The 68,557-nt window shown below is 62.1% G+C and overlaps 1 protein-coding gene across 1 annotated transcript; it reads right to left on the reverse strand.

Moving 5' to 3' along the window:
• Positions 1 to 589: 589 nt before the first annotated feature.
• Notch1 (notch receptor 1) lies at positions 590 to 46,320 on the reverse strand. The gene is made up of 34 exons (XM_042680955.1): positions 46,248 to 46,320; positions 44,575 to 44,653; positions 27,749 to 28,011; positions 26,899 to 27,237; positions 23,201 to 23,323; positions 22,633 to 22,866; positions 22,214 to 22,369; positions 21,891 to 22,076; positions 21,435 to 21,548; positions 20,608 to 20,721; positions 20,078 to 20,311; positions 19,890 to 20,000; positions 19,144 to 19,336; positions 18,556 to 18,701; positions 18,251 to 18,364; positions 16,625 to 16,744; positions 15,796 to 15,948; positions 15,029 to 15,257; positions 14,229 to 14,430; positions 13,616 to 13,769; positions 13,333 to 13,517; positions 12,768 to 12,900; positions 12,405 to 12,662; positions 12,172 to 12,284; positions 10,386 to 10,957; positions 9,801 to 10,235; positions 8,527 to 8,675; positions 7,625 to 7,841; positions 7,372 to 7,459; positions 7,114 to 7,279; positions 6,334 to 6,629; positions 5,123 to 5,270; positions 4,939 to 5,036; positions 590 to 3,661 (listed from the first exon to the last, which is right to left on the reverse strand). Exons 1-34 carry the CDS (start codon positions 46,309 to 46,311, stop codon positions 2,207 to 2,209), a joined length of 7,641 nt encoding a protein of 2,546 aa, XP_042536889.1. The 5' UTR covers positions 46,312 to 46,320; the 3' UTR covers positions 590 to 2,206.
• Positions 46,321 to 68,557: the final 22,237 nt, after the last annotated feature.

Consider the following 68,557-nt stretch of genomic DNA (forward strand, 5'->3'; position numbering starts at 1 on the left):
CCCACAGCTCACACTTGTGCTCAGAGAGCCAAGTCTGGGCCTCCTCTTGTCACTTTGGTTTGAGGCTAGTGTGATGGCTAGTTTCGGGGGGGGGTGTAGGAGGAGAGCTCTCGAAGGACCTATATCTGCACTGGGCCGTTTCTGTTCATAGGGTTCCTCCAACCCTCTGGACTCACCATGCCCAGCCCCACGCTGCCATGCTCTGCAGCTCCCCTTGCCCTCCTGCTGGGGCTCAGTGTTCACGACTGTCCAGGGCCCCTCCCTCTGCCTTCCGGACCACTGCAGCCTGTCTAGGCTGTGGCTAGGGTGGGCAAGGTGACCCCTCCCCTCGGAAGGGCAGGAGCCGCGGGGGGGGGGGGGGCGGGAGGCTCCTGCTGGGTTCCCTCCAAATGGAAAGCTCCCTCCAGGTTGCAGCCTCCCGCGCGCACCCCCCCCCCCAGCCCGTGGTGAGGGTGGGCTGCAGGCCCCTGTGGGACGTTGGAAATGGCATGGTCCCCACTTCGTTGCACTCCTGTGTTGGACGAGACCGTCCTGCTGAGGGAGCCAAGTGACACGGGGGGGGGGGGGGGGGGGGTGTTAAGCAAAATCCGGATCATCAGCATCATTTTTTATTGCAAATTAGTTAACAAAAAAGATGAAAAAAATACATCATTTCCATTACCTACAGTTTTGCATGTAGATAACTTGGGGGTTTTTTTTGTTTTCTTTTTTCTGTAAACTACTCTATTTTATAAACACAGTAAGAATCAATATCTTAGGATGTGTCTGGTCATGCCCTGCAGGGATGGCACCACACTGCTCCCCAAGACTCTGGGAGGTGGGCACGGCCCCCAAGCGCCCCCCCCCCCCCGGGGGGTTGGAGGCCTTGGAGAGCCAGGGCAAGGCCGTCCCGGGCTGTGCTCGCAGGAGCTACTGGCAGCAGCAGGTCACGAGGCCTGGCTTACACTGAGCTGAGCCACATTCTGACAAACCTCATCAGCTTGACACAGAAAAGACTTGTTCGTTCGATTTTTTAAACAAAATCCACCTTTTAAAATGTATTTACAGACATTTACTCTGCCACAGGCTTATACTCGATGCTGCAACAGCCTTGCGCGCGGCTGGGCCAGCACCCCTGAGCCAGGAGGGCGCCTGCAGCAGGCTTCACACCTCCCTCCAGCCCCCGCACAGCTGGACACAATGCGTCCCCACGCACAGCGACAGGACCCGAGGACGTGGCCCTCACTCCCCCATCCCCGATCTCAACACGGGTTTCTCTGCCAGATCAGCTACACACAGGCACTCTTCAGCTGCCAGGGCCCGGGCCGGGGCGCCGCAGTCCATCCTCTGCTGAAGTTGTGGTGCTGGACCCTGAGGGGCCGGCCCAGGCAGTGTCCTTTCCCAGAAGAGGGCAGGAGTCCCCCTCACAGCCCATAGCAGAACCTGCATGCGCACCAGTCCTTCTGGAGGCTTCCCGGTCAGGGGTCAGGAACGCGGCAGTGGGGACTAGAAGAGGTGCAGGGAGAACTCTCTCAATACCTATGACCACTAAGTAACACTGAACCCCAAAGATTCATGATTGGTGCCACAGAACGTACTCTTGCTACATGCCAAGAATCCTTAAAGCACGGTTTAGAAACGCCAAGTACAGACCACTGCATTTAACTTGTATTTCCTGTTTTAGACAAATGAACACAAGCCCACGTGGGCAGCTTTGCTTCTAGTGAGCGCTCTGGTAAAAACAGATGACGTTGGGGATGGGTGGCCGCGCTTGCGCCGCTCAGGTTCCAGCTTTCCTCCTCCATCACCATTTGTTTTGGATTACGAAAAGAAGGCATCAATAAATAAATGGCATTTATAAATCATGAATCTTTGTTCGTATTTTACAAACACATAAGGATCTTCTTCAGCATAACTAGGAAAATGACTCTGAGAACTAGTTTATTTCCTTGGAACAGATAAAAGGTTTTACCTGGCGCCATAGAAAACAGTACGTATAAATAAAAAGGCAGTGTTTCTGTGTAAAATAAGAAGTACATAAATAAATACTAAAAAAAAGTTGAAATCCTTGTTCTCTTATTCTGTATAAAAACATAGTTTTTTCTTTTTCTTTTCTTTTCTTTTTTTTTTTAAAAAAGGCTCCTTTGGTGGCCGGGGCATCCTGGAGTGCTGGAAACGCCCGCCCAGCAGGGCTTGGGAACGGAAGCTGGGGTCCCACTGGTGTGGTTTACTTGAACGCTTCTGGAATGTGGGCGATCTGAGATTGCATACTGGTGGGCGGACTGGAGATGCCCTCGGACCAATCAGAGATGTTGGAATGTGGGGAGGAGCTGGACCACTGGTCTGGAGACTCAGGGGAGGGCGTGAGGAAGGGGTGCTCTGGCACCTGCAGCTGGTGGCTGGGGGTGTTGTCCGCGGGGGAGGAGGAGTAGCTGTGCTGGGAGGGCGGGGTCAGGAACTGGGCAGTAGTCATAGGCGGCACCAGAGAGGATGGCAGTGAAGTGGACAGGGCCTGGGGCTCCTGGGGCAGGACGGTGTGCACCGGCAGGCTGCTGGGGCCCAGTGGCTGCACGTCCACCTGGCTTGGCTCCCCACTCAGGAAGCTCCGGCCCAGGGCCCCGTTGGCGGCAGAGCCGAGGTGTGGCTGTGTTGGTGGCTGCAGGTTCTGGGGCTGTGGGATGTTTGGTGGGGGCAGGTTTGGCTGTGGCACCGGCTGGGTCTGCACCAGGTGGGGCTGGGCGGCCAGCCGCGTGTTGGGCAGGCCCTGGTAGCCCATGATCTGGGACAGCGTATTAGCAGACAGGCCGCCATGCAGGGATCCCAGCATGCCGTGCTGCAGGGCGGGCGGCTGGGTACCCAGGGCGCCTGGCACCACGCCCGCTCGCAGTGGGTTGTACTGGTTTGGCACCATGCCATTCTGCAGCCGGCTCAGCCACTCACACTGCCCATTCAAGCTCGTGCTGGTGCCCACGGTGAAATTCACAGCCGCCCCACCACTGGCGCCCAGGACCGTGCTAGGGGTGGAGGCCACAGGGAGGTGGGAGAGGCGTGGGGGGCCGGGCTCAAAGGCCAGCGGGCCGCCCCCGCTCAGGGCTGTCACCTCTGGCTTGGTGGCCACATTCAGGTGGCTGATGGCCATGTGGACATCGGGCATGCCAGGCAGGTGGTTGAGAGGCATGGATGGAGACTGCTGGAACGGGGAGGGCAGGAGAGGTGGCGAGGCCACGTCCGACAGGTAGCCATGGGGGGACTCCAGGGAGCCCACGGGGGACAGCATGCTGGAGCTGTCCAGCAGGCAGCCCTTGCCATCCTGGGACTTCTTCCTCCGTGCCTTGAGGTCCTTGGGCTCTTTGGCGCCGCAGGCCAGGCCTTTGGTGCTGGGCTTGCGGGCCTTCTTGCCCTGTGTGGCGGGCTTGAGGTTGCCCAGGTAGCCATTAGGTGAGCAGAGCGTGGGTGACAGGGTGGGCGTGCCGCCCAGGGCGGAGCCGTGCAACTGGGGGCTGCGCACCAGGTTGTACTCATCCAGCAGCCTCACGATGTCGTGGTGCATGCGCTCCTGGGCGATGTCGCGCGGCAGTCGGTCCATGTGGTCTGTGATGTCCCGGTTGGCAAAGTGGTCCAGCAGCACCTTGGCAGTCTCGTGACTGCCCTCCCGGGCGGCCAGGAACAGGGGTGTCTCTTCCTGGGGGACAAAGGCAAGGGGCAGGTCAGGGGCGGTCCCACTCTCCTCCCACAGCAAGACAAGAAGAAGCCCACACAGACTCCATCCCAGCATCCTGCACTACTGAGTCTGTCTTTTTAAAAGCACTGTTGGAGCCTGACGCCAGTGGCTCACCCCTGTAATCCTAACTGCTTGGGAGAGGGAGATGGAGGATCACAGTTTGAAGCCAGCCCTGGCAGAAAAGTCTGTGAGACTCTTAACTCCCACTAAGCACCAAAAAGCCAGAAGTAGACCTGTGGCTCAAGTGGTACAGTGCCAGCCTTAAGAGAAAAGGTGGATGAACAGTGTCTTGGTCCTGAATTGAAGCTCCAGCGACAAAAACAAATGAACAAATAAACCTCCAAAATGCTTTGGACACATTACCTGACAATCCACCCAGGAGAGCGTGTGTGTGAGTTCACAGACACCACTGAAAATCTAATGAACCTTAACTCTCCTCCCCAAACCACACAGACATAACACTCTGTAGCCTTGGGGAAGGCGCCTCCAGTCCAGAGGGCACCAGTGGCCCCTTCCTTGTTGTGCCCAGTGCCACACATCCACCAGGAGCCTCCCAGGCCACGGCCCCAGCAGGCCATCCCCAGGCTGGAAGCGATCAGGCCACCTGCCCCACCGTGGACTGGCGAGAGCCCAAACCCAACGGTGCCTCCTGAGGGCTGACACCTGCCCACTCCCCCCGCCTGGCTTGAAATGAGCCCTGGCGGCCTGCACTGTGGGGTGAGGGAGGTGGGCGTCCCCACTCCACTTGGCCTGGGGGCCTGAATGCTCACGGGAGATCTACCACAGGAGGGGAGTCAGCAAGGACCCAGCCAGGCTCAGCCTTAGTGCTCAGGAGGAAGGAAACAGACCAGGAGGAGAGGTCTGAGCAGGGGGCATGGCCAAGACGGGGTCGGGCCAGGCCAGGAGGCAGAGTCACCAGGAAAGACCCTCACCTTTTCACTTGGAGACCCCAAGAGGCACAGAGCCACCCCCACCCCAGGCTTCTGGTTGAACCTTCAACACCTGGGCTACCATCTTCCCCAGGACAAGGGCTGACGGAAGGCAAAATCAGGTAACAGTGGCAGAGGACGCAGCGGCTACCCCGTTACCTGGGCCAGTGTACAACAGGTCCCCGCTGCAGTGACCCCAGTTCCAGCCCTGCCTGCCCCTGGGAGGGGCCAGCAAGGCCCAGGATGCCCTGCTAATGGTCCACCTGGGAGCCCGAGGCGAGGCGCCCCCTGGCCGCCGCGCTCGCTCACCTTGTTGTTCTGCATGTCCTTGTTGGCCCCGTTCTTCAGGAGCACCACTGCAGCGTCCACGTTGTTCACAGCGGCTGCCCAGTGCAGGGCTGACTTGCCTGGAGGGAGGCAGACAGGAAGTGAGTCAGAGACAGACTGGACGCAGCCACAAGGCTCCCAGCAGCGGGCTGCGGCCCCGGCCTACCCAGGTCGTCCACAGCATTGACGTCCGCGTGCGAGTTGATGAGGTCCTCCAGCATCCCCTCCACGGCCAGACGGGCAGCCAGGATCAGCGGCGTCGTGCCGTCATGCATGCGTGCGTCCAGGTCTGTGGCTCGGTTCCGGATCAGGATCTGGGAGGCGGTGAAGGGCAAGATTCAGGCGAGGTATTGCAAACATGAGCCCGATGCCTCCAGCTACCGCTGGCCTGGGCCTGACTACACATCCTGCCTGCCTCTCCCCGCCGACCCCTGGAATCCGAATGTCCTCAGCAGCATGGACACCACCAGCAAACCGTGATCCATGTGCAGGGCAGGTGAAGGCTTCCTGGGATGGCACAGGCCTATCGGACCACGTGCGGCCTTGTCTAACAGTCCTGGGATCCTGCCAGCATTTGCGGTGTGGCCACGTTGTAGATCCCAACGCACAGCTTTTGCTTTTCCATACTCAGAAGGGAAAGTGGTCACCTTGGTTGACAGAGTGACCTGTAGTCCTGCCTGGGTTCCTGCAGTGCTCCCATGAACAAAGCAGGGCATCCAAGTGTGGGCAGGACCTGCCCCTGGGGCTCGCGTGGATTTTCCTCTCGTGGCTAATTTCACTTTCTATTTCTTCAGAGGGAAGACGTAGCACTCTAGTTAAGGACAAGCTCTGTGAAGACACCTGGTTTGGGCCCCCTCTGAGCCTGCTGGCCAGGCAGGAGGAGCCACCGCTAGCAATGTTCCCTAGAGACCAGAATCCAAAGCCCCAAATCCACCCTGGCTGGCCCCAGGCTCCCAGGCAAGGCCAGAGCCCAGGCTCGGAGGTGCCAGCGGAGCCTCTCCAGCCCTCTTCTCACTGCCGTGGGCTATGCCTGCAGCTGCGGCTAACGGGAAGGCTACAGAGGCACCAGCACTGGTTCTGTGACCTCAGGGAGGGCCCGTGGCCCTGCGTTGGGTGGGGGTATGGAGGCTCTGTCTTACCCTGTGGGACCCATAGATCTCCTGCTGAACCACCTCTAGCTTCCTCAGATTCCAACGGGAGGGGTTAGATGCCCTCCTGGAGTGTGTCCTTCGGCATGCAAAGATCCAAAGTGTGGACACCTGTGTTCCGTGCCAAGGTGCACTCGAGACCATGCACCCAAGGCCACGGTATTAGCAGAGTCGCTGCCTCTAATCACACTGGTGGTCTCCAGGATGACACGTGAGCAGAGCTACCTACCTGGAAGACGCCCTGTGCATCTGCGGAAACGGCTGCGTGCAGTGGGGTACGCCCCATGTTGTCCTGGATGTTGGCATCCGCACTGGCCTCCAGCAGGCGCTTGGCAGCATCGGAGCGCGAGTAGCGGGCAGCCAGGTGCAAGGCGGTCTCACCCGTGCGGTCTGTCTGGTTGTGCAGGCTGGCGCCCTGATAGATGAAGTCAGAGATGACAGCCGGTGCGTCCTCCTCCTCCTCGCTGTTGCCTGTCTCCAAGCCCCCTCCGCTGCAGGAGGCGATCATGAGTGGGGTGAAGCCGTCTGGGGAGAGGGCAGAGGGGGGGTGTGGTTCAGTCTGGGAGGGTCAGCTCTCATCCACAGCTCTGGGTGCCAGGCAGTGAGCCCGATTTCAAGGGGGCAGCCGTGTGGACATGCGGCTGTACAGACACAGCCATGCACCAAGGGCTGCTGACACTACCCTGAGCCTCTTGAGGGTGGTGCCCAAGTCTAGCTGCCAACATGCCAGTGAGTGATGGTGACTCCTACAGCTTTTCTCCCTGACCTTCCCGAGACCGTGCATCAAAAACCCACCCAAGAACAAGACAGGAGGTTTGCACTTGGAAAACCAGCCTGCCTTACATGTTTCACAAAGCAGATGTCAGGGGAAGGGGTGAACTTACAGGGCAGAGGCATCTGGAGGGTCAGCCCGAGTGACCAGCCTCTCCCCCCGCCTCCCCCCCCCATCCCACCCCCGCCGGCCTCTCTGGGTCTGAGGAGGCCTCGCTCTCCCCCTCGAGAGGCTTACCTGGCCCTCGGACATTGACGTCCATGCAGTCAGCATCCACCTCGCCCTGGGGGGGCGTGGGGGCTGTGGCGGACGTGCGCAGGTCAGCGGCGTCCAGGTGTTGCTGGGTCCACTGCCGGTGGTCTGTCTGGTCATCCAGGTCAGGGAGAACCACGGGCCCTTCGAACTAAGTTTGCAGGGGATGAACAGAGAGCCCCTTCACCGAGAAACCCCGGCCCGGCATGCCTACCCGGGAAGCCCAGAGCCTGCGGGACTCACCCGGAACTTCTTGGTCTCCAGGTCCTCGTCCCCCCACTCATTCTGGTTGTCATCCATGAGGGCGCCGTCCGAGGCGTGCTTCAGGGGCCTGGTGGGGGGTCGGAGGCGAGAATGAGCAGAAGTGAGAATTCACTTCCCAGGAGATGCCCTGCAGCTGCGGCTCAGGGTGGGGATGGGGCCGGCAAGCCTCCCGGGTAGCTGTCCCGCTTCCCCCCACCCCCCTCCCCCCGGGCCGGGAACAGCTGCCCCTTACTTGAGACCCACGGAGTCCTCGCCCAGGGGCTCACGCCGCTTCTTCTTGCTGGCCTCGGACACCTTGAATCCCTCGGGGAACCAGAGCTGGCCATGCTGCCGCCGCCGCTTGCGGGACAGCAGCACCCCGCAGCCCACGAAGCACAACAGCACAAAGGCGGCGACGGCCACGTACATGAGATGCAGCTGCGAGGGCGGCGGGGGCTCCACGGTCTCACCTGCAGACAGGGCGCCCGGAGTCAGACGCAGCGGTGTGGCGGGCCGGTAGCCGGGGACGGTGGGCTGGCTGTGCGGCCAGCGCCTCCTCACCCGCTCTCCTCATCCCGCCCCCCAAAATAAGGTCATTTTCTACGCGATTAATCAGAATTGCAAACTATCGCTAAATTCTCTCCTGCACCAGCCGACTCCGTCTGGAGACGGCTTTCACTTCTCCCCTTTCGGGGAGAAGGATTAGCTAACTTCGAATCGCTGCTCTAGCATCGAGCTGTTAAGACAAAGGATTTAAGGGGATTTTCAAGATACAAACTTCAACACTTCACATGACACCGATCAATTCTTCTCTCTCTCTTTCAAAAAAAGCTGCAATGATTTTGAAATAATAGCCAACAAAGAAAAATCAGGGGGAAGGGCCAGGGAGAGAAAGGAGTCTCCCACTTTCTGGTGGGCGTGCTCATCCCCAGGGTATCTCCACCGACAGCTGCCACTGTCGGCAGGGAGGGCGTGCCATCTAGAAAATTCCAGAAGCACTTCGTGAACCCTGGAGGGCAAGGCCTACAACGGTGGTGGCGGCTGCACCATGAGCAAGCGTGGGGGTGGGGTTGGGTTGGGGGTAATTCCAACAGGCCACACGCCTCCCTTCACACAGGAACCAGTCCCCGAGACAGAGCGGCGGGGATCACTCACTCTGCACGGCCTCGATCTTGTAGGGAATGTTGAGGCTGCCCAGAGAGGCCAGCGCCCCCAGGAATGCAGCCACGTCGGTGGCACTCTGGAAGCACTGAGTGGATGACTGCACGCACTGCCGGTTGTCGATCTCCAGGTAGACGATGGACCTGGGGATAGACCACTGGAGCTGGGACCAGACCCTCCCCCGAGCACCCGCAGAGCCCAGGCACGAGGCCCGGGACCAACTCTGGCTCCCTATGCCATTATCCTAAGTGCCCCCCGCTAAGCCCTCCCCACACCCAACATGGCCAGGCTCCTTGAGCACACTCTCCCAGCCCCTGCCCTGCTGCCCTTCTGGCTTCCTGAGGAAGACAGAGTGTGCTTGGGCCCCAGAAGTGCAGGGATGCAGAGTAGGGCTCCCTCTGCATGTGTCCAAGGCAAAGGGGCACAGGCGGCAGGCTCAGAACCCCGGCGCCGAGAGCAGCCAGGCTGCCCACCCTCGGGACCTGCTTCCATGCACAGTGTTCTGTTTTTGTGCCAGTCCTGGAGCTTAAACTTGACGCTTCTGGCTCTCACTTGGGTTTTTCCTGCCACTTGAGCCACATTTCCACTCCCAGTCTTTTGGTTAATTGCAGCTAGGAGTCTCATGGATTTTCAGGCTGTCTTGGAACTGTGATCCTCAGATCTCAGCCCCCTGAGTAGCTATGGTATGATTACAAGCATGAGGCACCAGTGCCCGGCTTGTGCACAGAATTCTAATGTGGCTCATGCTTCTGCCCGTTGTGGCCAACCAAACCACAGCAGGGAGCCTCTGGGGTCGAGACACTGAGCTGCCACCACCCGGCCCAGTGGCCCAGCTACTCCAGCTCAAGGAAGACCAGGTAGGGGCCTAGGAGGCCCGGCAGCGGGACCCCTCCCCGGGCCCCAGCTGCTCCCCCTCTCTACCCTGGACATGGTAGCCACAACAACTGAGCACACTCTTGTGGATAGTGGACTCAGCCTTGTAGAAGCCTCCAGAAGCTTCAATCGCTCCGTTCCCAAGGCCTTGTATACAGAATCTCAAACCAATCCACTAGGCAAAGGACACAGCCTGTTGGGCACTGGGGAGTGCCCGTCCGTGGGAAGGGCACTGTCTGGGAAGGCTGCCCCTGTTCCGACTGTGCCAGACCTGAAATCCCAGGCCGGGAAAATCAGGCACACCACTCGGCCCAAGGGCAGCTGAGGGTAGCGCAGGCTGTCTGGTGATTGTGGGGGGAGCTGCGGAGTGGCCCGCGGAGGCAGAGCTCACTCACCCGCGGATGTCCATGGGGTCCAGCTCCCTGCGCTGGCGCCCCCCACCGCCGCCGGTGCTGGGGAGCAGCGAGGCCGGGGTCTGGCTGAGCAGGCTGCCGGGCGGGCCCCAGCCCACCGCGGCCCGCTTGATGGGGTGCTTCCGCAGCTCCTCCTCGTGGCCGTAGTAAGGGAAGATCATCTGCTGGCCCTGCGCGTCGCGCTTGAAGACCACATTGGTGTGCAGCACGTGGCTGAGCTCCCGCAGGAAGTGGACGGAGTTGTTGCGCAGCTGCTCGGGCGGCAGCAGCACCACCACCACCAGCGTGCCCGCCGCCAGCCGCTCGGGCACGTGCTCCGCGCAGTCCAGCCCATCCCACTCGCACTCAGCGCTGTTGCAGCCCTGGTCGCAGTGGCCGTCGCTGAAGTGGTCCTTGCAGTACTGGTCGTACAGCGGGCTGCGGGGGGCAGGGCACGCTCCAGCTGCCGCCCAGCTGGGCCCGCCGCCACCTCTCCTCTGCCCCCCCCCCCGGCCCGGTCCCTTGTGCCACGCTCGCTCTTCACCCCAGACCCGAGCCCCGCGCGGCCGCGGCCCCCGCGAAGCTTACTTGCACTGGCCCTCGGCGTGCTGGCAGTCAAAGCCGTCGAAGAGGCAGCCGGCCGTGTTGCACTGGGGGTCGCAGCGGCCGTTGCTGAAGTACTTCCAGCACTGCAGGGCCTGCGTGCAGTTCTTCCACGGGCCGTTGAAGTTCAGGGAGCAGTCGCCGCCGTCCCAGCCGCACGCATGGTTGTTGCAATGCGGGTTGCACACCTTGTTGCCCGCGTCCTCCTGGCACTGGGACAGCGCACACGCCTCCTCGATCTGCGGGGGCGGGATGTCGCGCCCCACGCCGCCCGGGAAGCTGTAGTCCAGGATGTGGCACAGGAGCCCGTTGAACTTGGCGGGGCACAGGCAGCGGTAGAAGGGGCTCTCGGACGTGGGCTCGCAGCTGCCCTGGTTGTAGCAGGGGTTGCCGCCCACGCAGGGGCTGCTGGCCGGGAACTGGCACTCGGGGCCCGTGAAGGGGTCCAGGCACAGGCAGGTGGGGCTGCGCGGCCCAGAGATGCACGTGCCGCCGTTCAGACAGCGCAGGCTCCCGCACAAGCGGGCATCGTTCTCACAGGTGGCACCCTCGAAGCCCTGCCGGAGGAGAAGGACAGCGGGGGTCAGACACAGGCGCCCCAGTGCAGGCCAGGAGAGGATTCTGTGGCCTGTCCCCAGCAGCAAGGCCTCTGAAAACATGTTCTCTACACGGTGAAGGTTGCCAGGGATTTTGGAGAGGGAGGGGAGGATGGACAGGTGACCCTCCGGGGTTGGGGGGGGGGGTGCCTGCGCATCTCCACACCTAATGCAAACCCGACGTCACCTGCTGGCTGGAGTGAGTGCAAGCCAGCAACACCGTCAGTACTGGCTCTCAGTGTGACCTCCAGGCCCTTCAAGAGGCTAACAATAGAAACCCCCCAAAGCAGGGGAGAGGGAAAGAGGGAAGGTGCTGGAGAGGAGCAGCAGAGATGAGGCACAAGGACCTCTTCCTACACCGGCCGCCCAACTCGTCAGCTAAAACTACTCTAAAATGAGTTAGCATTCTAAAAAATGAGCCAGGCTGTGACTCAGGACTGTGATCCTAGCTACTCAGGAGGCTGAGATCTGAAGTCACTGTTCGAAGCCAACTGAATCAGGAAAGCAAGAAAGCCATGAGACTCTCATCTCTAATTAACCATCTAAAAACAACAAGTGGAGCTGTGGCTCAAAGTGGTAGAGCACTAGCCTTGAACAACAACAACAACAAAAAAGCTCAAGGACAGTGCCCAGGCCCTGAGGTCAAGTGCTACAACTGACCATCCCCCCCCAAAAAAAAGAAATGGTGTTGAAAATGAACTATACAACTGGCAGGTAGGGATGGGAGGGAAAAACTGGGGGAGAGTAAAGGAAGAAGTGGAATTGCCCAGAAAGAAATGTACTCTTTACCTGACAGAAAGAAATGGACGCTTTACCCGACATCCCTAACTGCAACCACTCTGTGCGTCATTACAACAAATGCTACAATTTTTTAAACTGAAAAAACACCACAAAGGTGTGTTTTTAATGAGGGGCAGAGGTGGTACAGCACTCAGGTAGCAGGCGTGAAGCCCTGGGTCTCACTGGCACAAGAGAGACAAATTTAAAAATGAGCAGGGGGCGTAAGAAGGAGGAGACTCGGGGCCCAAACGCTGGCTTCCACCTGGGCCGAGCTGTATGGGCGAGGGTACACAGGGAGCAGGCCCCCCCGGGCGGTCCTGCTGCCCTCAGACCCAGCCAGGGCCCGGGGGCACCCTGGAGACTCCTGGCTACTCCACCTGCCGCAGGACACCTACCGCTGGACACCTGCAGATGAATCCACGGGCAATGTTGGCGGCCACGGCGCAGGTGCCCCCGTTCTTGCATGGCTTGCCCTTGCAGCCGTTGATGACCGACTCGCATCTGCGCCCTGGGAGAAAGCTGGCGATGAGGCACTGCCCTTCCCCTTCCCCCAGCCTCACCGTGCCCCGGCCCGGCCTCCCCCAGCCTCACCGTGCCCCGGCCCGGCCTCCCCCAGCCTCGCACCCACCAGTGTGGCCGGCTCGACACTCGCAGTGGAAGTCATTGACGCGTTGCACGCAGTTCTGGGTGCCACGCGCGTCACAGGGGTTGGACAGGCACTCGTTGACGTCACCCTCGCATCGCTCACCCACGAAACCTGGCGGGCACGTGCAGGTGTAGCCGCCCACCTGGTCCACGCAGGTGCCGTTGTTGAAGCACTTTGGGCTCCGGGAAGTGGGATCGAGCAGAGGATTACAGTCATCCACGTTGATCTCACAGTGCACACCTGGGGGGGGGGGGGGGACCATGGCCGTTCGAGGCTGGCACCGGCCATGCCCTCACCCTGCCCTGGCCCACCTGTTCTGGCCACCGGCCCTCTAGGACGGCTTACCCTGGGTGCCCCGCGGGCAGGAGCACTTGTAGGTGTTGGTGAGGTCAATGCAGGTGCCCCCGTTCTGGCAGGGGTGGGACAGGCACTCATTGATCTCCTCGGAGCAGTTTGCTCCATGGTAGCCGGCCACACACTGAGCAGGGGCAGAGCAGAGGCAGGGCACAGCTCGGCTGGGGCAGCGGCAATACCCTCCTCCCATCCTGGGGCACAAGGCCTCCCCGAGCCCAGCCAGGCCCCAGCCCCTCCCACCTTGTAGCTCTGTGGGAAGACCCCTGCCAGGCGGACCCAGAACAAAACTGAGTCACTGTTTCACGGGAGCTGGGGACAAGAGCGGAGCCCAAAGCACAGCACAGGGTCGGAGGGCAGCCCCGCCCAGCCCAGGGAAGGGAGGCTGCATCCTGCTTGCTCAGCGTTTTCTTCCCCTTAAAGGAAGTCTCTGCTGATTACTCTGCTGGGACGGGGGGTGGGGGGTGGGGGGGGTAACGCACAGATCTGTGGGTTCGGTGTGCCCACTGTGCCAGCTCTCTGCGCCTGCCTGAGGACTCCTCCCCGGGGCGGCCCGCACCTTGCAGGAGTAGCCACCCAGGTAGTCGGTGCAGGTGGCCCCGTTCTGGCAGGGGCTGGGTGAGCACTCGTCCACCTCCTCCTCACAGTAGCTGCCTGTGTAGCCAGGCTGGCAGCGGCAGTGGTGTGTGTTGTTTGCATCCACGCAGAGTCCTCCGTGCTGGCACAGGTGGGCAACGTCGACGCCTGTGGGCATCGTGGGGGAAAGGTGAGGCCCGGCTTCGGTCCTGTGGGGCCGTCACAGGCCCGGACTCCACCCTCCGGCCCCAGAGCATGGCGGTTACCTTGCTCCCGCGCAGCCACCTCGCAGGACACGCTGGGCACGTCACAGTAGAAGCCGGTCCAGCCGCTGTGGCACTGGCAGCGGTACAGGGTGTTGGTCTGCCAGCACTGGCCACCGTTCTTGCAGGGGGAGGAGTCACACCAGCGCACCAGGTTCTAAGGACAGGTTGGGGGGGGTCAGCGTTCATCCCCACCAGCTTCTGACGGGGCCTCCCTCCCCTCTCTCATCTTCCTCCCAACTACGGGACCACAGCCCCGACCCCGCCTCCACCAGTGGCTGGGCTGACTTGCCTTGCTCTCCCGCTGGGACTCTGCAAACCCAGGCCCCCACCCCTCGCCACATCCTTCTTCAGAAAGTTTCCAAGCCATGAAAGCTATGGGATTTCCCTGACAACAGTATGGCCCCGAGCTCCCTTCCCTTCCCCAGATTCGCCATTCCCCAGAGAACCTGGCCTGCCCTGGCTTTGTACACAACCACCCTGGAACCGGGAAGGCTTCCCGATGCCTCCATGAACCCCTGGAGGACGGCCTGGCCAGGACACTGCTGGCCATTCGGATCCCAGGGACTGGCACAAGTGTGCCCGCCAGACAGGCCCCTCGGGAGCAGCAGCTTACCTGGCAGTTGAGACCGGTGTAGCCCTGGGGGCAGGTGCACTTGTAGGTGCCGTAGCTGTCCTGGCAGGTGCCCCCGTGCAGGCAGGGACGAGAGTCACACTCATTGAGGTCGTACTGGCAGTAGCTGCCCGTGAAGCCAGGGGGACACAGGCAGGTGAAGGAGTTGATGCCATCCACACAGGTGCCGCCATTGAAGCAGGAGCTGGAGGCAGCCGGCAGCAGGGGAGGGGGTAAGCAGGTGCAGAGAGGGAGGTTCCATCTAAGGAGACACTTCCCGACCTGCATCTCCCTGGCAGACTCATGCCGTGTCACACCTCCTTCCTGTGCCTTTTTATAACACGCCGAGCGAGGCTCTACCATACCCACAGGTCTACCGTGGTTAAAGGGACAGCCAGAACAGTACAGGAAATAGCTGTGTCACAAACCAAAGATGCGATTGACATTTAACACTTGGCTTCCTGGCAGCCGTGGTGAAAGGGGTTTCGGAGCTCTTGTTCGCTAAGAGACTCATGGATTCTTCTACATGAACTCCATAAGGTTTCCTGTTCTAAGCCACAGAAGGCAGTTCCTTCCAATGCTCCAGAGGGAGGAGCACTACACACCGCAGGTCGGGCAGCTCAGTGCTGAGCTCCCGCAGGCCTGGTGGACCACCCCCCCCCCCGCCGGGGCCAGGCTGCCAGCCACCGTGGCCTCCCTGGCCTCTTTCCCTCCCATCTCACCCAAAGCCAGGTCCCCTCACAGTCCCGCAAGCGGGACGGTCCCCGCTGCCCCCAGCCCACGCACGGCCCCTGTCCTCGCACCTCTCCGTGCAGTCCGGCGTGTTGTTCTCGCAGTGGATCCCGTTGAACCCCGCGGGGCAGGTGCACGTGTAGCTGTCCACGCAGTCGGTGCAGTTGGCACCGTTGTGGCAGGGGTTGCTGGCACACTCGTTGATGTCCTCCTCGCAGAAGGCGCCCTGGAAGCCGGGCAGGCAGTCACAGAAGGCTGTGTTGATGCCGTCTGTGCAGGAGCCCCCGTTGTGACACGGGTCTGCAGGGGACAGAAGGCGAGCCTGAGCTGACACCCACACCCCTGCAGGAGACAGGGACACAAGGGCGGCCCAGCACTGCCAGGGCTTAAGGCTGACTTCTGGTGACCGAGTGTGGTTCAGAGCTCCTTCACCCTAGGCTCTGCCTGCCCCCTACCTGCTCCCAACTCAGGCCCCAAGACAGGGTTGGCAGTAATTCCCCCAGCTCCGTGGACCAGTCAAGGATGAGCGACAGTCCCCACATCCCTCAGCCTTCTGTAACCCAGGATGGGTCGCTCGAGGGCCCTGCCTTACAGTGGGCCTGAGGGTCCCGTCCCACAAGAGCCACTCCCTGTCCCAGCACCGAAGAGCCTGGCTGCAGAGCCTTGTGGAGCCATGGGCGCCGAGCAGCAGCACCTTTTCCAGCAAGTCCCCCGCAGCCCTCCTGGGTGCAGGCAGCGGACCCAGCTAGGACTCCCGCCATCACTGCCAGCTGGTGCCCCCGGTCTGACCCCAAGGGGCAGATGCCCAGAGGCAGTGGGGCAGCAGGGGGCCACTTACTGGGCCGGCAGTCATCAATGTCGCTCTCGCAGTTGAGGCCGGTGTAGCCAGCCTGGCACAGGCAGCGGTAGCCGCCATTGGTGTTCTGGCAGGACGCACCATTCCGGCAGGGGCTCTTCACACACTCATTGATGTCGACTTCACAGGTCTGCCCTGTGGGGAGAAGGAAACTGAGTGTCACCGTAGCCTCCATCTCTAGGCCTCTGCCCTGGTCGATCTGCCCACCTGCAGAACCTCTCTCTGCCCCTAGGGCAGGTCTCCCCAGCCCCAGCACCATCCTCTGCTCCTAGTCTTGGGCCAAGAAGACTACAGAAAGGAAGGAAGGAGCTGGGCACTGGCGGCTCACTCCTATAATCCTAGCTATTCAGCAAGCTGAGATCTGAAGATCATGGTTCAAACCCAGCCAAGGCAGAAAAGTCTGTGAGACTCCTACCTCCAGTTAATTATGAAAAAACTAGAAGTGGAGCTGTGGCTCACGTGATAGAATACCAGCCTTGAGTGTAAAAGCTAAGGAACGAGTGCTTACAACCAGAGTTCAAACCTCAGTACTAGCACACACACACACACACACACACACACACACACACACACACACACACACACACACACACACACACACACACACACACACACACTCGGAGAGCAGGAAGTCAGAAAGGGTCCTCCAAGGTCAGCTCCTGGCTCTAGATCCTCCAGACAGGTGGCTCCTGGGTACTCACACATCCAATTCCCAACACCAGAGCCCACAGCTTTCTGTCCAGGAGCCGGCCCAGCCCCCAGACCAGCTGGCCTCCCCACTCCAGCCCAGCTGGGACCAGGCCAGCCTCACCCTGCCATCCTGGGGGGCAGACGCAGGAAAAGCTCTCGTAGTCCTCTGATTCCTTGCACACCCCACTGTTTTTGCAGGGGCTGGGGGTGCATGGCGCCAGCACCACTTCACACGTGGCTCCTGGGGGAGAGACACTCATGAAACCACGTGCCCCCCTGAACCCCGCAGGCTCAGCCTCGACATTCGGTGAAACTGGGGCCCTGCCTCGGCCTCGCTGACCAGAGCCTGTCATTAGCAGCTCAGCCGGTCCCGCAGGAAGGCAAAGGCAGGCAGAGACCCCCATGTGCTCTTCCAGCCAAGACTGGACCCCAGATCTGAGGGAAAGGCCGGGTGCGGGACGCTGAAGGCAAAGCAGAGGCAGCCTCATGGCACGCCTGCTCCGGGCCTCGCCTGCCCGCTGGCATTTTCCTGCCTGGGAAACAAGTGCACCAGGGCAGAGCGCGGCTCACTCCCCACCCAAGCCTCCTCCGTCTCCCAGGGGTCAGGAGAGGCCCTGGGCTGACCCAGGCTCCAGAGCACAAGAGGCTCTTGAGGAGGCTGTGATGGAGGGGACAGGCCTGCCCTGCGTGACAGGAAGAAGGGCCCGCAGTGCTCCCAGGAGCACCCACTTGTGAAGGAGGGACACGGGTGCACAGCCTTGGGGCTTCAGGCTGGGTGACTGAGGCCGGGCTGGCTTTCCTGTTTATGGCCAGGCGGGTCTCTGAGGAGGAGGAAGCGCTATCGTCCTTGTCTCCCACTGTGTCCCCGGCCTGCCGCTGTGACTTTCCAGGGCCTCCCTTTCTATCGGTTTCCACGGTGACCTGGGCAGGCAGGAACTTCACCAGCGTTTCCGACAATTGTGCAAAGGGAAGCAGGAAGCAGGCAGACAGGAAGCGGGTCAGCACAGGCCGCCCCTCCCGCTGGGCCTGATAGCGACATGTCCGAAAGGGACTCGGGCTAGGCCCAGCTGCTGACAGCTTCCTCACAGGCCGAGATGGGAGACAAAATCCAGGCCTCTAACTCTGGTGAAAGCAAACACCATCCTAGCCACGGGTCACCGGGAGTCCAGGGAACTTAGGGGCCGACCTGCACCCTGTCCAGGCCCCTTGGGATACACAGGGTCCACCCCAGAGGGCTGTTAGGCCCTTAGACCTTCAAGTTTAATGCGCATGTCTCCCCAGTGGGGGGCCCATCTCCCAGGATCCCCCTGGCCAGGCCTACAGCAGGGCCGGACACTGGGGAAATGTCTCTCGCCTCTGCAAATCTGAACAGAGGGTTCCTTGTCCCCTCACACAAAGAGGCCGCCGTCAAAGGAATCCTTAGCAGTGGAGGAAGTCAGCCCAGCCCCCAAGGACCATACAATGCGAGAGATGCAGAGCCATAGAGGTCCCTGGCCCGGGCCCAGCCCCCTACCCTGCTCCACCTGCAGGGGTCCCCCAATCCCACTTGTCATGCAGCTACCAGATAAACCACTGGGACAGAGAGCAAACTTCTTCCAGGCTCCTGTACTCCAGGTGACTCCACCCACAGGGCCCCGGGGCCTCAGGGCTGCATAGCCTGAGGCCCTCAGTACAGCGGACCCCCCAGCCCCTCCCCAGAGAGCTGCCCCCCAGCACGGCTGCTGCAGCCCCGGGGCGGGGGGCGCACCTGTGTAGGGCAGCAGGCAGTTGCACTTGTAGCCAGCCACGTCGTCGATGCAGGTGCCCTGGTTCAGGCAGGGGTTGGAGGCGCACTCATTGATGTTGGTCTGGCAGTTAGGGCCTGAAGGAAGAGGGCAGCGCTGAGTGCCTGGGCCTGGGCGCAGCCCGCACCCACCTGGCTCCCAGAAGAGGATGTCGTGCACGATGAAGGCCAGGATCGGGACCCTGAACTTGAGCCACAGGGAACCACAGTGCGTGGCGGTGTCCCTGCTCACCCCTGAGCCCCCCCCCCCCCCCCCCCCCCCCGCTCACCACTGAAGCCGCCGCGGCAGGTGCACACGTAGCCGCTGGTCATGTCCTTACAGGTGCCGCCGTTGACACAAGGGTTGGACTCGCACTCGTTGTTGTTGACGTCGCAGTTCGTTCCGCTCCAGCCGGGGTCACAGTCGCACTTGTACCTGGAAGGATCACACTGCGTGTCGGCGCGACCTGGGCACTGCCGAGCGGGGCTCCACACCTTCCTGGCTCTTCCACATGGTTTGACGGCAGGAAAGTGTCCGCCCGGAGGCTCTTGAGTCCTTTAAGTCAGGAGTGGGCTGCCCACCTGGTCCAAGATGGCGGCACCATTACATCCGACCGAGGACTGGGTCCAGTACAAGATAGCACAACAGGCATCATTAATACCAAGTCCGGTCAGAGGCCCACTCTCCACACATGCTGTGTGCCCCTGACAACGCACGGTGACCTGGATGGATGGTCCACCCCACAAAGTAATGGCACCCACCTCACGAGCACCAGAGGTACTCGCTGTGGCCGCCACTCAAGGTGTGATTGGGAGCCGGCTGCCCTGGGCGGGCCTCGGGGCCCAGCGCGCCCCCTCCCACTGCCGCCGTCCCGTACCCATTGAGGCTGTCCCGGCAGGCCCCATGGATGCAGGGGTTGCTGTTGCACTCGTTGACCTCGGACAGGCACGTGGGGTCGTGGTAGCCCTCGGGGCAGCGGCAGGTGAAGCCGGCGATGCCGTCCTCACAGGTGCCGCCGTTGTGGCAGGGGCTGCCCGCACACTCGTCGATGTTGATGTTGCACATGCTTCCTGGGGTGGGAAGGAGGGGATCTGAGGCCAAGCCCATCACCCAGGGCCCACTCTTCAGGGGCCAGGGTCTGTCTCCCCACCTGGGCCTCAGTTTCCCACCTGCTACTCCCAGGAACCTCGGAGGTTCTGCACACTGCCTTAAGTAGCAATGAGTCACGTGGCTGCCTCCCCAGCCAGCGAGACCACCCCTCCCTTCCCAGGGGCCCTGCTCGAAAGCTGGTGTCAAGTAGCAGAGGTGGCTGGCTGCCTGGAAGCCTGGCCTCAAGAGTGTCCACCCAGCCCTCACAGCCTGCTGGGCAGACGTGTCTGACACGGCCGCAGCTGGCACGAACCAGACCAGGAGGCCCGTGGGGAGGGGTGCCAGCCTTCCTGTGGTCTCTGCCCTTAGCCCAGGTGAGCAGCTGAATGTGTGGTGGCACAGCTGGCCTTCGCCACCCCAGCACGGGTCATGGTTGGCCTACAAGCCCCCCTAGACCTCGTTGAGAGGCGCTGGGGCTGACCTTGACCTCTGACTTGGCTGACCTTGGAGCCCCGGGCCCCTGGGGGCACACACCTGTGTAGCCTGGCTCGCAAACACATTCATAGCCATCGATCTTGTCCAGACACGTGCCCGCCTCGCAGGGGTTGCTCGCACAGTCGTCCAGGTTGATCTCACAGTTGGGTCCTGGGGAGGAGGTGGTGGTGGGATGTCAGCTTGGGGGCCTTTCCTCGCCCCCCACCCCGCCAGCCGCGGCCGGGCACCTGTGGTCCCCTTGAGGCAGAAGCAGAGGTAGGCGTTGTCGCGGTCCTGGCAGGTGCCCCCGTGCCGGCAAGGCTGGCTGTGGCACTCATTGATGTTGGTCTCGCAGTGGTGGCCTGTGTAGCCGGGCTGGCAGAGGCAGGTGAAGGTGGAAACGCCATCCTTGCAGGAGCCGTAGTGACAGGGGTCAGGGTCGCACTCATCGATGTCCACTTCGCAGTGGGTCCCGGTGTAGCCTGCCTCACAGGACAGGCACAAGAGGGCTTAGGGCCACCCACTCCCTGGACGCTTGACTGCCCATCCCGGGAAGTGCTAATTAGACCCTGGGACAGGCCCTGGGACTGGTTAGAGAAGGATGAGGGCATGGCACACTCTGGGGCAGTCTCATCATCCCATCCCCGCCAGTGGCCAGAGGTGAGTGGTGTTCTTGGCCCGGGCCTGAGGCCTCCCGGCTCCTCCCTCCCACCACCCAGCCCAGCCCACCCAGCCCGCCCCCAGACACCGTCCTGCCGCCTCCGCCCCGCCCCCGCACCTTCTGTGCACACGCAGGTGTAGGTGTTGGGCCCATCCAGGCACCTGGCCCCATTCCTGCAGGGTGTGCTGGCACACTCGTCCACATCATACTGACACAGGTGGCCGCTGAAGCCTGTGGCCAGCAAGGGGACGGTCACAAGACAGCACCGCAGCCCCTCAGGCACTCCTTGGCGACATGCCCCTAATAACTGCCCAGCTGGATTTCCCAGAGGGGGCTCTGGCCCGGGCTCAGCAGACCCCCGGGCTTCTCCTGCCCATTCTGCCGCACCCCTCTGATCAAAGCCCTCGCTGGCTCTGCTGGCTCACTTGCTCACTCGGCAGTGCCGGCTGACTGCCTCTCCTCACTCAACAGAGGGCCCTTTTTTCCCAAACCTACGCTGGTTGCTATGGCTGCAGCCGCTCTGGGTTGTGAATGGGGGTCCCCCTGCTCTCCAGTGTCTGGGAGGCTGAGGCCTGGCCCTGCCCCCAGCGTAGGCGTGACCCCTCTCCAAGTGCTCCCCCCTCCCACCCCCCAGTCCTCCTTGGTCATCACAGACATGCAGGCCAGCTCTCCCACTGTATTCCAGCCTGGGGGGGGGGGGGGAGGGCAGGGCAGGCAGCCCCTCCCAGCCTGGACGCTCTTCTGTAGGCAGGCGGGACCGTGCCTGGTCAGCAAGGCAGGTCCCAGGCACTGGGCGCCCCATACCCAGCAAGGTGTGCTGGGCACATGTTGCCCAGCCCGACCTTGTCCTCTGGGGGAGGAGGTGGAGTGCTGGCTCTGGCGGGAGCCGGCCGGGCGCAGGCGGTGCCTGTGGACACCAGGACGGGCCCTGGCGGAGGCCTCACCTGTGGGGCACTCGCATAGGAACTCGTTGATCTTGTCCAGGCAGCGGCCATCGTGCAGGCAGGGGCTGCTGGCACACTCGTCTGTGTTCACCTCGCAGTACACACCCTCGTAACCTGTGCACAGGGCGGTCAGCCGCTCACGGTCTCCACTCCCACGCCCCCGCTGGGGGTCTGACACAGACTCTCCCAGTGCAGCCCCGCAGCCTGCCAAGTTGCTCATCCATCCTCTCTGCAGCCCCCGCCTCAGCCACTCCCGGCTCTACCCCATTCTCTGTGCCCTGTGGGCCTGGCCTCAGTTTCCCCAGGTGCTCCACGGGGGCCATGGCTAGCTAGGGACAAAGGACCAGAAAGAGGTAACCTCCAGGGATTGCCTCTCTGAGCTGTGCAGTCTCGACTCAGGTTTCTGACGAGCTGCTGGCAGCAGGGGCACCGGGCGGGTGGGCCTGGAGGACGCACCGGGCATGCAGATACACTGGAACTCCCCGATCTGGTCCAGGCAGGTGGCGTCATTCTGACACGGATTGGAGATGCACTCGTTCACGTCGATCTCGCAGCGGGGGCCCGTGTAGCCTTGCAGACACTGGCACTCGAAGGACCCCAGCGTGTTTAGGCACTTGCCCGCGTGCTCACAGGGGTTGGCACCTGGTGGGGGCAGCATGGGTAAGGGGCTCCTCCAGCCTCAGACCACACTGGGCAGCCTGGCCTCTGTCGGGCTGCTGGTCCTCTGGGGGCAAGTGTCCTGTTCCACCCGCCCCCTGCGCCCCGCCCCCGGCACCTACCCAGTGCACACTCATCCACATCCTGGCTGCAGGCCGGGCCTGTGTACCCCGGGGGACAGGTGCAAATGGCCTTGCCATTGACAGGGTTGGTGTCACAGTTGGAGCCCTTGTTGCAGGGGTTACTGATGCATGCGTCATTGAGGTGGCACAGCAGACCTGGGTACGGCAGCAGTGGTCAGTGGGCACTACCCCCCCACGGGAACCACAGCTCACCTACAGCCGGGGCCATCCCCACCGACACACCCCAGAGGAGCCTCTGACCACGGCCTTCCTGAGTGTCCCAGAACGCTCAGCATTCTGGGAGGCTCCAGAGCCGGCACCCTGCCCTCCTCCGTGGTCCTCTGGGGCTCTGTGGGCCACAGCCACGTCTGTGGGAGCCAGCAGACCAGCCGAGCCCACTCCGGACCGTGGACGCTCACCCGTGCGCCCGTGGGGGCACTCGCAGTAGAAGGAGGCCACGCGGTCGTGGCAGGTGGCTCCGTGGAAGCAGGCCGCGCTGGCACAGTCGTCGATGTTCTCGCTGCAGTCCTCGCCGGTCCAGCCGTTGACACACACGCAGCTGTAGCTGCCGAGGGTGTTGTGGCAGGTCCCCCCATTCTGGCAGGCGTTGGGCATGAGCTGGCACTCGTCCACATCCTCCGTGCAGTACTGACCTGAGCAGGCAGAAGACCATCACCCCGGGGCTGCCACACACGGGCTCCTCATCCCCAAATGCAGGAACGCCAGGCCCCCTCAGGGACGCTCTCTCGCATTTACTCTTCCACCCCAGCAGGTGAGCCATGCGCTCCTAGACGCCCGGACTTAAGTATGGCTCACAGCCGAGGGCCTGATGCAGCACGCGTGGCTGCTGGCGTCGAAGAGCACCAGCTGAGGATGCACTTACGCTCACCCAGTGTGGGAGTGGGGGGTCACTTGGGGCCTTCCCACCAGCCGTGTGTGTACAGTCCAGCCGGTGGCTGCCCCCCTCAGGCCGGGCCCCGCACGCACCTGTCCACTCCGGGGGACAGCGGCAGTTATAGGTGTTCACGCCGTCCACACAGGCACCTCCGTTCTTGCAGTTGTTTCCTGGACAGTCATCTACGTTTTCCTCACAGTTCTGACCAGCAAAGCCTGCAGGGCAGGGGAGCAACCAGCAGGGTCAGCCTCCACCTCTGGCTCTGGGCCTGCTGAGACAACCGGCCCTGTGCTGGCGTCCAGCGTCTCCAGTTCCAGGCTGGGCCATGACAACCCTCTGGCGGAGACGCCGCCTCCCTGCGGCTTGGCCTGTGCCCCTGGGCCCTCCCAGCTCCCACAGCCAGACCTTGTCCAGTGCCCGCAGGGGACACACGCTTCTGCAGAGAGACACTGTGCAAAGGGCCAAGGGAACGGAATAAAGGGCTCTAGGTTTGGCCACAAAACCCCTCCTAGCTGGGCACACTAGTGGCTCATGTTTGTAATCCTGGCTACTCAGGAGACTGAGATCTCAGAATCCAGGTTCAAAGCCAGCCCGCGTAGAAAAGTCTGTAAAACTGTATCTCCAAATAACTAATTAAAGATTGAAGTGAGGGTGTGGCTCAAGTGGCAGAGTGCCAACCTTCAGTGAAAAAGCTGAGCAAGAGTGGAAGACCTTGAGTTTAAAGCCCAGCACCAACACACACACACACACACACACACACACACACACACACACACACACACAAAATGCCTTTGAACATCTCCTGATGATGCCCACAATCATGGGCCCCTCCACGTTGCCCACAGTGGCTGGTCATGACCAAGCTTGGGGGCTGCCAAGCTAGGATCTGGGACAGGGGACCCAGGGAGGCTTGCTTGGACAAGACAGCATGACCTTTTCCCCTTGGGGTACAGGAGCAGGGTGGGAGGTGCCCACCTCTCCCCCACAGTCTAAGGAAGTCCAGCCCCTCCTGCCCTGGACAGCTCTGAGGTGTGATCCAGCAACTAGGCCAGAGCTCTGAGGTGTGATCCAGCAACTACGCCTGGACTCTGAGGTGTGGTCCATTGGCTAGGCCTGGACTCTGAGGTGTGGTCCAGTGGCTAGGCCTGGGCTCTGAGGTGTGATCCAGCAGCTAGGCGCAGGCTGAGGTGTGAGCCAGCGGCTAGGCCCGGGCTCTGAGGTATGATCCAGTGGCTAGGCCCGGGCTCTGAGGTGTGATCCAGCCGCTAGGCCCGGGCTCTGAGGTGTGGTCCAGCAACTAGGCCAGAGCTCTGAGGTGTGATCCAGCGGCTAGGCCCGGACTCTGAGGTGTGAGCCAGCGGCTAGGCCAGGACTCTGAGGTGTGGTCCAGCGGCTAGGCCTGGGCTCTGAGGTATGTATGATCCAGCCCCTCCTTCCCTGGACCGCTCTGAGGTGTGATCCAGCAGCTAGGCCCAGGCTCTGAGGTGTGATTCAGCAGCTAGGCCCAGACTCTGAGGTGTGATCCAGCAGCTAGGCCCAGGCTCTGAGGTATGATCCAGCAGCTAGGCCCAGACTCTGAGGTGTGATCCAGCGGCTAGGCCCAGACTCTGAGGTGTGGTCCAGAGGCTAGGCCCGGGCTCTGAGGTGTGGTCCAGCGGCTAGGCCCGGGCTCTGAGGTGTGATCCAGCCCCTCCTGCCCTGGACCACTCTGAGGTGTGATCCAGCAGCTAGGCCCGGGCTCTGAAGTGTGATCCAGCAGGTAGGCCCGGGCTCTGAGGTGTGATCCAGCAGGTAGGCCCGGGCTCTGAGGTGTGATCCAGCAGGTAGGCCCGGGCTCTGAGGTGTGATCCAGCAGGTAGGCCCGGGCTCTGAGGTGTGAGGAAGCACCTCCTCAGCAGCCAGTTAACCATTAATCCGCTCAACTCCCGTTAGTTCAATGATCAACTCAGAAAGGCGAGTCTGGCAACAGCCAAACCTGCAGCCAGTTACTAATTAACACCCTCTGGGGGTGCCTTTGAACCCTGCGGCCTCCAGCCCTCAGAGAACCCACCTCCTCAGCCCCTCCTCTGGGACTCCACAATCCCACAGCAGCCCCCTGGAGCAAAAGCCAGAGTCTGGAAAAAGCTCAATCACATCAGACACTGGCTGGGGGGGTGAGCACCCTGAATTAGAACCTAGTGCTTGAGCTCCAGGTCCCACTTGGGGTGGGAGCACCACACTGCTTGTTTCCCTGCTCTCGGAGAGCCTGGCTCTGAAGCGGGGTGCCTCGGCTGGGCCTAAGCCTGGGGGCTGCCCTGGGAAGTGCGGAAGACTGCGGGGGGAGCCAAGTGGAAGCCCCACAGACCGGTGGTCCAGAGCCTCTGCTTGTACAATGCCTCCTGAGAAGTGACCTGAGGGGGCCCAGGAAGGGCTGGGCTGGGCTGGGTTCAGCTGGGTAGGGCAAGGCCACAGTGACCCCCAGGGCCCAAGGGTGCCCTGCAACTCCTCAGGCAAGTCCCTGGAGGCGGGAAGTGTCTCCTATGATGACAGAGGGGGCCACAGGGGTCACTAGCTCCTGAGGGCTTGGCATAGGGGCTGCCTGCGTGAGTCCAGGCTGAGTGGGCGGTGGGCTCCTCCGTCCCTCCCTTGGAATACCAGCCCCTCTCATTACGAGGGGTGGCCTGCCCTTCCCGCCTACCCGCACGGCAGCCCTCTAGCTGCCCTGGGCCCAGGCAGTGGCTTGAGCGGCTGCAGGACACAACTTGTCAGCACCCACAGCCCTGCCCAAGGCCCTCACCCACCTGCCCAAGGATGTCCTCCAACAAGGGTGCCTGCTTCTACCTCCCCAGCCCCCCAACCCAGGGAGCGCTGTGACCCCGAGGCCACCCAGTGACTTTTCAGGAAATGTGTAGGCCAGCGTCTGCACGCAGAGCCTGAGCAGCGGGGAGCTTCCCCTTTGTGGGGACCAGGGTGGCCCAGGACAGAGGGCAGCCATGGAGCCATGTACTCCAGCATCCAAACCCGCTCCCACTTCCTGAACCCTCCTCGCTTCCTCTAAAACAGCACATGTGCAGCTGACAGACAAGACTCTCAAACTCCTGTCTTATTTTTAGAGTCGCAGCAGAATTTGCTCAAACAAGAACTGTGAAGGTGAAGGAGGGGGGCTCTGCCTACAGCTCTGCCCTCAAGAGAGACAACAGAACCACTGGTAGGGAGCCCCTGCCCCACCCGGCCCCCACTCCACCCCCGGAGCAAAGGGGAAGCCCTTGGGGCTGCACACACCAGACCCTGGGCGCACAGTGACTCACACAAGGAACCTGGGCTGGGGGGGCGGGGCTTGTGAGCCGTTGTAGACTCACACTCAACCCAAGAGGCTCGGGGCAGGGGCAGGGTGCCACGGGCTTCCAGAGGGCAGCTCTGGGGAGGGCCCCAGGGAGGGCACTCCTAAGGGAGTCGTGCCCCCAGCTGTCCAGATAGCAGCAAACAGTTCCCCTGGGCAAATGGGCCGGAGAGGGCCTGGAGTGGCAGTGCCACTGCAGATGTCACGGTGGCGGTGGGTAATAACGCTGACCTGGCACTGGACCCCGAGCCGACGGGCACCCCACTCAGATCTGCCCCATGCCACACGGGGGCTCCCGCCCCCTCCCCCCCCCTGTCCGGGCCTCAGGATGGTCTCCGGGCTTCCTCCCTGGGGAAGCGCCCTCCACACTAGGCACCCCGCCTGAGCCCCTCGGGATTGACAGCGGAGAATGGCCCGACTGCACATCCAGGCCAGCACGGTGCGCGGCGTGGCGTGTGGGGCAAGACCTACCCGGCAAGCAGGCGCACTCGTGGGTGGCGTCCCCGGTGGGGCGGCAGGTCCCCCCGTTCTGGCAGGGCGAAGGGCTGCAGGGCACGTAGGGCAGCTCGCAGTGGGTCCCCCGGTGGGTGGCACGGCAGGTGCAGTGGTAGGAGCCCACGTCGTTGTGGCACGTGCCCCCATGGCGGCACAGCCCAGGGTTCTGGCTACACTCGTTGACATCCTGCCTGCAGGTGGCGCCATGGAAGCCAGGTGGGCATCGGCAGATGTAGGAGGCCTCGAAGGGCAGGCACTGGCCGTTGTTGGCGCAGGGGTTGGAGGCACATGGGTCAGCCTGCTGGCACGACTTCCCTGAGGGGGCGTGGAGAGAGGCCAAGCTGCACCACCCATCCACGTCCACAGCCTCTGGCAGCTTAAGCCACCACGGAAGCAGCAGCCTGGGATCAACCTGCAGTACCATCTCCCCCAGTTCTCGGGACCTGCTGCAAGATGACCACCTTTCTACAGACAAGGGGCATCAAGGACAGCCAGAATGTGGGGAGTGGGGGCGGCCCTGAGCTGAGACCAGCGGGTCTCCTCCCAGTCCATGGCGAGCCCAGGGCCCCCGGCAGGGAGACAGGGCAGGCCGGGGCTCCACACGGAGCAGGGACAGTTCACGTGGAGCCTCAAACCAACAAGCGTGGGGCTGGGAAGGGCGGGGGCTCTGGAGACTCCATGCTGATCGGAATCTCAGCTCCTAGACGACCTCTAGCCGGCAGATGGCACAGCTTTCTCAGAGCACCTCAGTCATGCAGACAACTGGGGCCGGGGCGGGCCTGGGGGCGAGGACGTAGCCGGGGTCTGCTGCCTCCTCCATGCTCACCTGACCAGCCAGGGGGGCAGCGGCACTTGTACTCGGTGAGCCTGAGCAGGTCGCACGTGCCCCCATTGCGGCACGGGTAGGTCAGGCAGGCGTTGTCCAGGGGTGTCAGGCAGAGGGGTCCGGAGAAGCCCAGGGGGCAGCTACAGGCATAGTCCACCGTGCCGCCACGGTCCACCAGGTGACACGTCCCGGAGTTCTTGCAGGGAGTACTGAGGCACGGGTTGGGATCCTGGCATCGCTGACCCACAAAGGCGCCGTTACAGCTGTTGGCAGACACACGGTGGTCAGTTCCCTTTGGCCTCCCACCCTGGGCAGTGGATGCAGTGGGCTGAGGGAGGAAGCTGCTTGCTGGGCCCAGGTGCCTTTGAGATGATAGAAGGTTCTGGTAGGAGTCAGTGGTGGGGTTGCACAATGCCACCAGCCTGTTGGCTTTAAAGTGGTTAGTTTCACTAAGCGAACGTCACTTCAATAGAAACAAATAATAACATCTATTAATTGAGACAGGTAAGACTAAAACATTCAAAAAAGACCAGCTTGGATTGTAAACACAAGCAGATGTGTGGGTCCACGCAGAGGAAGAGGAGGAAGAGGAGGGGGGGGGAGAGGAGGAGGAAGGAGAGGAGGAGGAGAAGGGGGAGGGGGAGGGGGAGCAGGCCCAGCCCTGGGGGAGGGGCGGGAGCTTTGTGGAAGTCCTCTGGGAGGCCACAGCTTTTCTTTTCCAGCTTCTCCATAATGAATATGTATCACTCCAGTAATAAAAGAGTTCATGGTTTCTTCGACTCAAACATCAATAGCATAGCAAACGCGGGAAGCAGTGCAGACACGGATGGATGGATGGATTGGCTGCCCACTTTCTTTCTACTTGGGGTCCCTTCCGCCAGGGAATCTCATACTAGGAGGCGGGCTGGCAAACCCAGCCCCCTCGGCCACGGAGGGTTTCACGACGCGTGCCCGGGCAGCCCCGGCTGCAAAGAGAAGCACCCCTTCACACCTGACATGTCCAGGTGCTGTGAGGGGCAAGCTGTGAGGTGGCCAGGTCCTCCCTGGGCAGCATAGAGGGGTGCAGTACCCCCAGGCCTGGTCTGCTGTCCTGGCACTGACAGGCTCCGTGTGTCTGCCACACCCCAACCGTGTGCCCCCTCCCCCCAGCCTGCTCCACCACCTGCAGGTTTCTGGGCCATAAATCTGAATCCTCCCTCCAGTCCTCCCACCCCAGGAGGGCTGTGATCTTCCCAGTGGCCAAGGCTTCTCAGGCAGAACTGCAAGCTTCAGCCCATACCGGGCCCCCAGGCCGCCCAGAGGGGTGCTGTGTGGACAGGACCCTGCAGGCCACCTGTGTGCACCAAGCACATACTCCAGGTCTACCTGGAATGGGGGGGGGGGGGGCTGCCCCTGGCCAGCAGGCCCAGCACCTGAGGCTGGAGCGACACCCCCCCCCCAAACCGGCCCTCCCTTCCTGCCAGGCTGCTAGAATCACACCTCCGTGTGAGTTGGGGGAGGGGGCTCCTTCCACGGGCTGGCGGGGCTGTGCTAGCAGCAAGGCTTCTCTACTGTCCCAGGGCCTGGAGGCATCTGTCCACCCTGGGCTTTCATCTGTGACCACAGCTTGGGTAGGAAGGGCACAAAATGGCCACTCGGCTGACCATCTGTTGCTAGAAGCCAAAAGTCCCAAGCCAACTGGCTTAAAGAAAACACCCCCCACCACCACACTCCCACCCCCTGCTGCCCTACTCCTCCTCCCTACCCCCCTACTCCCCGAATTTAACTCCCCGAATTTAACTCGGCCTTCACTGTGGCTCCTACCCAGCGTGGGAAGCAGTGGGGCTGTGGGCAGCTGCTCCTCCCCTCCCCACCCCCTGGGCCCTGCCACTCGGGGAGCCTCGGCGTCCACACCTGCCTCTTGGGGCACCCCGGCTCTGGGCATGGCCTCCACTGCACACAGATCCAGTTACCAGCTGGCCTGGACAGCCACTGGAGCCTGGGACCCGGCAGGACAGGCTGGCCAGACGCAAGCGGCAGCCCTTCCCATCAATGCTCCTTTGTCAGGCGGGAGCTGGCCTTGTCCCACTTGGAGAAAAGGCTTTTTTCTTTCCCAGCCGCTGGCGAAGTCACGGAGGGGGGTGGGGCAGAGGGACCTTGATGATCAAAGCCGGGCTAGAGCTGGCCACGCACACACGAATCCCCGCGCACTCCGGGGGCCCCTTGGCCAGGCAGGTCAAGGCTCCAAGAGGCAGGAAGCCTGGGGGGTGGGGGCCCACGGGCTGGGGCTCCATCACTTACTCTAGAGCGAGCACCACGGACCCCCAATCTGAGCAATCCTCTACTAAGCACCCAAAGGTGAAGACAGTGCATGCGGCTGGCTGGCCAGGTCTTCCCCGCCCACATACGCCCCCTAACCCTCCGGCCCCCGGGGCAGTGTCCGCCCACACCCTGAACGTAGACCCCAATGAGAGGTCTGTGGGAGAACTGGCCTGAACTGGATTCATCCTTGTTAACATGGCTGCATCACGCTGGACCAGCGAGGGTAAAATATGCCCAATAAATCAGGCGTCGGCAGCATGGGCAAAGGGCGGCCGGGAGCAGGTGCACTCGTGGAAGGCACAGCTGCTCTTGGCAGGCCTGGCAGGCGGGGCGGGAGCCTGGCAGGCAGCAGCGGCTTCCATGGGGAATGTGGTGGCTGAGAGGCCCCATTGTGCTCCACCCTGCCACCCCAGGCTCCGGGACACCACAGGGAAGGCACGCTTCCTGGCTGGGCCTGGCGGGGGGGCCGCGCCAGCACCTTCGGCCACAGAACAGGCAGGGCCCAGTGATGGACCACCCCTAAGGTGCCAGGGCCAGGCAGAAGGCTCTGAGAGGGACAGCTGAGGGCCCTGCCTCTACCCCCGCCCCCACTCGAGCTCAGGGAAGCTCCAGCCTGGCCTGTCCACAGTGGGGGCCAAGGCCAAAGACAGCCGCCCCCTCCCCTCCACACACTCGGACATCCAGGAGGTAGCAGGGCCTGCAGGCTACAGCCCAGCTGCAGTCAGGGCCACCAAGAGCCCCGTGCCCAGCTTCTCCACGCCCGTGCCCTAGCTAGGAGCAATGGCTACTATGGGGCCCGGGGGTGTCGCATGCAAAGCCTCACCCAGCCAGGCTCCTGCTCAGTGACCCAGGCCACCCTGTGCCACCCAGCCAGGGCAGCAGGGAGAGACTGGACATCTTCCAAATGGAAAGCCCAATCCTCCCTCCATGTGGCAAACACCGCATGCCTGCCCCTGCGTGGGGCGGCGGGCTCACGGCGGGCTCACGGCGGGCTCACGGCGGGCTCACGGCGGGCACACAGCCTCACCAGGTGTGTGCCCTTTCCTCTTCCCTCCTTTGCGCCTCAAAGCCCCCATGAGTCTACTTTGCCTTCTCTCCTTCCACTCACTCGGTGCCCGTGCCGTGGGCCTGTCCGTGCTGGCTGACAGCAGGGGAGTGTCAGGCAGGCCGGGCCCAGGAGGCCTTGGAGGGGCAGCGTCCACTGCGGTCCAGCCCAGCACCAACGGCCCCTGTTGCCCCACAACAGCTGCCCCTAGCTTTGTTCGCGGCTGCACTGTTTCCACTGTGCCGCCTTCCCCTCCCCGGCTGCCACTCCATAGAAATGTGACTCCAGAAGCATCCGGGGGCAGATGTTGCTGTGACCTTTCACCCGGGACTAATTCTAAATTGTGCTGTTTTCCTTTCCAGACTAAGCGGCCATCTGCTACCCCCAGGGGACAGATGACAGCTCCCTCTGCTCCAAAACAAGGAGGGAGCAGAGGGACAAGTGGGTGGCTTAGTGGCTCTTGTCCTCAATGGGTTTATGCAGTGGGGGGACAGCCAGGCCACAGGTAGGCGTGGGGCTTCTGCTGGTGCTGAGCTGGCTGGGGGGAGGGGGTGGGAATCAGAGGAACTTGGGGGAGGAAGGAACTCCTCTAGGAGCAGGGTGGAGCTTGTGGGCCCTCTGGTGTGCCCAGCTACTGTACAGCTTGGGTGGAACACTCAGTTTGGCCTCAGTTTCCCATGAGTGTAATGAGGGGTCCAGAGAGTATATGGTTTGGAGGAGAGGGCTCAAAAGGCCTGTACAGCAGGTGGTCAGGGGTGGGGCAGGGCAAGGGCTGGGTGTGAGTCACCCATGTGACATTTACATACCCCTCCCCGAGATGGTATTCCCCACACCTGCCTAAGGACACCAGGCCCACCCTCCAAAACCTGCTCCAAAAAGCTGCCCCTCGGCACTCTCCGGTGCCTGGCCCCAGATGTGTGGTCCCAAGGGTGGATGGGGTCCTATACCTGGCAGCACGGAAGAGGACGGCACGCACACCTCAAGTCCACACCACCTCAACTGTGCCGGGAACGTGGCCACCTGCTCTGGCCCCTTACCCTGTGCCACCTCCACCCTTGGTGCAGCAGGAAGGCATACTGGCCTGCCTGCCCTTCTCTAGGGCCCTGGCCTCAGCCTGGCTCCTGGCCCCTTTCTCCCCGAAGCCCAGAGTCCTCCAGCAGCACAGTGGTTACTTGGGGCTAACACACTGTCTCCCAGACGCCTTCCTCTCCTCAAGACCAGGCCACACCCGGCCAGAGCCTGTCCAGCCTGCCACACCCTTCCTCAGCCCCAGCGGGGAAGTCTGGGACCTGACCAGTTGGGAAGCTCTGGGTCAACAGGTGCTGGCCAAGTCCCCAGCCAGGGCTAGGGACAGCCTCCGCTCCGGCCTGCCCACATCCTTGTCCCCAGAGACGGTTAAGCACTGCCCTGGCTCCCAGCCTGATCCTGCCCTGCACCTGAATCCCCAAGCCAGGGCCCTGCCCCAGGCAGCTGTCCACCTGTGAGTTGGGCGAGGGACGTGTCGTGACCCTGTTGAAGAGGCAGAGGCAGCTCAGTACTGAGCAGGATCGCAGTGGGTCAGCCCTGGGGCTGGGGTTCCCGGCTGCGTCTCCATGACAGCAACAATCTCAGCCCTATCCCTGGCAGAGGTGTGAGGGAGGGGTACTGGGACCTTATCCCCTCCCCTGAGCAGGGAGAAGCACAAGTGTCCCTTCAGGGGGGGCATGCACTCACAGCATACCACACACAGCATACCGAGCAGGAGCTCTACCTGAGGTCACTTCCTGTAGAAAGAACAGATCTCCTGGGGGGGGGGGGGGGGGCTGACAAAGCCCAGGAAACTGAAAACCCTCCCGGCCCACAACTCTAGTCCCTCCCCTCCCCAAGCCCCCAGCACAAAGAGCTGTGACACACAAGGTTCCAGAAGCCTGCTGGGGCCTTTGTCCAAACACCTGTCTGAGGGCCAGCCTCCTGGGATCTAGCCTTCTGCTTCCAGCTTCCTTTCCCAGGCTGATGGGAGAAAGGCACACAGGCATGGAGGTGCCCACACAGTCCAGGGCACTGCGACCCTGCAGCCGCCGCCTGTGGTCCCACCTGCCCCAGCAGGGACAGGCAGGCAGGGGTGGCTGAGGTGTGGTCTCCCCCACTCCACCCGCAGTGCGGCTGCTCACCACCTCAGGGGTCCCTTAGGAAGGTGGGAGGGCAGCGAGGGCAGCAGACTGTCCAAGGCCCAGACTGGGGGCCACGCAGGCCTGATGCACACAGGCCCAGCCTCTGCTCTGAGCAGAGGGCCAGCAGTGGGCAGAGGGGGAAACTGAGGGCAGCTAGGGCAGGTGCGGCATGCCCCGAGCCCGGGTCTCAGTTGGTCCAGGCTTTCTGGCTCAGAGAGCTGTTCCCAGCAAGCTCAGCTCTTTTGTCTTCAAATCTTTCCCCCCAGTTGCATCCTCGGGTGTTTAAAATACACTAGAAGAGGAAGCACAGGAAAGGCAGCGGCTTCCTCGCCCGCTCGGGGAAGCCCTTTGTGTGGGAGACGAACGGGACGAGCCCGCCCGCCCGGGAAGCCCCCCGCCCCAGTGTAGGAAACAACGCCCCCCAGGCCTGCTAGCCACTGCGGCCACCGTGGGAACCAGTGTGCCCCTGGGAGGGGACAGAAAGGCCCCTGCAGGGGTCAGGCAACTTCCTGGACTTGACAGAGCTGGAATGGGCAGTGGGAACCCCATGGGGCAGGGGTGGGCCCCACGAGGCCCCCCCTGCTGGAGGCACCAGGCACCAGCACTCAGCCACTTGAGTCCATGTGCTCCTGTCCAAGTCTTTTCCCACTTGGTCTCCCCCCTAAAAAAACAGAGTCCTGACCTGCAAGCAAGGCTAGAACGCCCCCCCCCCCCCAGCACCGGCAAGTTCTGGCCATCCTCAGTGGCCTGAAGGTCCGCAGGGTCAGGTCTTTCGGCTGGAGTCTGAAGCTGTCAGGAGCCCAGGGAAGGTCACTTCTTGCTGCCGCTGGGTTCTGCTTTCTCGAGGGGCAGAGCCCAGTCCTGGGCCGCCCAGACCAGACTCGAAGGAAACCCACAGGCACCGGGGCTGGGTCCTGCCGGAGGGCTTAATCCAAAACTCGATTCATTAATCCAGCAATTGCAGACTGAGCTCCACGCCAAAGCCAAAAATGATCTTCTGGCAACTTCCACTTCTGCTTCCCCAAGGAAACACCATCAGGAGAGAAGGGGCAGGAGCAGGCCGCGGGGGCTGCTTGGTCCCCTCTCAGGGGCCAGGCTGCCCCTCCGCCAAGTGGGCCATGTGAGGCACTCGCTCACAGGTGCCTAGGCCCACATCCAGCCAGCCCGGCGGCAGAAGCTGGGAGCGGGGGCGGGGCAGACACCAAGGACCCCCCCTACACACACACCTGTCCAGGAAGAATGGAGGCCACGCCCCTCCCGGCTCTTCAGGTACTCATCAGCTACAAGGCTGAACTTCCCGGGCCTGGTGTGGGAAAAACCCGCAGCTTCGGGCAGCCCCCGTCCTCCCCAGCCCATCGTGCACAGCCAGGTGCGCACCACGCACCCCCTCCCCAGCTTAGCCATCCTCACCCTCTCCTGCCCTGTCCTAACCTCTCCAGCTGCTGGCAGGAGGCCAGAAGCTCCCCGGGAAAGCCTTGGGGGGGGCTCCTGGCACCCCATGCCGCCCTCCCCACCCATGGGCCTGGATCTCGTCTGACCGCCTGAGCTGGGGACGGACGGCGGACAATGTGTTCTTACATGGAGGAGTGGCTGAAACCCAAAACCCAGGTGGGGGGAGGGCTCTGAGAGAGAGGCCAGGGGTGCCCTCTGGTGCCCCTGCTTCCACCACCTGTGCCCCCATGCCGGGAAGAGTTTCCCCAGGCCTGTCCAGCAGAAGAGTCACCTCGTGGTGGCCAGCATCCTGCCAGCACCCACAGACACGTTCCCGTCTCTGGAGGACAGCCGCTGGCCGTCTGGGCAAATAAAGGAATGACGGCCTTTGCTTCCTTCTCCCATGAGCTCCCAGGAAACCCAAAGGGCACAGAGGTGCGGACTGTGTCTGGGCCACCCCCCGAAGCACAGGGTCTCCCTGACCCCACCTCCTCCCTCGCCGATGTGTGGAGGGGTGTTCCCAGACAGGGGACCCCCTCTGCCCTGTCACACCTGGGGGACACTGGTGTAGGCCGGCCCAGGGACTTGTTTTCTGTGGGAAGCGTGGGGCCCTCAGGCTGGTCCTGCAGGTCCCAGACCTGTTGCTCTCACAGGAACCATGCAACACAAAAGCGCATGGAAGCGCCCCACACCAGCGCGTGCCTAGCCCAGCGACGGCTCCCGAGCCTGGGTCAGCCCGCCCACAGTGCGCTCCGTGTGAGGAGACAGGAAGCAGACAGGCGCCCACGGAGCCCCGTCCACCCACCACTTCTGGTCATCTTGTGCACCTCGACAATGACCTCAAAACAGACCCACCGCCCCAAGAAAAACGAAGTGCACCAGCCAGCAGTGGCCTTTGCTGTCCATCTGCTGCCCTGTGAGGTCCTCCCGACTGCGGAGGAGGAGAGTGAACACAGCCGGGAAGCAAGGGCTGAGGCCACAAGGCCCACTCTGTGGAGGACACCACCTCCTCCCCATGCGCTGACCAGAGTGCCACCCTCTGACGGGAACAGGGGACCAGAAGGCAGCACGTTTGGCTCCAAGTTCAAGTCTGGGGGTCGGGGGTGAAGGGGGCGGGAGTGAAGGGGGCGGGGGGTGAAGGGGGCGGGGGTGAAGGGGGTTCAGCCTGGCCTTGGATCCCTGCAGAATGGAAGTCTGTCCTATCTCTAGCCCACAAGCAGCTGCCCAGCCCAGGAGCTGGCCACAGTCCTTGACACAGCCTGGCCTCTGGTCCCATTTGGACCTCAGAGAGGGCAAGGCCCCCCTTGTGTGACCCTTGGCGGGGGGCTCCACCCTATGGAGCGGCCCTTTGGTAGGACGGAGAGACAAGAGGCCAAGCGGCAGAAGCACCTCACACGGCAGTGTCTGGGCCAGCCCTGTCCACCCCCCATCTTGGCTCAATATCTGCCTCGCTGTCTTACCGAAAGCTGTCAGGGAAAAACTCGCACACTGGAAGCCCTGGCTTGTCCCCCCCACCCCGGCCTCACTTCCAGTAACTGTTGTTTCCGCTCCCCAACAACTGACACCGAGAGGAAATGGTGGGAGGCAGGTCCGTAGGCCGCGGCAGCCCTCTGTTCACCCGGCCCATCTTTCCAGCTCTAGACACCCACTTTCCTTTCCTATGCTGCTCAGCATAGGCAGCCTGGAGGCCAGGCCTAACGAGGCCAGGGTGCCTCCCAGGGCCTGGCCTCTGGGCAAGGGGTCCCAGGCAGGGTGCATTCCATGCTGAAAGCTCTACCTAACGTCGGCACATCAAAGCTGGGCCCTGGGGAATGATGCCCGTGCGCACAGCCTTCCTCCCCTGGGCTTGGCTAGACACAGACGTGTCTCTAGAAAAGCTGAGGTCCCTCTGCCAGGTTCCCGGCACACACACAGGGAACACCAGAGCCCGGCTGCAGCCTATGCCTAAGGATCATCCGGCAGGAGGACAGGCCTGTGTCCTCCACGGCGGCCATGTGCCCTGTCCCTGGTCTAAGGACGCCCGGGCTGTGCATCCGCTCTCACACAAGACTGACAGGGCACAGCAGGCTCCGCCCTCAGGCCTGCGCTGCTGCGCTGGGGGAGCTGGCCTGTGCTGCTACCTGCAGGGCTGGGTTTGCTCAATCACCAGATAACAAGGGGCTCGTTTACCCAGCTTAAAAGGACAACCACTTCAGACACACAAGTGACACTCAGGGCAAGTGACAGGCAATCAGGGACAAGACTGCCAGCAAGTTCTCTTATCTCCCTGTTGGGGTAACGCTGGGACCTGCAGCCTGTCCTTCCCTAGGTGGGCCTGGACCATCCTTGGTGGGGAAGTGCAGCTGGGGTGTCCGAGGCTGGGGGAGGACTCTGTGGCCCCCCACCTTGACAGGGCCAGCTCTCTGTGGTGTGGGAAGAGGAGAGGCTCCAGGTAGTGGGCTGGCCTGACTCGATCCTGAGATGCTGCAGTCATGCCCTGGGGTGGGTGTGCCTGGCAGGGCTGAGGGCTACAGGTGTAGCTCAAAGCTTGGCGTCTCTCCCCCCCTCCCCAAAGGCAGGCTTGGGACCAGACAGATGGCCTCCTTCTACAGCAGGACTCCCTGCTGGCCAAATCAAAGGAGACCTCAGGCCAGACCTCAGGATGCGGCTCCAGTGCCTCCCGGGTCACTGAGACGCCCAGCTCAGCTGCACAAGGACTTTCCAGGCTCCCAGCTGCCGAAAAGGGTGGGGTGTCTGGCAGGATGCAGTCTCCACCTGAGCCGCAGAACAGCTGCGCGGTGAAGACGCAGGATGCGGGTCTCCACCTGAGCCGCAGAACAGCTGCGCGGTGAAGACGCAGGATGCGGGTCTCCACCTGAGCCGCAGAACAGCTGCGCGGTGAAGACGCAGGATGCGGGTCTCCACCTGAGCCGCAGAACAGCTGCGCGGTGAAGACGCAGGTCCCTTGGTGTCTGGGACCCACTCAGTGAACATCGGCTCGGCAAACTGGAAGAGGGCGGTGCTGAGCCCAGCTAATTCACTCCAGAGTATAAACGCAGTATGTTCTGATCCCTGAGCCAGGCAGAGAAAGCTGGGGCTGCGGGGCAGGGACACCCCCGACCACTTCTATCTTGGAAGCAGTGAAAGTGGTGGCCTGCAGCAAAAGGCTCCGCTCAGGACAGTCAGCTTTTCTTTTTCCCTTTTTTTTTTTGTAACTTTATTGTTGTTATCAAGGTATTGATAAGTCAGATAGACAGGGCAGTGGCCTGCGTTTCACCCCCAGCTTCTCTCTCCCCCGTCCCCCGTCCATGCCCGGAGGCCATGGAGTTCATTCTGCACGTGGTGCGTACGCTCATTCACCCTTCTTTCCACCTCTGCACCTCCCTCTGCTCCAAAAAGACAAAAACTCAAAAGCAAAAACACCACTGCCAACAAAACCCCCATGTTTCCATTTCCTAGAATTAATTTTGATAAACAGTATTTTAAAAGTTCAGGAGTTATGCCTTTGAGTTCCTAGCCTGAGCACAGGAGGCATCTTTTCTAGTCCCTCCTGGACAGGGAAGGACACCCTGTAGAGGCCTGTAGAGACTATAGGCCTCTTCGGGGTCACCATCTGTGCCTGAATAAAAAGGCTCTCTGTGTGACCCAGCCAGTGGCCCTGAACTGACCCCCAGGCCAACCTCAGCTCTCAGTGCACAGAGGAAAGACTGGACAAGGCAGGTGGGTACCTACATCCAAGCTTCACATAGCACTGCCCACACACAGCGTCCTTCCACCTGCAGACGAGCCAGGCTGCTCCGTGTGTGCTTCAGCCCAGGCCCGCGGCAGGCCCGCATGCTCGGCTGCCCCCCTCCAGCTCTGCCCTCGGTCAACAGTTTAGGCCAGCTTCCCATTGCTGGCGGAGCAGCAGGCGGTGCTCCATCAGTGTGAGCCTCCCAGCTAGGTGAGGCCCAGGCTGCCTTGTCCACCCCGCCGCCCCGGGTCCAGCCAGCCCCGCTCCCTGCACTGACCCAGCGCGGAGCACATGGGCTCTGCCAGCTCCTCTTTCTGACTGGAGGAGAACGTGCCAGGGAGCTGGCAAGAGCTTCAGAGTGCGTGGGTCCTGAGCAGGGTGGGGCGGGGCGGGGCTGGGAGTGTGCCAGGGCACCTCCTGACTCACAGAAGGGATAGCAGGTCCCACTCTGGGTGGGCACCTGGGCCCAGAGATGAGCTGAAGATTCATGGAAGACATCTCTGAGTGTCCACCAGCCCCTCGCCCACTTGCCCGGGCCAATGTCAGCTAACTGCACAAGGATTCCAGGGCCTGGGCCCACCTCTGACCAATTCCTGACAGCTTCAGGTGGCTAAAATCTATCCGCAGTGCAGTGAGGTTCTCACCCTCACCACAACGTGAACAGACCTTGAAAACACCGGGCCGGCTGAGAGCCAGCCGTGGGAGGCCATAGATCAGTTTCATTCATAGGAAAGTCAGAACAGGCCAATCGGCAGAGATGCAGGGCAGCACGGCGGCAGCCAAGGCCTGAGGGAGGTGGCTTAGCAGACAAATGCTTCGGGGTTGATGACGTGACATAGGGCTATAATCCCCGCTGTGGGGTGGGGGAGGACGGAGGTGTGAGGCTGAGTACAGAGTGTGGACAGCCTATGTCAGGATTCTTCCATGAAGTCCTAGGGCCAACCCAGAACCCTGGGGTTCCCCAGCTACTCTAGAAACTAGGGCACGAGGTGAGTCCTGAGGTGGAAACGAGAGGCAGATTCAAAGCGGACCCCAGGTGAGATTCTGGGAAGAACTCCAGTGCAGAGGAAAACTGTTCATTCCACAGCTGGGTTGTTCTTGCTGTTCAGGGTTTTGTTTTTTCCTGTGCTGGTCCTAGCGCTTGAACTAGGCAGGGGAGTGGTCTCTGACTTTTTTGCTCAAGGCTAGTGCTTGCCACCTGAGCCTAAGCTCCACTTGTGGATTTTTTTTTTGGGGGGGGGGGTAGTTAACTAGAGATAAGTCTCATGGACTTTCCTGCCCGGACTGACTTCCACCTGTGATCTTCAGATCTCAGCCTCCTGAGTAGCTGGGTTACTGACATGAGACACCAGCTCTCAACTTTTAAAATTCAGCTCTGAACAAATGCAGCAGTGGTACTCACTATACACTATGTTGAACATGACCTATACAACTTGTGGGCAGGGACAGGAAAAAAAACTTGGAGAGAGCAAAGGAAGGGGTGACATTGTCCAGAAAGAAAGGTACTTATTACCTGACTGTGTAACTATGTAACTGTAACCCCTCCGTACATCACCTTTATGGTAGCAATTAAAAAAACAACTGTGAGAACACAGGCTAAGCATTATAGCTCAAACCTGTAATATGCACCTATGAGGGAGGTAGAGATTAGAAGGGCAAAAAATTAGTGAGATGCCATCTCCAATCAAGAAGTCAGATGAAGTAGTGCTCGTAATCCAAGCTACTCAAGGAGGTTGTAAGTAGGATGATCTGTGATCAAAGCTACCCAGGTCAAAAACGCAAGACCCTGAAAGAACACCTGTAGTAAAAAAGGCTGAATTCAATCCCAGTACAACCAAAACAACAACCAAAAACAACAAACAAACAAAAGCGAGTTCTGGAGCTGCATGGTACTGGCAGTTACACAATCCTGTATTACTAAACACTACCACAGTCTCAACGGTTAAAATAATTTGCCAGCCAAATCAGTTCTCAGCACCCTGGACTCTCAACAAGCAGGACAGAGTGGGGTGAGAAGATCCTGCTGCCCTACACCCTGCCAGTCACGGATACACACACACACCATCCTGGAGGCCAAAGAGTTGACTATGTCGTACCAGAGCCCAGCGCCCACAGAAAGCCTCGGCCTGCAGAACCTGTCTAGACACTGGGCTGGACCCAATTCCTGGGCACTGCTGCCTGCTGCCAGCATCATACCGCTGACTGACCTGTTCTCTCCCACAGCTCTCAGGGGCCTAGAGCCACCTAACCCAAGCTCCTCGTGTGGAGGATGAAACCAGGGCCAGGGAGGAGACATGATGGGGGACAAGGGGATTTGAACACACAGCTAACCAGAGCCAATTGGCCTGTGTGCCTTCCAGGCTGCGAGTGCCAGGGTGTGTCCAGCCTGGGAAACAAGGGGCTCAGACACATCCCGGCCCAGTCACATGCCCCGAAGCCAGCCGCTCGTTAACGAGGGCGCTGCTTCCCCCAGCCTCGGCGGGGGGAGCAGTAAAGTGCTGGATGTGTCTGTACATGAAGGCCAAAGCTGACGCAAGCGGGCCTCGGGTCCCTGCCCCGAGCCCAGCTCTGACTGCTCAGCCTCAGTTTTTCCCACCTGTGAACTGGGGCTAAAATCAGCAGGCTAGCCAGCCAGCCCTGCTGGGTTGACGAGGCCCGCGAAGGCGGCTCTGTGTGTACGGAGCTGCGATAGCACACCTTCACAATCGGCCGTTGGCGCTGCCTCTCAGGGTATAAAGACCAGGCACAAGGCGGGACAGGTTCCCTCCACGCAACAGGGGGCGGGGCCCCTTGGCCCAACCTGGCACTGTCTATTATAACCTCTCAGGTGGCACCATGGTGCCAGTGCCAGCCTACACCCAGCCCAGGCCATGACACCCCTCAGAGACCCCTCTAGAGCCCCCAAGCCTGGGAGGCCTCAGCACTGAGCTCTGTGCCCCAGCTGCTAGCACCTCCCTGTTCAGCACCCAGACTCAGGGCTTCCCCTGCTTGCCCTGCCCTCCTCCTGCAGAACACACAGCTAGGCTCCTACAGCTCTTGCTCTTCGTTATTCTTCGTTCAATGGAAACTGTAGGCTACCCTCCAGAGGCAGGGCTGCCCACAGATGCGGCTTCCTTCACACACACACACACACACACACACACACACACACACACACACGCTCCAGCCAGGCGCCCTCCCCCACCACCCAGGCCTTTCCGGTGCCGGGCCTACTCCCACAGGTCTGGTGGCAGGTGAGTCTGTGGTGTCGCCTCCCTGTCTGAGTCCTTGAAGGCCAAGTGCTTCGCAGACAGGAGGCCTAGGGACAGTGTCTGCCTTCCCCGAGGGACAGCAGGAGAGACAAGTGACTCAGTGGAACAGCAACAAGACCAGGTGACAAGCTGCGCATGGCTCTCTGTTCCTTCCCTCCCAGGCCTGTCACTTCCCGCCGAGGTCACGCCCCAGCCCCGCTTCCTCAGAGGGACACCACAGGGCCACTTCTCTGGGCCTCTCTTCTCCTACTTCTTCTCATGCCTGGTCCACAGAGCTCCCCAGCTGGGGGTGGGACCCAGCACAGCAGGCATGCAAGAGTCCCTCCATGGAAGCGTGAAGGGTTGCCCAGTGCAGCATCTCCAGTCCAGAATCCTTAAGAAACTCCAGACACTCCCCACATGTGGCTCTAGACGGTACCCACCAGGCAGCACCTTTGGGATTCTCTGGATTAAGGAATTAGTCAACTATACATCTGCCAACGAGGTCCCTGACGGAGCCCTTCAGCTCACCCGCACATGCCACCGAGATGCCAATCATAGAGCAGCCCTGCTGTACAGATGGGGAAATGGAGATGTGGGCAATCAATGACCCACCAACACTACGGGGCTAGTGAACAGCAGACAGGCCACAACTGCTAGCACGCACAGCCCCCAGATTTCCCTCCCAGCTTCTCCAGGTGCTGCCAGGGGCTCCTGGAAGACCTCCAGCAACTGCAGCCTCACTGCAGGTGCACGCAGTGACCCAGTGCTCCCGGCCTCTCTGCCCCCACTGTCGAGTAGGACTTCACTCAGATGGACAAGGGTTCTCACCAACTCTCCCCACCAGCAGCTGCCCAGAGCTGTGCCCCGCCCACACACAGGGTTCAAAGGCAAGCTTCCTCACCTGCCACAGCCCAAGAGGCCTCAGTGGCACTGGTACCTCCTGGAAAGCTTCCTGACAGCAAAGGAATCCAGGTTTTCCCATTCCCGAGCCTGGCACCCCACAGGCAGCAGGAGGAAAGGCTCCTCTCCCTCGGTGGATGGCATGATTCACCGACAGGGTGCCGGCACATGACCCTGTGTTTCCTAGGTCCTTCTATAGGGCAGCCAGCACTGCACAAGGTTATGGCTGGGTGCCAGAGAGGGGTCTGAGGAGCTCTAGCATGTGCCCCAGGAAAGAGAAACAGGTCACTGTGTGTACTCTGGGGGAATCCAGACCTGCACACGAGTATCCCCAGCCGCCTGCTAAGCCCCTGCCCGTGTCTATCTACAACTAGGCCTGGCCATAACTTTGGTCTCCAGCTCTGTTGGCCAGAGGTCCTCGCATCTACCCCACTTTCTAATTGGGTTTGCAGGGTGTGCACAATGAGGCTTCTGTGGGCAGAGCTCTGCCAAGCTCCAGGCCAAACTGAGGCAGCTTCCTGCTAAGGAAGGAGTGAGTGTTAGCTCCAGTGGACCAGACATGAACAGCACCAAAAGCTTACAGGGCTGGCAAGTTTGAGATGTAGGAGACGGGGGCCCACTACCATGAGTCTATTAGCTTGAAGCATCTTAGCCTGGATGCTGGAGGCAGGCTACTGCATGCCAGGCTGCAGCCATCCCCTAATGGGACTGAGACAACCCCTCCCCCCCCCCACCTTCCCCAGCCCAGCAGCCTTCCTGCCCACCCACTCCCAAGTCTCGGGCAGAGGTTCTCAGCCCTGCCCTGTACTGGTGAGAAGCAGGCAGAGCATGGTCTGCCCTGCCCTGCTCTGCGGCGGGGAAGGGGGCTGGCTGCACATTCTGGGAAGCCACGCATAATTAATCACACCGCATTAATCGCCTCCCAACAATAGCCCACTGCACTTCCCAGCTGTCGGCCTCTGAATGGAAGGAAACAAGATTTAGGGTATCAAGCGTCCGTGAGGCCTCGGCAAGGGGAGAGAGGGGCCCCAAAAACGCCAAGAAAAAAAAAAGCAGTATGCATTCATTAGCGTCTGACAAAGACACAATCGGCTTTGTCCAATAAACTGCTCACAGACCTGCTTAATTGGCCTCAGTGTGGGGAGGGGAGGGGGAAGAGGGGCAGCCTGCCCACAAGCAGGGCACAGGAGGCAGCGGAGCTGGGGTTGTCAAGGGGATGGGCCCTTCAGCAGTTGGAATGAGGGCGTGCTGAGTGGGCTGGAGCCGGCTCTGTCTGCAGCTCCAGAGCTGGGGGCCAGCCTGCGTCTCCAGCTCCTCCTCATCCTCACCAGGGACAAACTCAAGTTGAAGGCCATTGGCTACAGCAGAGAAACTTCTCGCGGTTAGCTGGTACTTACAGGGCTCCAAAAGGATTTCCCAACCTATGGCAGGCAACCTCCCGCCTCCAATCACACCCATTTTACAGCTGAGGACCTGAGGCAGGAAGCCAGAGGCCTGAAGAGTCAGGAGGTGGAGCTGCAGCTGCCAGGACAGAAACCAGACTCCTGGCACTCACCCTACAACCTACCACCCAGGCAGGCGGAGCCAACGAGGACAGTTCTAACTTCTCCAGACCTCGCCCAGAGTCCCAGAAGTGTGCAGGGGGTGGGTTTTGTTTTGAAAGTCTCCTGCCAAGTCACCTGCCCAGTGGGGGGCTTCCAGGTGACAGAGACAGGTTAAGTACTCCAGAGCCCCTACAACCACCAAGGGTTTCTAGGGACTTTAAGAAAAAGTGGGGCCTGCAAATGACCCCCCCCCCCAGGCCTCATGAGCCTGAAGGTCCCACCAGGGAGTGTGGGACGGAGGCCACAGAGATGCCCAGGGCTGCTCCGCATGCGGCACACAGCATCATTGCTAGTGATTAAGTAATTGCCAGACTTTGTCCAATAAAAGTCAGCACGTGACTGCCCAGCCTTTCGGCTGTCTCCAGAACACAATGACCCAGTGTTCTGTCCCCAGAAGGTAGGGGCTCTGCTCCCACAAAAGCAACAGGTCCCCAAAGGGGCAGTACTCACACACAGGCCTCTGTGCCATTGACCACTTCACACCTCCCTCCATTCAGGCAGGTCCCACTGGGCTGGGAGCATCTCAGACCTAGGGAGGACAGGAGAGAGGGGTCAGCCCAGGCTCTGGCCCTGTGACACCCCTACTGCTTGTTACACTCTAGATATGATGTGTCACCAGCCCCAAATCCTTGCAGTCTGGGTGCTGGGGGGCGGGTGGGGGGAGGGAGAACCTCTGTAACCCCCGGGGAGCCAACATTCCGTCCCCAGAGACATAGTCAGGACCTGTTGCCTGTTGAGGCAGCACAGCTCACAGCAAGAAAGGGGTGGACAGCAAGGGGAGATCCGGGGTGACTGGGCTGCTCCTCACCAAGGCCGGCTGCTCATTAGGAAACTGGGCAGGGCTGGGGCTCCCAACCGGCCACCGCCCTTGTCTTGAAATTCAAACATGAGATGCAAGGGGACAGCCAGGGCGGGTGGCCACCACACTCGTGGGAAAATGCGACAGCTGCGGAGCCCGCTGCCCCGCCCGCCAACAAAGCGCCGGCCAGGGAATCAGAGCGGCCCATTGTCGGGCCAGGGCCGCCTCCTGGGGCATCGGGGCTGCGCCCAGCCCTGCCCCGCCTCCAACGACACCCAATACCCGCCAGGGCATCTCCAGGGGCCGCCAACCCCCCCAGCCCCTCCGGGGCGTCTCCCGGGGCCGCCCCCCCCCAGCCCCTCCGGAGCGTCTCCCGGGGCCGCCCCCCCCCAGCCCCGCCGGGGCGTCTCCCGGGGCCGCCCCCCCCAGCCCCGCCGGGGCGTCTCCCGGGGCCGCCCCCCCCCAGCCCCGCCGGGGCGTCTCCCGGGGCCGCCCCCCCCAGCCCCGCCGGGGCGTCTCCTGGGGCCGCCTCCTCCCACCCCCGCACCCACCGACCGGCCGAGGAGCCCGCATTTGGAAGGCATTCCACCCCACTCTCAGGAAGGGGCCGCTGACCGACCAGGCCTTTCCTAAGGGGCTGCAGAACTCCGGGGTGTCACCAGGGGCCCTGCTTTCTGTAAGAAGGCCATTCTGTAACCTCCAGGGGACGCGAGGAACGGACCCCCGCCCCGAGCTGCGAGGGGTCAGACGCCCCAAATCCAACTGCGCGAGGTGAAGTCAGCGGCCCCGACGGCGGGGCCTCCGCGCACCGCCCGCCCGCCGGGTCTGCGAGCCGGCTGGGCTGGGGACGGCGACCCGGCGTGGGGGGCCGCCGGGGGGCCCCGCGGAGCGGGGGGCGCGGCCTCCGCTCCCGCCCGGCGCCGGCCCAGGCCGGAGCGGCATCCGGGACCCCGCCGCGCGCCCCGACATCCGCCCGGCGCGGGCTGGAGGCGAGGAAGAAGGAAAATAAATGGCCCCAAGAAGCAACAGGAAACCAACCCCAAGTCGATTCAAACCGAAAAGTCGTAGGCAGGCGGCCGGCTCCGGCGGCGAGCCCCGGCGGGGGGCTGGCGGGGCCCCGGCGCCCCGGGCCGGCCCCGGCGCGGGGGAGGGGGAGCCCACCCGGGAGCGGGCCGGGGGCTGGGAGCCGCACCCCCGCCGCGCCCCCGTCCCGGGCCGCCCGGTCCACTCGGCGGCTCACCCCGCCGGCTCCCCGTCGGCTCCAGCGCGCGGCGCTGCCCAAGTTTGCCCTGGCGCGCAGAGTTGCGGGCTCGCGGGCGCTTACCTCTGGCGGCGAGCGCGGGCAGCAGCAGCGCCAGGCAGAGCAGCGGTGCCCGCGGCGGCGGCATGCCTGCCCGCCCGCCCGCCCGCTGCCCCGGCGGCCTCCGGCGAGGGGCCGGCGGAACTCGGGCGCCCTCGCGCACTGGGGCTGCCCCGCGGGCGGCGGGACCCGCGGCCCTGACTTCCGGAGGGGAGGGCGGCTCTGGGCTCTCGGGGTCTCCCGGACTCGCCGCGCCCCGCGCCCCGTGCCCGGCGGCCCTGCGCTCCCTCCCGCGGCCGAAGCACTAGTGAGAGCCGGGGCCGCCGCGCGCTCCGCCCCCGCGGGGCCCGCCCCGCCCCGCCCCGCCCCGCCCCCGATCCCTCCGCACCCCGCGCCCCCAGCCGGCCGCGTCCCTCCCGGCGTCCCGCACGCCCGCTGCCTCCCCTGGCCGGGGCGCGGGCCCGAAGCCCGGGGACCCGCGGCTGGGGACTCCCCAGCTCCGTTCCGGGGGCGTCGGGGCGCCGGAAGCGGGCGCTAGGGACTACTTCTTGCTCGAAAGTTTTCGGAAGCTTGAAGTTTGAGCCGGGACTGCGGAGGGATCCGCCCCTGCCGTCGCCTCCCGCGGTGACATTGGACGACGATTTGCATCTCAATGGCTCGGGAGGCGCGCGGGGCGGGGCGGCGGGGGAGCCGGGGCGCGGGGACCCGGGCCCGGCCGCGCCCCCGGTGCGGGGCCGGGGCGGGGGGCCGCCTAGCGCCGCCGCGGTCAGCACCCCGAGGTCCCCCGCGAAGGCTTCGGGACGACCGAGCCTGGACTTCCGGAGCACTTGACCCCGCAGGGAGGCTGCGCGACGCCGCGGGCTCTGGGGCTCCGGATGCCCCACGGGAGCCGCCCCGGGCCGGCGGCGCGCCGGGCGGGTTACGCACCGACCTCCCAGGAGAGACCCGGCCAGACGCGCCCGGGCCCCGTCCCTCCCCCTGGCCCCAGCCCCTCGGCCCAGGCTGGCCCGGGAAAGCCGCCGGTCGTTGGCCCCGCGGCCCGCGCGGGCGCAGCCTCTCCACGTGCTCCCCGCCGGCCCTTTCTCCACCTCGACGCCAGGCGCGGGCAGCCCGGGCCAGGCTGGGTGAGGCGCCTGGTGCCCCTAAAGGCCTGCCTCGGCCCCTCGGTAACCAAAGTTTAGTGGAGTCCGGGTCCGACAACACCCCCTTTCCATCCCAAGGCCGGGAGGGGACCAGCCCAGCCGCACACCCACGGTAGGGAGCCAGGGGAAGGCCCTGCGGGGGCTTCGAAGGTAAAGGAGACCTGACAGAGGGGGCCCTGAGGCCGTCGACTGCACCAGGCCCAGCGCGGGAAGCCTCCTCGCCCCAGGTGGGCAGACCCACCTCCTTGCTGGTAAACCTGTTCCTCCACGCCGCCAGTGCCAGCCAGACCCCAGCCACTACTGCGGGAACCCTCTGCCCTGCTCCTCCCTGCGGCCGTCCTCTCCACTGCGGAGGGAGCCGGGGTAGCAGCTCAGGGTCAGTGCCCGGGAGAGGAGGCGCCCAGAGGCAGCCGAGATGTTTATTTAACAGCCGACAGCCCGGGGGAGCAGTTTCCATAGAAGGAAGGGTTGGCTGGCGGGTGCAGTTCACACGCTCAGTACTCCGTGTGCCACATCCTCCCCCATCTCGGGGGACTGGGAGCCTCAGGGTCCTTGAAGTGCTACTCCTGCCAGTGAGCTCACGTCCTGGCCTTGCATTATGCCCCAGGGCCTCAGACCAGCAGTACCAACTACCCAGCCTGCACTGGGGGCAAGGTCTAGGCCTCCCAGAAGGGGAGGGGTAGAGCTGGGCAGCAGCGCCCTGGCCCTGCCTCCACCTTATGTCCATTGGTGCCTACAGCGTAGGCCTCTGTCCCTTGCCAGCAGTGAGACCCACTCAGGTGTCAGACCCACAGGTGCAGAGGTGCAGGTCACTCCTCAGCCAGGTGGGGCATGGGGCACACAGAATGAGGAAAGCACAGGCCTCAGCCTTCAACTGCTTCCCCCAAACCCAGAGCTGGAGCAGCTTGGGGCTGCTGAGACTCAGCCCCAGGCCTTGGGCTGGAGATTCCTGGCCTTCTTCCCCACAGCCTGGCTGTGGACACTGGAGGTGTTAATGAGATGTGTGCAAGGCACCCCATGGAGTTCCAGAGACCCAGGGGGAGGTGGGGGAGGGTGGAAGCTAGGACCCCTAGATTTCTAAGGTGCTGTGCAGCAAGGCCCCATCAGTGGGAAATCAGACCCCTAGTGGGCCTCTGAGTCCTGTGTCCTGGGCTGGTGGCCCAGCTATGTGCCCAGGGAAGGGGCACATTGAGCAGACACCTCTTCTCTAGGAGTCACCAGAGGGTACTAATACGCTCTCACCCCAGGCAGGTTCAATCGGGTCAGTCACTGGGGGCTGCGGGAGGTGGGGAGGGGACAGCTGGGAGGCCTGGCAGCCTAATACCTTCAAGAGCAGAACACCTGTAAGTAATGCAAAAGTTTCCCTGCCCAGGTACCGTGTGCCATGGGGGTCTGGGAGCCAGGGGTGATGGTTCTCCCAGAGGGGAGCATGGTAGTGATTTGGCTGTCCTGGGAGGAGGGCTGTTTAAGGTCTTGTCTGCCATGCTGAGATGGGGTCCTTTGGGCCTGTCCCTGCTAAGTCCCAGCCCCCATGAACACACACTCTGGAAGGTTTGCTGACTGACCCATGACCGAAAGAGGGTGAAGGGTGAAGGAATGCGGAGCGGGGGTCACTGAGAGTGGACTCCGAGTCAGTGCTTTGGCTACCTGGCCTCCCTGGGAAGCTTCTGGTCATTTGACCAGCCTGGGCTCACCTCCGCCCAGCTGCAAGTATTGGGAGATGACTTGCTACCCTGCGGCTGCTGCTCAGGAGGTCCAGGGAGGAGGAAGAGCATCTCAGAGGAGGCCCAGGCGCTGGCAGTGCGCTGCCCGGGCAAGTCCCTGCACAGGGCTCGGGGCCGGTGAGCCGCAGGAGTGGGCACCGAGGCTGCAGCACTGGCCTTCCACACAGGATTGGTACCGTCACTCCCGCAGTGACCTGCAGGATGGGCAGCACAGGACTGGTTGCAGGTGGCAGCCACCTGCCTGTCCTTTCCTGGTGGTCTTAGGCCCACCTGCCCAGGGGTCTCAGTGCTTAGAGCACAGCCCCTGACTGTGGATTCAGGAAAAACAGCGGGTAGTCCTGGCATGTGCTGAGAAGGAGAACCCCACTGGACTTTTCCAGGCTTTGGGGTACCTCAACTCCTCACAGTACCTGTGGTGGGGTCCCCTAGGGGTCAGTGACTTTCCTCTTCCTGGAACCTGCAAGAGATGGCATTGGACCATGGGATTTGTGCGGGTTTGGGTGTTTGCTGAGGAGCTGGGTTGGGGGCTTCATGGGTGAGGAACAGGACAAGGTGGCTGGGGGAGGCAGGACTCTGAAGCCAGCACCCCTGGGCAGGGGCTAAGCACCAAGGAATCCCAGCCCATGCCTACTTCAGGGAGGGGACCCAGACTGAGCAGGCATGGTGCCTGGCCTTGCTTGGGGCCGCCTCCACCTCGGCACCACTAGCCCCACACGGCCTGAGCCACTGGGGCCCAAGGACCCCCGCGGAGCAGGAAGAGGGCAACTGCCACCCTGTCTGGCCAGCTTCCAGCAGCAACCCAGAACTTTCTCCAAAAAGAAAAGGCCCCAGGGGACGAAACCGTGAAGCCACGCCCCCCGGGCTTGGTACCAACTCAGCCTCCACCATCCTCCTGGCTGAGTCACTTGAAAAGCCAAGTCCTTCCTCACCCCTCCCCATCACCCCTCCCCACTTCCTTCCCCCCTCCCTCCCGTGTTCCTTCCTTCCTTCCCTCTTCTTTCCTCCTCTCCTTTCTGGGGGGCTAAAAATATCTGGAAAGCTACCTGCATAAAAGAGTCCCTTTTCACTTCTCCAGGGACTAGTGTAGCTTCCAGAGGAAAGGCCTCTGCAGCGCAGGAGAAGCCCTGAACCCCTGAACACATTGTGGCCCCTGCGCAGGCTGGGCTGCGCCCTCCTCGCCCCCAGCCAGCTGCCTGTGGGAACCCCCAGCCAGAGCCGCGTTTCTCACGGGCTGAGTTTCCTGGAATTTGCTCTAGACACATTCAGACATGTTTAGCGCTTCCGTCCCCCACACTTCCCCCACACAGCCCCCCTTTAAAAAGAAAACTGGCCTGGAAATTGGGGTTTCAGTTACAGGGAGCACAGGGAGTTATGTTGGTGGAGTAACTCGAGCGCAAACATCAGCAGGTACCGCACATCTGTGAGCTATTTCTAGGTCTCGGGGGGCCGAGTGGGAGAGGGAACCCCCCCACAACCCTTAAGTAAGACCAGCATTCTTCTATATTTTTTTTTTGCCTTGACAGCTAAGGAAAAAATTTGCCAAAAACCAGAGGCTCTGCTGAGGGATGGCGTGGGAATGTTAGTCTAGTCAGCCTTGCTCTGGGCCATTTAAATAAAAACAGGCACTTCGGTGGCAAATGCCAGCTGCATGTAAGAGCACTTGGCGCCCCTGGGATGGAGCCCGGAGAGGTTTGCAATCTCTCTCCTCTTTCTCTTGGCCTCTCGGCTCCTTATGGCAATCAGCATCTCATGGTAAACATTGGGTGCAATAATTTTCCAAATCAGCAAAGCAAGTCCAGTCTTTAATGTGGTGGGGCGGGCGCTTTCCCAGTGGAAGGGCAGATTTCTCCGCACTGCCCAGCGCCCAGCCCCCAGGGCTGCTGCAGACACTTGAGGTCTTTGCACCCCATAAATCAAGGGCTATCCTTTGAGCTGGAGAGAGAGAGGGACAGCCACCGCTGCTGCCTCCTCCTCCTCTCCTCCTCCTCCTCCTCCTCCTCCTCCTCCTCCTCCTCCAGATGTGGGAGCCAGCAGGCTCCTCCGTAGCACGTTCCCAGGAGAAGGAGCATCTGGTCAGCCAGGAGACATGGAACCCTCTGAAGCCAGGACGCCAGGCAGACTGGCGGATGCGGCTGGGATTCAGGGCTTGCCCCGGCTAGCCAGTGCAGAGCGCCCACGGTGCCAGGCTGGGTGCTGAGCCGAGTGAGTGGCTTCGGTCACCTCCTTGAGGAAATACAGGGGCTCTGGGGACCCCATGGAATTTATTGGTTTTCCACTGTTGAGTTCTCACCCATCAAAGAAATGCTAGTTCCCACTAACTGAGGCTGGGGGCAGCGGGGCGCTGTGCCTGGTCTCTGCTGGTGAAGGAGGGAGTCCAGGGCTTCCTCTCTGCCACCCCCACCTTGGTGATGTTGGCAGGTGCTGAGTCCCTTGGGCCCAGTGAGGTGTGAGAAGGGCGGGGAGGGGCTGCCGCCAGGACTGGCTGAGCCACGTGCTCCGGCTCCAGGGATTGTCTCAAAGCTGGGCATCGTCAGTGCAGTGGCCACGATGTCTGTCCCTAACTCACAACAGTGGATCTTTGAGTTCCTTCCAAAAATCAGTGAAGCAAAGCAGATGTCCTCTGGGCTGAGACCCCTGAACTGCACCCCGGAGAGCTTGGGAGCCTTTGTAACTGGAGGGAGAGGCCTGGGAGAGGCCTGTTGGGGCCCTGTCTCTCCATCGACCCAGGCTGCTAGTGGAGACCACCAAGCCTGGGAACTCTGGGCAAGTGGCCTGTCCATCCTCCAGTCTACTCGGCTGTCCATCTGTTGGTCGGTATACCTGGGCCCCTCACGTGGGATGCAGCTGATTTTCCAGGTCAGCGGCTGTAGGCCTGGCACCTGAGCTGAGACCACCAATCCCGACCTCTTCCCCGAGTGGGGCTGGTGAGGCGACCTGCTGAGCAGTGCCTGAGGCCAGGCTACCATGCAGGAGTGTTAGGGGGTGTGCGTGTATGCATGCGTGCATGCGTGCGTGAGTGTGTGTGCATGCGTCCTTGCATGGCTACTGTCTTAAGTCTTGAGACAATCCCAGTGGTCACAGAGGGCAGCAGTTTGGGCGAGGGTGACCAGAATCTTCTTTGCACTATCTGTGGAGTGCCTTCTTGCCGACCTGGGTCTTACTGGGAAGCTGATGGAGGTGGACACGTTGTCCTTCAGGGAAAAGAATCTCACAGCTTTACCTGAGGCTGGCTGGGCTTGGGCTGGGGATGGAGAGGCTGGCTGGGCATGGGCCGGGGATGGAGGGAAGCCGCCCTGGACACCTGTCTCCACCACACCTGCACTTGGCTGAGCAGGCCGGTACTCAGGGGAAACAACATAATGAGATGTCTCTGTGTCTGTAAATTACAATGTGTGCCACGGCTCCTGCAGCAGGTAGGGTAGAGCGCTCCCGGGCCTGGCATTCTCCGAACCCAAGAGAGGCTGAAGGAGTTACCTTCCATGCCCACGGGGCAGAGGCAGGCCCAAGGTGCCCCCACAGCACACTGAAGCCATGGAATAGCAAACTAGGTCTTTGGCTTGCTGGTTTTGCCTGACTTTATCCAACCAGACCCACTGGCCAACCTTACCCAAGAAAGGAACAAGACAGCAGATAGCTTTGGTTGAGTTTAAAATCGGGCACCAAACTGGGCACTAATGGTTCACATCTGTAATCCTAGCTACTCAGAAGGCTAAGATCTGAGGACAGTGGTTTGAAGACCTTTATCACCAATTAACCAGCAAAAATAAAGTGTGGTTCAAGTGGTAGAGTGCCCATCCTTGAGTGAAAAAGCCAGGTAAGTACACAAGGTCCTGAGCTCGAGTTCAAGCCCCAGTACCAGGGTGCATGCACACGCGCACACGCACGTGCACGCACACACACGAAGTGGGCACTAAGAGCAAGCTCAAATTCTCTGTGACTAAGGTAAGGAAAGGAGGCCGAGAGGAAGGGTGTAAGGAAGGGGTGAGGGAAGGGATGGACAGTGGCCATTCTGTGTCCTGTTCTGTGGCTTGGGCTTCCCACCTGTGACATGGACCCATTTCTGCCACCTGTAAGGATCAAATGCACTAAGTGGGCGCTCGGCGCATGCCCCTGGACTTGCTGTGGTCAGTGCTTGGGATGATGAGGTCCTCCTCCCCTGGTCTTCCATCCTAGAGGAAGCCCGAGCCGCCCAGCATGGGGCTGGGACCAGTGCAGAGCCTGTCCTCCAGGGCGGCCGCCATGTGGGCTGTGTGGGACAAGGCCTTGGCCCAGACCCTGTCATAACGAACATGGTGTCCATCTCTTGCTCTCCAGGCCACCAAGGCCAGCCAGTGGCTGCAGCACTGGCCACCTGGAGCCTGGAGCCCCTTCCACTTGGCCCACACAATCACGCCCCCTTCCTGCCCTGTGCCAACCTCTTCAACTGAGATCACCGGGGCCGTGGCGGGTAAGGTGGCAGGCTGCGGAGAGCGTTGGCTCCACGGGAAGTGGCCAGCCCACCTTCTCCCACAGCCCTAATCCTGGTCCAGCAGGTGTTTCCGTACCCAAGCACTGGGGGACCTTAGAGCCTCACGAGCAGGGGCAGAGGTGGGGGGTGGGAGGGAGAGCCTCACAGCCGGGCTGCTGGTTCTGTTTTCTCTTGGAAGGAGGAAATTGCCTGTGTCACGGGGAGCAAATTTGCCCCACCCAGCCCTGCCATAGCCACACGCCCGGACCAAGGCATACCAGCAGGCTTGGGGCTGAACCTGGGGTGGGCCCAGGGCACTGCGTTAGCTCAGTGGGCTGGTGAGGTGGAGGGGGGCGGAGCACAAGCGAGTGTGGACAGCGGGCAGTGGTGACGGGCATTGCTGCTGGAGGCTGCATCAGGAGGAGGAGGATGGTGGTGCCCCTGAAGGGAAGGGGGAGCCGCTGGCCTCACCAGGAAGTGCTTTGATCCGGGGACTGCCTGGCACTGAGGTCCGCCACCAGCGGACCCCTGACTCCAGCCTCCTGCCTTGCCCCAGGAAAGCAGGGCCCTTACCCTTCATGGCATCACGTTTGCCTTTGGGCAGGAAGTTTTCTCCCAGGATGCCAGGCCCAGCCAGGAAGGCTGGAGCTCCTGGACAGGAAGTAGGCAAGGGGGTCTGTGCCCTGCCTCTCTTGAAGAAGACCTGGGATCTGGGCCTGTTCCGAGCTTTCTCCGTATTCCCATGCCGCTCCTCCTGCGGGGTGGGCCAAGGGGTGGAGAGGCTGGGTGATCCACACAGCAAGGCAGACACGTTGCAGTGTTTCTTGTTTGTTTTCTTTTTGCCTTTTTTGTCTCTGAAATGACAACGTTGACTGTCACACAGGTCAAGGGTCTGGGTGGCTCTGAGCCGCCATAGTTAGGAGCCACACCATTCATGGCAGGGGCAGGGGCAGGGCAGGGGTAGGGGCAGGGACAGGGGCAGGGCCCTGGCAGGCAGCATCCAGGGATTTCTCTGCAGCTTCTCTAAGCTTAGGGGCAGCTTCCCAAAGCGGGATGGGGCTCACCCCCCATCCCACTGAGACGGCTCTTACCATGAGCCAGGACCCAAAGCCAGGCAGGATCAGAGCCAGCTGCACGGTGAGCCTGTCCTAGCCAGATCCACTGTCCCCGGTGACCCAGGCCCAGGTGACAGGGGATCTGACGGCAGCCCCTGGTGTCCAGGCCCAGGCCTGCCTCTGGGGCACAGTAAACAGGAAGGTCCATGGGGCTGTAGACTCTGGGAGAAAGGAAAGAGCCAGGTCAAAGGCGCCACAAAACGTTTCAAGTCAGCAGGAAATGGTGACTTTGTCCTGTGTCCGCCACCTTGCTGGCCTTCTGTCAGGCCAGTGGTTCTTCCCATGTGGGTTAGGCCCAGGCAGCAGGTGGGGCACGCTGGGCACCCTGGAGGGAGCGTGCTCAATACACGCTGGGGCCCTCTGAGGGCCAAGCATCCCTGCAGGAGCCTGGGGAAGGGGAGCCAAAGGCCAGCCTGGGGTTGGTGGTCAATCCCTGCCCCTCTCGGTCTATCGTGGAGGAGGAAGCCGCTGGTACTTGGCAGTCCCTGGGGGCATCATGAACAATTCCCCCAAAGTCTGATCCTGCCCTGTGTGCCTGGCAGCGTGCGATACTCGGGGTTGGGTTAGCCACAGGGAACGAGGCCCACAGAGCCGGGCAGAGAGGCTCACTCCTGCATGCATGTCAGACAGAGCCTTGGCTCCGTGAGGTGGGGACCCCTGGCTCCTGCTGGGGCTGGGCAGTCTCCTCCATCCCAGATGGATCCCAGCTATTTCTGCGGATCTGCAGATGGAAGCTTGTGATCTGGTGATTCTATGTGGGACCCGGAAAGCCCACCGCTGGGAGACACCCTCATGTGTTATTTATAACCAGAGGCCTGGAACCGCTCCGAGTGTGCGAGTGTATGGGCGCCAGCGAGCAGCCAGCATGGTCTGTCTGTGTGAGCGATGTCCAGTTGGGAGCGAAGTCGGCGGAAAGTCCTGGTGCCGTGGGAAAGGCTCCTGGACGGGAGGAGGAAAGCTCAGGGTCCGGGCTGAGGCTCAGCCGGCTGAGCATGGATTCCAGGGTGCGTGGGAGGGAGGAGGGGGAGCAGCGAGGGTCCTGCTCGGCTCCGGCTCCTCCCTGTGGTGGTCTGTGTGGAGAGCCCCTCACTGAACCCATGTGTGTCGTGGCCTGGGTCTGCACCCCTCATCCGAGGGGGTCTCGGGATTCCAGGGCCGGCTGGAGTGGATGGGCAGCAGAGCAGAGGGCGGGTCCCCCTCTGTCCACCCCCTCCACCCCCTCCACCCCCGCAGCCAGTGTCCCTCCTGGGGGCGGAGGCATCCCTGGGACCTGCCCTAGCCCCCAGCCCCAGGGTCAGCTTAGGGATGCATACAACCAGACCAGCAACGTGGCCAGTTGTTCTCTGAGGGACTGGCCAACGGCAGGAGCCCTGAGCTGCTCCATCTACATTTCCCCAAGCCCCATCCCTCACTGTCCACGCACTGGCTCCTTCCCCACCCCACCATGAGCAGCTGGGCCTAGGCAGGCGCACCAAAGGCGGCATGGTGGGTGACGGGGTGGGCACTAACCCTGCTCTTGTGGGGCAGGGAGGGACCCGGGGCCTGAGCCCCTGAGGGCTGGTGAGCCCCAGGGACCATCCCAGCTCTCAGAGCTCCAGGCCTGGGGGTCAGCCACATGGAGAACTTCGCTCTCCCCGTCCTAGCCAGGGTGGAGGGGGAGCCCTACCTCAGGAGGCTGAGCTGGTGGGGGAGGAGGGTGGGTTGGTAAAGGGAGCCTGCGTGGGAGGGCGGGTCAGGTCAGGGTTGGAGCTGTGGCTGGAGGGGTGACGATGGCTGTCACCTGTCATGGTGACCTGTCCTGGGCCAAGGTCAGGTGACACTTTATCTTTCCTCCTGTGCTGTCACAGCTCTGCAGGGCTGCCTCATTTTTTGTTTGTTTGTTTGTTGTTGTTGTTGTTTGGTCAGTCATGTGGCCTGAACTCTGGGCCTGGGTGCTGTCCCTCAGCTCTTCAGCTCCAGGCGAGTGCTCTACCACTTGAGCCACAGCGCCACTTCCCGCTTGTTCTGCTTATGTGGTGCTGAGGAACCGAATCCAGGCCCTTGGGCATGCGAGGCCAGCGCTGTACCGCTGAGCCACCTTCCCAGCCCATCAGAGGTCAAGTCACATGGCAGAGAAAGGCAAAGGCAGATCTGGGACCAGACGGTGCCCGTCAGCACCTGGGCGCACCTCAGGGACTCTGAGGATGCCTTTGGGTTCCTGCAGCTTTGACTCCCTGGAGAGAGGGCCGGACCCTCCTCTGGAACCAGCAAGGCCCTGGGACCATGTCGAGGGGAGGAGACAAAGACAAGTCTGGTGATCGTCCCTCAAGACCTGTGTGTCCAGCCTCTTCTTGGTCAGAGGAGATGGGACACTTCTCCCTCTAAGAGCCTGGGCCCACCTGAGCGTGGGATTCGAGCTCCAGGAGGGTCTGAGGGGTGTCGCTAGGCCTTGAGCCTCACTCTGCAAATAGCTTCTGTTCCTTCTGCTGAAGATGCCGTTCCAGGCTGGTCCAGGAGCAGATGAAGGAGGCCGGGCCCGGAAGGGCTACGCACTGCTGCAGGCCAACTGGGGTTCGTTGTGCCCAGCACAAGGCACATCCTTCTCACCAGTAGTCATCCCGTTTAGCCCAGCATGCAAACAATTATGAGGCTAAGTGGGGTGTTGTTCTTCCTCCCTGCTGGGCGGGGTGGGGCCAGGCCTGCTGGGTGCCCCTTCCCTGAGGTAGAGCCACGCGGGGCACCAGGCCCCTCTGCCTGGGAAGGGAGAGGTTGCCCTGCTTTTGAGGGTTCCCCCGCCTCTGGGAGGAGGAGCCCCGGGACCAGCGGGGGACGCTCCACACTGACCTCAGTCAGGGCCAGATCCCTTCCCGGGCCTCTCACCCAAAAACTGGGCTGTGCTGCCTTCCTCTCAGGGCTGCCAACTGGACGGTTACACGGACAGGCAGAGGCCACAGCTTGAGCTGTCCCGTGGTGTGGGGAAGGGACACAGAAGGAATAGGAGAGAGGGAATAGGGGCCAGGGGACAGAGAGAGGGAAGAAGGGAGCGGGGACGGAGGAGGGGACAGAGGACAGGGACATAGTGGGAAGGGCTGGAGGAGAGGGTGTGGAGGAGGGGGAGAGCGCCCTGTGGCCTCCAGGGCACAGCCTTGCTCCTGTGAAGGCCCAGAACCGGAACCCATGGAGATCGACCGCTGCGGTGGGGACAGGCTGGCGGTGGCAGAGGTGCCCTGGAACCACAAAGCGCAAGACACTCAAAGGACCCGGAGATCCAAGAGGCAGGGGGCTCCTGGGGTGGGAGGGGCTGCCCCCTTGCTCCCCCCCCAGGGTGTAGGTGAGCTGAGCCTTCGGAGGAGGAGGTGGGGCTGGGGATCGCGCTCTCTAACCAGCTCTGAGGCAGGCACCCTCTCCTCCATCTCCCCTTCTGAAAGCCCAACCTTCCATGTGGGGGAGGGGTGGGGGAGGGTCCCACTCTGGAGACCGGGGCCTGCGTTCCCTGAGGGCATCTCAGGAGGCGGGACCAGCCCGAGCTCGGTCTGAGGGCGGCCCTCCGCCCTCCTCCCACCCACATCCGGGGTGGCCAGTGGGCTCTGGCCGGCCGTGCTCGGCTGAACGGTTCTTGCTCCCTTCCTGTCCCTGCGGTCCCTACCCTAGGGCCAGGAGGCCCTTTTGCTCTGCTACCGCACGGCCTCCAGCGAGGCACGGCGGCGCTGAGCCGGCGGTCAGACGAGGAGCAGGGAGGGCAGGCGGCTGGCTGAGACCCGCTGCCTGAGGCTGGCCTGCACTTGGCTCTGTGTGACAGACCAAGTGTCCTTCCTGGAGGCCCTTGCTGGGGCCCTGGGCTCAGCCCCCCTTCCCCCAAGGCGGCCTCTTCCAATCCCTTCCCCTGCTTTCCTGAAACTCTCCTGTGAACCCTCCCTCCCCTCCCTCCCCCCCCTGACATCACCCTTCCTCACCTCCCACCCCCAACTGCAGCCCCTTGTGGTGGGGAGGGCTCCCCCTTGCTCACCCCCTCCCCAAGTGGTCTCTGGTGCTGCTACCCAAGTAGCCATGGGCCTGGAGGGGGGCTCAGGCCGTGGTGTGGGGTGCAGGCTCCCCCTGGATGAGGGTGACCAGGTGACCCCAGTGTCCCCGCCTCTGCACTTCCCTGAGCAGCCCAGGGGAGGGGAGCTCAGACCCACGCCAGACCCACGCCGGGCCCCGGTGGCCTGTGGCAGCATGGGCTCCCGGCCACCATCACACCTGTCCCCCAGGACTGAGCTCTTGCTCTGGGATTTACCGGGCAGCGACAGGGCGGGAAGTCTGCTCCAGGCTGATCAGCTACTGACTCACACCTCCACACTGCCCACCTTCCCATTCCCAGACCTGTGGCTACCCAGCAGGCCCTGCGCTCCTGCTCCTTCTCTTCCGAAGCCTGTGCAGTGCCTGCTCAGCTGGCCCCTCTCCAGAACCAGCCCCCAAGGCTCCCGGGCCAAGCCTGCACCCCTCTCCCGCCCTGTCCTTGGCCCTACTGCAGTCTGACCTGGCATCTGGGCAGTCACCACACCCACTTTATAAGTAGGGAAACTGAGGCAGACCACACAACGAATGTGTGTCTAGTCTAGGCCGGACTGCTGTCTTGGGTGTGTGTGACCCACACTCCCCAGACTGCCCTCCTAGAGCAAGAGTGACCCAAGGAGCCAGCTGGGCCAGTACTGGCCACACTGAGACGAGGGGGCCGGATCCCACCCCCGGTCAAGGCTGGATTCCTGTCCATGAGCACCAGTGAGCCTGGCCCGCTGTGGAGACCAGGGCTGCCACCCTCCCCGTGGCCTCTCCCTGGGCTTCCAGCACAGCTCAAGCCCCTGCCCTGGGCAGGAGGAGGCAGACACACCTTGCCCTGGGCCTTCCAGCTGCCTCTGCGGCCTCCTTCCTCCCCAAGGTCTGGCCTCTCCCCTCCTTCCTCCTCCTCAGTGACTCTCCTGCCCCTCTATTGTCACCAGCTGCAGATCCCCCCCCCCCCCCCCGCCCCGGCCCCTGCCAGCCCAGCCCAGGTCCTGCCCAGGGGCCTCTTTCTGCAAGCTAAGGGTCAATGCTGAGCTGCCTGGACACGCCTGGCTGCCGGCTTGGTCTTCTCCATCTGACACTTGTCAGCCCTCTGGCCTCCTGCCCCCCCCCCCAGGCTGGGTGGGGGCCTGGCAGTCTGGCATCGAGCTATGTGTGCTAGCACAGGGCTGGGCCAGCACATACCACTCTGCACCTGCCATGGGACCGACAGAGCCAGCACTTTGGGGGTAGTGAAGAGCAATGGGCGGTACAGGGCCCTTCCCACTGAACCCTCCGCCCCCACCAAGATGGCCATGTGGTCCTGTTTGCGGAGGAGCCCAGGCTGAAGAGGCTGCAGTGACAAGCTGGGGTCATCTGATCTCAGATCTTGTCTCTGCATCCTGGCCCCTCACTGCTGTTCTGCGAGGGCTGCTGGGGAACCCGCAGGATCTGAGGGGTGCTGAGCCAGGCCTTGGGGCCATCTGGGCTGACTTCTGGCCACCCCTGGGCCCGTGGCCCTGAGGCTGGCCACCCTGCGGAAGGACTGCAGGACACAGCCCCCAGCCCACAGACAGGCACAGCTGCCAGACAAGCACCCTCTCTCCCCATCCCCCCAAAAGGCAGAAATCAGAAGGCCCTTGGGATGGGATGTCCTGTCGGTCCCATGCATGCACAGGGCTGGCCCTGCCCAGCGCACCTGCTTTCCTAGACTCTGCCTCCACAGGTCGAATGGCAGGAGATTCAGAAGTTGGCTTGACCCTGGGTGCCGTGGGGGTTCAGTGACTCCGAGGCATTCTTGGGATGCCTGTGCATTCAGGGCCAAGGAGCTGGCTGTGCAAATACTCAGGAGCCCCACACACAGGGGCCCTGCAAGCCCGTCCAGACCCCCCATCGTCCAGACCCACAGAACTGGGATGCTGGGCAGGGACAGGGTGTGACCTCGGCAAGGTCAGCCAGGCCCTTCTTGGTCAGGGCTGAGCTTTGCTGGCCTGGTGTGGCAGTGTTTGATGACTGAAAAAGTCTCAATCCTCTTCCCCACCTGCTCTTTCATAGCCGACTCCGGAGAGGCGGCCCACTGGGCAAAACAGAAATTCACCCAACTGCTTCCAAAGCTAACAGAGCCAAGGGAGGGAGGGGGGAGCTTCCAAGCCCAGCCCCGGGCCCGGCCCCTCTCCCGAAGGCCTTGGGCCCTTTCCACACAGGATCCTGCAGGGGACCCACCAGCCTCTCTGCCACCCTCTTTCCCAGTGATGCTGAACCCAGCAATGGCCCCGCATCTCCTCAGAAGGCCTTTCTTTCCCGTGGAGCTCTCCACGGTGACTGCAGGGTCCCTGTTGTCCGTTGTTGTTTTTTTATGCTGAGCTCAGGATGTGCCACAGTGTCCCTGTGAGTGGCCATCTTCCTAGTGAGGTCTGAGGGTGTGCATCTGTGGCAGATGGCCTCTGAGAGGAGAGGCCATCCACACCGGGCTTCTCCGTTTCCTCGCTGGGAACCACAGGGATGGCTGATTCCTTAGGCAAATGTGTGGGTGTGCGGCGTTAGTGTACACACACCTGTCACCCAGACCGAGTGTGGGCAGCCCCTTATTCTTTCCTCTCCATTCATATCTTTGGTATTTTCACCCCTCCCTCTTACTGGGTTGTTAACCTGTCTATTGGTTTGTCAGGGCTCTTTATATATGAGGGGAAGTAGCTTATGTGCGATAGTTTGCAAATACATTCTCCATTTTGCTAAGCAGCAGACTTTAATTTTGTGCTTAGCATAGTTTTTAGCTATTCTGAACTTGTGTTCATTTGGAGATCAAATACAACTTGGGGGGGGGGGGGCGTGTGGTGTATGTGTATAGTGTGTGGTGTGTGTGTAGTATGTGGTGTGTGTGTGTGGCATGTAGTGTGTGTGTGTGTGAGGTGTGGTGTGTGTGTAGTGTGTGTGCGTGCGTGTGTGTGTGTGTGTGAGTGGTGTGGTGTGTGTGTGTGGTGTGTGTGTGTGGTGTGTGTGTGTAGTGTGTGTGTGGGGTGTGTGTGTGTGGTGTGTGTGTAGTGTGTGTGTGCGCGTGTGTGTGTATGTGCGTGTGTGTGTGTGTTAGTGGTGTGTGTGTGGTGTGTGTGTGTGGTGTGTGTGTGTACTGTGTGCGCGCGCGTGTGTGTGTGTGTGGCATGTGGTGTGTGTGTGTGTGAGTGGTGTGGTGTGTGTGGGGGGGGTGTGGTGTGTGTGGTATGTGTGTAGTGTGTGTGCGCGCGCGTGTGTGTGTGTGGTGTGGTGTGTGTGTGTGTGTGGTGTGTGTGTGGTGTGTGTGTGTAGTGTGTGTGTGGGGTGTGTGTGTGTGGTGTGTGTGTGTGTGGTGTGTGTGTGTGAGTGGTGTGGTGTGTGTGAGTGGTGTGTGTGTGGTGTGTGTGTGTAGTGTGTGTGGGGTGTGTGTGTGTGTGGTGTGTGTGTAGTGTGTGTGTGTGTGTGTGTGTGCGTGTGTGTGTGTGTGTGTCATGTGGTGTGTGTGTGTGAGTGGTGTGGTGTGTGTGTGGTGTGTGTGTGTGGTGTGTGTGTGAGTGGTGTGGTGTGTGTGTGTGGTGTGTGTGTGTGAGTGGTGTGGTGTGAGTGGTGTGGTGTGTGTGAGTGGTGTGTGTGAGTGGTGTGGTGTGTGTGTGGTGTGTGTGTGGTGTGTGTGTGGTGTGTGTGGTGTGTGTGTGTGGTGTGTGTGTGTGGTGTGTGTGTGTGGTGTGTGTGTGTGGTGTGTGTGTGTGAGTGGTGTGGTGTGTGTGTGTGGTGTGTGTGTGTGGTGTGTGTGTGTGGTGTGTGTGTGGTGTGTGTGTGTGAGTGGTGTGGTGTGTGTGTGTGGTGTGTGTGTGTGGTGTGTGTGTGTGAGTGGTGTGGTGTGTGTGTGTGGTGTGTGTGTGTGGCATGTGGTGTGTGTGTGTGTGAGTGGTGTGGTGTGTAGTGTGTGTGTGGGGTGTGTGTGTGTGGTATGTGTGTAGTGTGTGTGTGTGTGTGTGTGTGTGTGTGTGTGTGTGGTGGATCTCCGCACACTGCATGAGAGGAAGTCCTCACCTCAAGTCCATAGGGTTGTTTTGTTTTGCTCTCCCCTACTTCCCCCTCCCCCGTCCATCCTGAAATTTCTTTGATAGGAGTTGGGAGGTATAGGCATAGGTCTTGCATAGGTGGGTGGTTCTTGCTGTTCGAAGTCCCCTCCGCATCCCTGCAAAGTCTCCTCGGCTCTGTTGTCCTCTTGCTGACACTGGGCTAAGGGCCGTAGCTTCTAGTGGGTTGGTCTCCCCTCTGCTCCTCCTCACTGTGGCCGGGGTAGGGGGCAGAGGGCGTAGATGGGGCTTCATATGGAGGGACCTGGGGGTGGGGAGAGAACGCTAGCAGGGATCCATGTGGGGCTGGTTATTGCCTGCCAGCGTGGTAACTCAGCCTTCACGGGCATCCAGCAAGGTGAACTCTGCCGGGTGCCCACTGCCTCGTATCCTGCAGCTTGGCAGACTCAGCTCCCACGCTGGTCTTCCAGAGCATTGTGGAGCCTCAGCGGGGAGACTTCCGGGGGGAGAGAAGCAATTCTTCACCCCTCACTTGCCGGTCCATCACTCATCAATTAATTCACTGATCACTCACTTGCTCGTTATCGCTGGCTGGTTTGTTCTCTCGTTCATTCATTCATTCATCAGCACTTGCTCACTAGCTTGGCAGGTGTCTCCTGAGCCCCTTGATATCAGATGCAGACATGGGAGGTGGGTGGCGGCGGTGCTGTGTGCTGGCCAGGCACTAGGGCACCTGAGATTTGTGCCGCTGACTGACCTCTCTGTGCTAGGTTCTGTCCTGTTATCGTTGCTACCAGGGAGCCTGAGAGGCCTGCCTGCCCAGCAGGACAGGCTGTGTCCTCACAGTGCTCAGACTTCAGTTCCACCTGCAGAGAGACCAAGGTTAGGGGCCCCAGACCCTCAGCTCACCAACACGGGGAGGGGAACCTACAACCATCTGGGCCCATCCAGGGGGTGCCTATGTGCCATGTGCGCCTGCCTTCCCCTGCGCCTGTCTGCACTTGTCTGTGTCTGCCTGTGCCCGCCTGTGCCTCTTGTGCAGCCCACGCTCCCCTGCGCCCACCTGCTCTCCCCTGCGCCCGCCTGCTCTTCCCTGCACCCACCTGCTCTCCCCTGCGCCCGCCTGATCCCCCCTGCACCTGCCTGATCCCCCCTGCACCCGCCTGATCCCCCCTGCGCCCGCCTGCGCCCGCCTGCTCTCCCCTGCACCCGCCTGCTCTCCCCTGCGCCCGCCTGCTCTTCCCTGCACCCACCTGCTCTCCCCTGCGCCCGCCTGATCCCCCCTGCGCCTGCCTGATCCCCCCTGCACCCGCCTGATCCCCCCTGCGCCCGCCTGCGCCCGCCTGCTCTCCCCTGCGCCCGCCTGCTCTCCCCTGCGCCCGCCTGCTCCCCCCTGCGCCCGCCTGATCCCCCCTGCGCCCACCTGCTCTCCCCTGCGCCCGCCTGATCCCCCCTGCGCCCGCCTGATCCCCCTGCACCCGCCTGATCCCCCCTGCGCCCGCCTGCGCCCACCTGCGCCCACCTGCTCTCCTCTGCGCTTACCTGCTCTCCCCTGCACCCGCCTGCTCTCCCCTGCTTCCGCCTGTGCCCGCCTGCTCCCCCCTGCGCCTGCCTGCTCTCCCTTGCGCCCGCCTGCTCTCCCCTGCGTCCGCCTGCTCTCCCCTGCGTCCGCCTGCGCCCGCCTGCTCCTCCCTGCGCCTGCCTGCTCTCCCCTGCGCCCACCTGCTCTCCCCTGCACTTACCTGCTCTCCCCTGTGCTTACATGCTCCCCCTGCGCCCGCCTGCTCTCCCCTGCACCCACATGCTCCCCCCTGCGCACCTGCTCTCCCCTGCGCCCGCCTGCTCCCCCCTGCGCCCGCCTGCTCTCCCCTGTGCCCGCCTGAGCTCCTCTTGCTCACCTGTGCACGCCCATGCCCCTGTGCCCGTCTGAGCCCCTCTGTGCCTGCCTGCACTTCCTTGTGCCCGCCTGTGCCTGCGTGTGACCCTTTGTGCACACCTGTGCTCCCCTGTGTCTGGAGCCTCATCTGAGAAGCCTGCTGTGCCCCTCCTGAGCCCAGCAGTCTCTGGTAGAGGCCCTGGGGGCCCGCATCCCTCCCAGACCCTTCTGGAGGCCTCGCGCTGCCTCCCCTGGCTTGGGCGCCCCATTTAGGCTGGCCAGCCGGCGCCTGCCCAGATCCACGGTGTCCCATCTCACCATGGCCAAGATAAGGCCCCGGCTCAAAGCTGCTTTGTTCAGTCAACAAAAGGACGTTTCTGTGGTGCTCTGGGAGCCGGCAGCGGGCTCCCCACGCTGGGGAGCGCCCAGCCCAGGGCAGGCACCAGCTCAAGAAACCCTAGCCTGGCCCTGGACAGGCCTTGGGGACTGGGGACGCACCTGCCACAGGCTTCCCAGGCCCCTGGGCTCACAGAAGGCGTCCCCTTTCTGCACCCTGACCTGGCCCGGCCCGATCCTCCACTGCCCCTGCTCACCGCCTAGCCTTGGGGCCAGAGCTGGCCTCGTCCACAGGAGGAGGCAGACCACCCACTGGGGAGCACAGGCAACCTGCAGGCCCTGAGCCTGGCCCCCAGCGGCCACACCAGCCCGCAGCCAGGAGCACACCCTCCTCAGTGAGCCTGAGGGCCAGCGGGGGCCGGGGTCCTCCCCTCCTCACGCGGGCATGAAGCCAGGCCCAGGGCCCATGGTACATCCTGTTGAATTGCGACCCTCAAAACAACGGTCCACCTGGGACACCAGGATGGAGTTTACTGGGTGAGAGGTGAAGAGGCCTCCGGTGGGATTTGTTAGGGATACTGAGATGAGATCACCCGGATTAAGTGGAACCCCAGCAGCTCCGGCCCAGTGTGGCCTTCCAGGGGAGCTGAGCCCCAGCACAGCTGGACCCCCCCCCCCGGCCTCTGGGCTGGGGGGGGGGGAAAGCATGGCTCTTCATTTTAGCCATCATGGAGTGTTTCCATGGGACTCCGGACACCCACTGGGCCCTCCGTGTTCCACAGGGATGAGGTGCCCACAGCACAGCCCCCCCATGTCCCCAGGCCCCCAGTCGGAGCCTCTTGTCCTGGGGCGGGGCCACGTGGATGGACATCTGGGCCTCACTGGCCTGCACTGCTGTCCTGATGGCCACTCACAGCCAACCTGGCTGGACCAGGGAGGCGGGAGGGGGAGGGGGAGCCTGGCCTGGGCCCAGTGGCCTCCCCCCCTCCTCCCCCCCCAAGTCTGTAGGCTCCCCACTTCCTCCTCCTCTCACAATGGGCGCCCCAGGGGCCCTCCCTGCATTCACCCTTGTCCTGGGCTGTCTGGAGCCGGCCTTCCTTCCACCTACTGCTGCTTCCCACGAGCTTGAGAGCAGCTCGCGCTCAGCCGCTGGGCCTTGGCGCCTGAGGTCTCGAGCCACAGCCCGGCCTCCCCTCCTAGGGGCCTCCTGCCCAGGTATAGGAGGGGAAACTGAGGTAGGCCCAGAAAGAACAAGCAACCTGCTGAAGGTCACATTGCTCCCAGGCAGGGCCAGCCACTCCCTCTATCGCTGCCCCTTCTCCCGCTGGCACGCATGGCCCCGGTTCCCAGGGCCCAGCACATGGCACCCGAAGGGCAGCGCCACGGGTGCTGCCACCGCCAGCAAGCTGCTGCACGTCTGCGCAGATGCCTGCAGACATGTTGGCCAAGGCTTCAGGTGCTGTTCACCTGCGTCTGCTAAGTGTGTGCGTTCACAAGGGCTTGCTCCCATGTGGAGGTGTCCAGAGGCCCACGTGCTCATTTGCACACGTGCATACCCACACCCACGCATACCAGTGTGTGGGTACACACAATCTTTATTTCTGTTTGTTTGTTCTTGTCTGTACCAGGGCTGGAACTCAGGGCCTTGCATGCTCAGCCTTCTTGTTCAGAGCTGGTGTTTTACCACTTGAGCCATGCTGCCAGTCCAACTTTTTAGCTGGTTAATTGAAGATAGAATCTCTGCCTAGGCTGGCTTCAAACTGATCCAAATCTCAGCCTCCTGGGTAGCTGAGATTCCAGGCATGAGCCTAGGCTCCGGGCGGTGTGCATGATCGGCAGGGATGTTACCTGTGAGTCTGTGTGTGCTTGTGTGTGCTCTGTTTGAGTATGCACATGCATATGAGCACGCATACACACACAGGTGACTGCACTTGGAGGTGTACGTGTGTGTACACATGTGCGTGTGTGTGCATGTATGTTGGATGTGTGTATGTGTGCAGGATGGAAGAATGATGTTGTCATGGGGGCTTGCGACCAGAAGCACCCCTCGGGGCTGTGCCTCCAGTGGGAGGGAGGTGGTGCCCTGCGGAAGCTCCAGGGGCCCTGGGTGGGGAGGAGCAGATCAGGCCGGCCTTCGGGCTGTCTCTGCCCGTGCCCCTGCTGTGCCAGTGTACCATCTCCTGTACCCTGGGGCCTCAGGGTGCAAGCACAGGTTCAGGGAGGTAGAGGTGGGCAGGGCCCCACTTAGAATCCAGAAGGAGGCCCTGCCCCTCACCCCAGGCAGGGGCGGCCCCAGGGCCTCCCCACCTCCCATCCAAGCTGTGGGGAGAGGACTAGGGTCTCTTGGGCTCCCACGTCCCCAGCCCCCAGTTCAGATCCCGCCTGCCTGCTCCTTCAGGCTGGGCTCCAGCAGAAGAAAGAGAAGAGCTGCTTCCTCCCACACCCCCATGGCCACAGTCCCAACATCTGGTTGGTGTTTCCCTCAAACTGGGGGCGGGAGAGGGCCCAGTGGGAGCGGCAGGAGGGGAGCCTGTGGGAGTCGCGGTCCTGCTGCTGGGGTTGTGAGAACCGGCGTGGGGGGCGGGCCCTGCCGGTCATCCTGAAGGTCGTGTTTCCGGCTGCAGCCTGGTTGGTGCGTGGGGAGGGGACAGCGGGGAGAGCCCGATGACCAGGCCAGAAGGCTCCGTGCCTCTTCTAGGCTAGGCTCTCTGTAGGAGAAAGGCTCCAGGCTGCTAGGATAAGCTCCCCACAGCCCCAAGAAGAGGCTACCCTGCTCCCTGGGGGAGCAGCTGCGGGGGGCGGGGGGCACTGTCCCAGCCTCAGTGTCTCCTGGAGACGTCCAGGAAGTCAGGCATGATCCTTAGCGTGGCTGGGGTGTCTTCCCCAGGCCCCTTGTTCCTAGCCATGGGGCCAATGGTTGCACAGCCAGCAGGGCTGCAGAGGCACCGTACATCACAGACAAGCTCCGCCTTAGTCCAAGCTGGTCTGCAGGCGACAGGTAGGCACCAAGGGGTGTGAGGAGTTCCAGGTCTCAGCAGGTTTACTGCCCCACTCAGCTGCTGTCCCCCAACCTGGCCCTAGCTGGAGAGGGACACGGGGGGCCTCTGGCCTGGGGGCACACAGCTGCAGGGAGCTCAGCCTGGACCGTCAGCTGCTGCGAGCTCCCATCAGCCTTCCGGTGAGGTCATGGGAGAGCTCGCTGCAGACCCCGCTGCTGAGGGTCCCCAAGGCAGCCTGGGGTCCCCAAAGCTCCTCCCAGCTGTGGGGAGGGGGAGGCCGGCCCTTCCCAGCACAGCCAAGCCTGCTTCCCAGGCAGAGGCCCCCAGCTCCCCAAGACCACCTCTACCTCTGTGGCTACCAGCCATGGGCCACGGCCACGGGCACGGGCCACGGGGGGCCGCTTCCTGGTTCTCACACTCCACACACCAGAGACTTGTTTATTGTTTTTATTGTGTTTTTATTCACCCTGCCCCTCCACTTCAAGGAAGCAGCCCAGGCAAGGGGGGGAGGGCTGGAGGAGCCTGGCTGGGAAGAACAATTCAGTCCAGAGGAGAAAGCGTTACCACCCCCCCCCAGCCTCTTTGCTTTCCCACCCATACGATTCCCCAGGAAGTAAACAGGAAGTTTGTTTCTATTCCCCCTGGAAAATTCAAGGATTTCC

This window comes from Dipodomys spectabilis, unplaced genomic scaffold (genome assembly GCF_019054845.1).
Source record: "Dipodomys spectabilis isolate Male_0828 unplaced genomic scaffold, ASM1905484v1 ptg000067l, whole genome shotgun sequence".
Classification (NCBI taxonomy): domain Eukaryota; kingdom Metazoa; phylum Chordata; class Mammalia; order Rodentia; family Heteromyidae; genus Dipodomys; species Dipodomys spectabilis.

Coding starts and splice junctions, on each gene's coding strand:
- Notch1 (XM_042680955.1), bottom strand. CDS start 46,311: ATGCCGCCGCCGCGGGCACCGCTGCTCTGCCTGGCGCTGCTGCTGCCC. Junction 10,958..12,171: donor TCATCTGCAGGTGTCCAGCG/GTAGGTGTCCTG, acceptor CTCCTCCGGCAG/GGCTTCGAGGGTGCCACCTG. Junction 6,630..7,113: donor CGTCAATGTCCGAGGGCCAG/GTAAGCCTCTCG, acceptor CCCTCTCCCCAG/ACGGCTTCACCCCACTCATG.